The 72089-nt window shown below is 41.2% G+C and overlaps 1 protein-coding gene across 1 annotated transcript; it reads left to right on the forward strand.

Annotated features, from left to right (window-relative positions):
• The first annotated feature begins 4214 nt into the window (after positions 1 to 4214).
• Positions 4215 to 54229, forward strand: HTRA3 (HtrA serine peptidase 3). Its single transcript, XM_043969679.1, has 9 exons — positions 4215 to 5379; positions 25030 to 25129; positions 31926 to 32148; positions 35762 to 35956; positions 39154 to 39186; positions 40782 to 40896; positions 49403 to 49451; positions 51709 to 51804; positions 52991 to 54229. Exons 1-9 carry the CDS (start codon positions 4965 to 4967, stop codon positions 53154 to 53156), a joined length of 1392 nt encoding a protein of 463 aa, XP_043825614.1. The 5' UTR covers positions 4215 to 4964; the 3' UTR covers positions 53157 to 54229.
• The last annotated feature ends 17860 nt before the right edge of the window (positions 54230 to 72089 follow it).

Consider the following 72089-nt stretch of genomic DNA (forward strand, 5'->3'; position numbering starts at 1 on the left):
TCAAAGCTCAGCCCAATGGCACCTCTTCCAAGAAGCTTCTTCCAGGAATTCCTCTTTCCTGAGGTCTTTTGCAGAATTTTGAGTTTTTTTTTTTTTAGAACTAAATTCAGATCCCAGCTTTGCCACTTACTCAGGAGATAGTGCTTTTATTCATCTTCTAGAAGCTTAGAGAAACTTGCACAGTTTGACCTTTATTGAGCTACTGAATGTTTATTAAGTTGAATTACAGAGCTGATGATTAATTAATAAGCTGATAAAAGTGAAATCTAACTTACACTGATGCCTTTATGAAAGTTCATAAGTTAATATGAAGAATTTAAGAGGAGCCTAGAAAGATATATATGAAGTGAGTTGAAATAGGGAAGCAATATAAGCAATAACTACAGCAAGGTACATTGGAAACAACAAAAACTAAACTAAATACCGTATAATAAGCATGGAGCTTATTCCCCTTAAAAGTAATGGCATGGAACATTCCATATATTTTTCAGACTTGGTTGAGGTATTTATTAGTGAGTTTTGCTAAATGACCTTTTTCCTTTCTTCTCTTTTTGTTCTTTCTTATAATGAATGTTTCCCTGGGTCAAGGAAGAGAAGGAACAAATTTGGAAATGAAGGTGACATAAAAATAAAATATATGAATAAAATGTTTAATGTCATGAATTAAATGAAGAATTCAGAGAAGCATGGAAAGATTTACATGAACTGATACAGAGGTAAGCGGAAACAGGAAAGCAATCTACACAATGATTATAGTAATGTAAGTAAAAAAAAATATATCAAAATGTAATGCTGTGTCCTTATACTGACCAATATAGTTTTATCTGGAGAAGAATTTAGAAAATGTACCTGCCTGCCTTCTTTGCAGAGGTATGTGTAGGAATGGGGTTGGAGGGGTGGGGTGGGAAGTACTATGGATGAGGAATATTTTAAATACTGTCATACTCAATTACTGTATTGGTTGGCATTGCTGAACTGATTTCTTCTGCTTTATTTTATTCTTTTATTTTTTTAAACTAAAGATGGCTCTTTGGGTGGGGACATTCAGAAATGAATGGGATATTAAAAACTATCAATACAAGTAAAACAAAAAATATGGGAACGTTTTCAATTTTTGTATTGTGCTAAGAATTCTTCACCTTGTTCCATTCAATCTATAAAACATTAATTTGCTTTTGTATTTTACTATTTTTTTATTGTTTTGTCTTTTTAGATATTAACATAGTCCAGTCATGGTAGGCAGAATATATAAAGAGCACTGGTTTGGGTTATAATCCAAGCTCTGGCATTAACTTGCTATGTGTAAATTACTTACCCTCTCTGAATCCCATTCTTCTTATTTGTAAATTTCAGGGGGTGGAGAGACAGATCTCTTCTAGTTCAATGTGTGCCCTGCCCCCCCCCAAAGCCAACCATTAAAAGACTTTAATTTTAAAATTGCACAAAACTCTAATAACTTCCATGTCCACAGGGCTGTCCTTGAAACAATAGTGTCACTCCCATACAAAGAGAAATAGATTCTCAAGGAAAATACTACAGAGGAGGAAAATATATCAGGAATGTGAATACCATTCTGATTCTGTGTGGAACTAAAGATGAGGCATTAGCACCAACCAGCCCATCTGTTCTTTTCCTTTGGACAAATTTCACACTTTTCATGCTGCTAAGACAGAGGTTGCCAACTCTGGTTTTGCAACACCCCAGAGTATTTCTAGTTATTGGAGGAGTCTTGTGAAACATTCTCCATTCCCACCAAACAAAATCAATGCTAATTCATTCCAATGCTATAATAAAGATGTTTATGCAAGATAGTAGAACCTGACCCTAAGCCATACGTGAAGGCATCTGTGAAAAGAAAAGTTTTCTTCTTTTTAAAGCAGTTTCAGGTATCAAGGTAGAAATTCTGATTCACAGAATCTAGAGACCTCAGCCACTGTATAATCTAACCCCTACCTTAACAGGAATCTCTCTAATCAGCAGTTTTTAGCCATTAGATTATAAGCTCCTTGAGGGCTGGGACTGTCTTGACTCTTTTTTGTATCCCTAGCACTTATCATAATGTCCAGCACATAGTAGGCACTTAATCAAATTTTATTTTGATAATAAATATTGATTAATTGATTGGATTCCAGGTATCCCTCAGGGATTCATGAACTTGGATGGGGGGGGGTGGAAAATCACATCTTTATTTTCACTACCCTTTAAGTGCAATTTGTCATTTCCTTCAATTATTTAAAAATCCTATTCTCAGAAGGGTCCATAGGCTTCACCCCACTGTCAAAGTGGTCCATAACCTAATATGGGTTAAGATCACCAGATGGAACATGCTCAAGTAGACATTCAGTCTCTACTTAAACAACTCTAATCATAACTCACTATGTACCAAGGCAGCTGATTCATTTTTTAATAGCTCTGATTGTTAGGAAGTTTTTCTTTATACTGAACTGAAATTTTTACCATTGCTTCCAGCCCTCCACCAGGGTCAAAAAGAATAAGTCTGATTCCTCTTTCACATGATAGGCCTTCAAATACTGGAATATAGTTATCAATGTTGCTCCCCCCACCTTTCCCACCCCTCTCCTATTTTCCTATTTCCTTTAAGTAATTCACAAGGAACATGTTGCAAGAATTTTTTTTTTAAACCATTATGGTTGCTATCTTCTGCATGCATCTTCAGTTTATACAATGTTGTTCCTCAAGAAGAGTGGTTCTCAGAAGTGGCCATAATACCCTAGATGTGTTCTGACCAAGGCAGAGTTCAGAAAGATCGACTACTACTTCCCTAATCCTGGACACTAGGGCTCTCTTGATGCATCCTAAGATTGAATGAGCTTTCTTGAATGATGAATCATACTGCTGATTCATGGTAAGCTTGCAGTTGACTTTATTTGAAGTAACTTTGGGCCGTTTAAAAAATAATAATTCCTTACTGGATGGAAGATATGTCACCACTAAAGAAAGGAAGAAGCATTGAAATTAGAGACAGAAGACATTGGTTTGAATCTCCACTTTTAATATAGACTAGCTTTAAAAAAATGAATGTGAAAATATGAATGAATGTGAAAACTTGTGCTACTAGACATTGGTCACTAAGAGAGGCAGCCAGTAAGGTGAAATACAGCTTTTATTTGGTCACTCTGTCTGTGGATCCCACTCCTACCCCCAGTACTACCCCAATTACCAAGGCAAAATGATTAAGACTGTCTCTCCCACTTCCAAATGTACCAGTTTTCAGAATCATTCATTTTAGCCTGAGGAAGCATGCAGTATGAAGGAATGGCTCTTGGCCCTATTCTTTCTAGTTTTAATCCAGCCTGTTTGAAATATTACCCCACAGTTTTAGCATCTAGTCTTGGTTTTTTACAGATACACCAAATATTTATTTTTCCTAAAGAGTTCCTGAAGAAATACAGAAATATGAGAACATCTGAAAGAGGTACAGTGTGGCATCCCCAAACTTCCTGCCTTCTGAAAGGGGGAGGCAAGAGGGAAGAGTAGAAGAGAAATAGACTTTTAAAAATGTACTTGAGGTCCAGGAACACTTCCAGCAAATAGATACAAAGATGTCCCAATAGGAACCCTAGGCCCTGAAATAAACTATAATAATCACTTTGTCAATTGCACAATCAGAGCTAAAGGGACTAGTATAATGATACCTGGCTGAGAATCCCCATTAAAATATACCCAAGTGTTCATCGCTAGAAGACCTCAAGTGAGAAAGATTACTACCAACTTCCATTCTAGGACAGAGAAAAGGAGTGGGGCTTTGAGAATGAAGGGGAGGCAGAAAATGAGGTTGGAGAAGAAGATGGAAAAGAAAGGAAAGAGGATAGAGAAAGAAGGATGGCTGGGGAAGAATGGAGGGGGGAAGAAGGCGGAAAGAAGAGGAAAAAAATGAAGGGGAAAGAGGAAAACTGAGAGAGTAAAGGAAGAAAGCATTGAGAGTTCAGAGGGGGAAAGGAGACGGAAGATGACCAGCCGAGCAAGAGATAGAGGGAAAAGAGGAGGGTGGGAAGCCAAAGTGAAGGTAGACAAAGGAGGTGGGAGAAGAGGGAAGGGAAAGCAGGGGGCAGAGGAAAGGAGGAGGAGTACAGTAGTTTGGCGAGAAGGGGAGGAGGGCGATTAGGAGCTAGCTGCAGTTGGGGGAAGAGGCGCTTGAATTTGGTTCTCGGAGGAGGTGGGGTCTGGCCCGGGGGCTGGGCGCGCAGCTGGTCCCAGACACCGCCCCCTAGACAGCTGCAGCTGCCCTGAAGGCACAGCCCACATACATACCTCTTTGCGCCTGAGCTCTGCCTCCCGCAACCCTGCCTCCCCCCGAGGCAAGACTACGGCTCCCCCGATAATCCCTGGCTGCCGCGTCAAAACTTGGCAGCCAGACTTGGGGAGTCCTCTCCACCCAACTCCCACAATCCCCTCCCTCTTTCTTCTCTAGGGTGTGTGTTGGGGGGGTGGAGCATCGGATGCCTAGCTCTACTTTAAAATTCGGCTCCGCGCTCCCCCGCCAGCAGAGCAAGGGTAGAAGCAGCTGCCTTCAATGAACTCGACGCCTAAGGGACCCTCAGTGAATTTTGCAGGTCCCTGGAGAGCTCTCCAGCCCGGTTCTCACTTGAACTGAGCCCTTGACAGACCCAGCTCCCGTCAGGGACCTGTCCTCACCCACCCACCTCTGCCCAGTCCCCTGGGGGCTGGTGCTCCATACTTCTGGGCCCCAGAACCCTTCCTAGAGGGCCACGCAAGCCCTGTTCCCCAGCGGCAGCTTCCTCTAGCTTTAGCTAAGCTGACTTTGCAGTCAGTCCCATTGGCTCGCCTCTGGCGGGTACGTCAGTCGGCACTCCTTTGCGCCCCTGACCTGCACGACCGCTGTGTCTGCCTTTGTTTCTCCGCTGTCCCACAACGCCTCTGAATTTTAAAATCCTAGTTGCAGCTGCAGCATTTGAGCCCCGAGCCCAAGTAGAGGGGTCACTATGCTTCAAAGCACCTTCCTGTTGTGCACCCTGGGGCTGCTGGCGCTGCTGCGCCCCTGCCGGGCAGAGCCCCTGGCATGCCCCCCGCGCTGCGACGTCTCCAAGTGCCCCAGTCCCAGCTGCCCCGGGGGCTACGTGCCCGACCGTTGTAACTGCTGCCTGGTGTGCGCCGCAGCCGAGGGCGATGCGTGCGGCAGAAAGGACGACCCCCCATGCGGAGACAGCTTGGAGTGCGGCCACCCCGCGGGCAAGCGTTTCGCCAAGGGAGTGTGCCAGTGCAAGCTGACCTACCAGGTGTGCGGCAGCGACGGGCGAACCTACGACAACGTGTGCCGGCTGAAGGCTGCCAGCCGCAAAGCCCTGCAGCAGGGGCTGCCCGCTGTCATCCAGATCCAGAAGGGCGCCTGTGAATCGGGTAAGAGGAGCGCGGGCCCACTGTGCGCAGTTGGGCAGGGGGGCAGGTCCAAAAGCAGAAAGCTCTAGCCTGAGAGAGCTAGAACAGGGGATGGTGGAGTTTGAAGGCACCTTAGAACTCCGAAAGTTAGAGCGAGCTCCTAAAGGAATTCGGCCCCGGGGCATTTTTCTCTGACTGTCTTCCAAGCCTAGACTCCTCTACTGACCTCTGTTTTGTTTTGTTTGTTTATTTTTTTTAAGCCCCAGCTAAAGTGTCATCTCATACAGGAAGCTTTCCCCAACTTCTCTCAATTCGAGTGCCTCCCCTCTCTCACTATTTCCTATTTTACATGTATGTAACTTCTTTGTATATATTCGTTTGCATGCGTCTTCCTTTAGATTGTGAGCTCCTTGAGGACGGGACCTGTCTTTTGCTTCTTTTTGTTTCCCCAAGCCCTTCCAACAGTGCCTGGCACAAAGTAGGCACTTAATAAATACTTCTTGATTGATTGGCATGAATCGGCAGTTCTGGAAAGGAACTTCGAATTTGAAAGTCCCGGGATTTGGGGAAAGGCCTAGAATGTCAGTTAGAATGGAATTTAGAATTTAGGAGACAAAATATCAGAAGTGGAAAGGACTTTCTGAAATATCTGATTTGGGAAGAACCTTAAAACTTAGGATATCCAAGCTGGGATCAAAGAATCACAGAGGTCTCAGACTTGGAAAGGCTCATCTAGTCTTTGCTTGAAGGCTTCTAGTGATGGGAAATCTGCTACTTCCCCTACACTGCTCATTCCACGTTGCTGTTGGATAGATCTAAAAAGGGACCTCAAAGAGTAGAATATCAGAGCTAGACTTAGAATAGGGACCCATAGGACAACAGAATTAGAGGGAACTTTAAAGAGGAGAAAACTGAGATCCAGGGAGGGGATGTAACCCCAACCCACATCTCCACCAGTAGAGATTGGCCCAGAAAGTTAACAGGAGAGTAGGGATTGAAACAATGTCACCTGGTTCTTTGTCTAGGGATGTTTGCAATGCTGCTTATCACTATACAAATGTGCCCTGGTTAGGAAACTGATTACAAAGGGGAATGGACCAGAGCAGGCTGCTCCAAAACTGGGAAGGAAGCCAAGGACCCAGTGATAGATAGTTAGCCAGGGCCTCCCAACTACAGTGTCCAAATAGTCTAGGAAATGCTTAACAAAGGACCATAGCATTATGGGATTACAGAGTTATAGCAGGAAGGGACCTCAGAGGTTTTCTGGGGATGATATCTCATTTTACAGATGAGGAAACTGAGTCTTGGAGGAAAGGATGTGACTTGCCCAAGGTCACACAGTGGAGTATGATTAAATGGGATCAAAAACACCAGAGTTCCAATCTTGGCTCTGCCCTTAACTTGTTGTGTGACCTAAGATAAGTTATATTCCACTTTCTAAATACCAGTTTTATAAGTAAAGTGAAAGGTTTATAGTCAATAATTGTTAAGCCTTCCCTTCCAGGTCCTACATTCACTGATCTACCTCTCTTTCCCCTCCTCTCCTCTCATTCAAAATTTTCTCTAATCTGGGTCCCATTCCCTCATATCTTTGCATCTCCCTTGTGAGTGTTGATAAAAACAAGTTCTAGGGGGCAGCTAGGTGGTGCAGTGGATAAAGCACTGGCCCTGTATTCAGGAGGAACTGAGTTCAAAGTCGTCCTCAGACACTTGACCCTTTCTAGCTGTGTGACCCTGGGCAAGTCACTTAACCCTTACTGCCCTGCAAAAAAAAAAAATTCTAATTCCTCCTGATGTGTTGGAGAACAAATGCATTACTCTTCCTAGGTAACCCAGTTAACAGGTTCTGCCACTTAGAGGATGTGTTAGCATGGTCAAATCCCTTTATCAGTTTCAGCTTTCCCAGCTATAAAATGGGGGTTAATGAGTCTCACATAATCTACTGCTCAGGATCTTTGGGAGGAAAGTACAAAGTATTGTAGATAAACTAAAATACGCCATAGGAAAATGAAATTATTATTATCATTTTACCACAAAAGGCATAGAGTGTTGGACTTGGATTGGATAAAGCCTGAGTTCAAATCTCATCTCTGTTATTGGATGACCCTAAAGGAGTCACTTAACTTCTTCAGTGTTCTAGGCAATTCTCTAAAACTCAAGTTATAGATCCTGATTTGTACTGGTGGAGGTAGCTTACCCACAGGGAGTTCCCTACAGGATGAATTCATTGGTCTGAATCTGCCCTCCCCTCCCATTTGTAGGGAGAGATATTTTAGGGGCCCAACCATCTCAGCATCCCCCAGTCATACAGCATACACATATAAGTAGCTGTCCTTCCAGCTTTTTAAATTGTTTAAATGATGGGTGAAGCTGGTTCTGAGCGGGGCCTACCCAGGAGATTGTTTGGAACAAGTATTTTGACACTCAATGAAAAAATACATGATGTAGTCATGAGGAGAGTCAGAGGAAACTTAGATTCTAGTCCTAGCACTACTTCTTACTGTTTGACTTTGGCAAAAGACATTTGGGGTCTCAGTTTCCCAACCTGCAAGATGAAGGGACCAGATCATTTCTGATTGAGACTATGGCATAGGATCATAGATTTTTTTTTAACCTGAAGGAACTCCCTCATTTTACAGATGAGGAAACTGAGGCCCAAAGTTGTTGACTTGCCCAAGGTCACACAGGAGCTAGGTTGGGGAGTCAGGACTTCTAACCAGGTCCTCTGTCTCTAAATCCAGGGCTCTTTCCACACTACCATATCATCTCCCTTCACATTCATCCTGAATTCCCCCATCTTTCTCCGATGCTTCATCAGATGTTCTCAACACTGACTGAAATGAATGATGGTCCCAGTTCCCTATTCAATAGGAAATGACTTTAAAACATCATCATGTACAAAATGATTCTAATGTCCTTACGAGGATTATAATAGCTCACAGTGACATCATGCTTTACAATTCAATTTCATCCATCATCTCACAAAACCCCTGAAAATTAGCTATTACAAGGAATATTTTCCCCATTTTGCAGAGGAGAAAAACAGATGCTTGGATTGCTAAAGGGACTTTTTCAAAGTAATTGAGCCAAGACACCAAAGCAGGTGTTCTGAGCTCAGGTCTAGCTAATGCCATTTCTAGGACACAAGAGCCTTACTGTAACATGACTCAATCAAGTATGGAATTTGGTACAAGCTGGGTCCACCTTGAATCCTATGCAATGGAGTTTGATTACAGGATTTATCAGAAGGATGTTGACATTTTTTGAAGCTATAATGGTAGAGTGGAAAGAATAGTGGCTTTGGAATCAGGGAAGACACCTGGGCTTAAATCAGAGCTCTGCCACTGACTAGCTGTGTGACCTTAGGCAAGTCATTTCTCTTGACCTCTCTGGGCCTATTTCCTTGTCTGTAAAATGGGAATGATAACTCCCTTCCACACAGTATTGTTATGAGAATCAAGTGAGGTCATGTACAAAAAAGCACTTTGAAAGGTGCAATACAAATATAAACTGTTCTCACTGTTTCAGTGTCTTTTATTGATCAATCAATATAGAAATATTTTAAGTACCTAATTTGTGCTGAACACTGTGCTAAACACTGGGGATACAAAAAAGAGGCAAAAGGCCTCTTTTGCCTGACCTCAAGGAGCTTATAATCTAATGGAGGAGACAACATTTGAACAAATATATACAATGCAAGCTCTATACAGAATAAATGGGCTGATCCCAGAAAACAAAATCAACTGCTCTGATTTCCCCAAATCACAAGGTAGAGATCACCTGGACCTTTCGACAGAACCCCCCCCCACCTTGGTGGTATATCCCACAACTTATAAGGTGCCATCTGAAATCAGTCTACATGTGACCTTCCCCTTGACCTATATCTACCTTTCCATACCACTCTTTCTTTCATTAATACAGCAGTCAGCTACCCAGGTCTGCTCACTGTTTTCTAGCCATATCCTTCAGCCTCATACTTCGAAGCTCTTGCTCACTAGGTGAATGATGACAACAGCAACAAACCTATAAAAACAGGCCAAATCCAAACTGTGGAGGTTAGCTTGGTCAAGCCTAGATGATGGAGCACAGGACTTGGAATTAGGACAACCCGAGTTCAAATCCTGCCTCAATGCATTTACTTAGCTGGGTGAAGCAGAGTAAGTAAAAAAATATCAAATGAGATAATATAGGTCAAGTGTTTTGCAAACCTTAGAGCTTTAGATAAATGCCAACTATTGTTGTTATTGTTATTATTAATAATTTTAATAGTTCTCCATGCTGAAATATGTCCTCCCTGAACCATTCCTACTGGTTGAAATCCTACTTATATATTCAGGGACCAGTTCAAGTACCTTTTAGCCTATGAAGCTTTGAAAGATTATTTACTACCACCCCCCAAATAAAACCTCCTACTGAACAACCTTAGCATTTTGTCTATACCTCTCTTTCTCATCTTTATATCCTTTGGGAAAGACAACCTGCTATAACTGAAAGAACAAAGGACTTGGACTCAGAATTCCTAACTCTGACACTTTCTAGCTTTGTTGCCCTTTAGCAAATCACATCCCATCCATGGGCCTCAGTTTCCTCATCTATAAAATGAAAGGATTTGTCCAGATGACCTCTGAGGGCCTTCTAGCTCCTATGATGCTATTAACCCATCATGGAAAAAAATGCCAGTCTAGCCCATTCATCTTAGAGATTATCTTATGACCTATGATTGCCTCCTTAGACTTGTGTGAGCACCAGTCTCAAAAACTGTGACTGAATATGATAAATGGCCTTTTGGGGTACCCAATTTACTTCTGAGACTTGGTTTTACTCATGGCTTGGGCTCAGTTGGAAAGGATTTCTAACCAAATCTCTCACAACACTTTATGAAGTGTTCAGGGAGAAGTAGCTCTGACATTTGCATTCATGGAAGGCAAGCCAAAACTTCCTGTGTGCTTGCCAGCTCACAAAAGGCAACTGATCTGTGTGTGTGTGTGTGTGTGTGTGTGTGTGTGTGTGTGTTTCTTCTTTACCCAGGATATCACAGTTCAGATATAACATCTGGTTTTCAAGGAGGGCTTATTTTTGCCGTGGTCTCACAGCTGGGATGACAGGCACAGGGAAGCCAAGAGGCTTGGCCAAGGTGTAGTGAGCCAGGAACTCCACCGGTTAGGGTGTTTAAAGACCAGCACATTTGACATCTGTAGCTGTTGCTTCCCAAACACGACCTTTTCAATACTCTCCTGGCTTCTGCTATTTCCGAGCAAAGAGAATCCCAAGGCCATATGGCTGTTAGAAGGTTGACTCTCTGAGCTCCAACAAAGATCACAAGTTTAAGGGAATAAATAAGAAACTGTTCCAGTGTGTCAGGTGGAAGTTTATAGCAGATGGACTTATGAATGATCCTTAGGGATACTGCCTTTCCTTTTGGCCAAAGATACAACACTTAAGAGGAAGAAGAGTTGACTTTTGCTATGTCAGTAAAATGAGTATTAGGGCTCATAGAATTTCAGATCTGGAAGGAATCTCAGCAGTCATGTAATTCAACCTTTTCATTTACAGATGAGCTAACTGAAGCCCAGGGAAGATAGATAATTTGTCCAAGGTCACACAAGTACTATGCTTCAAGGAACCTCTTAAGCCCTCCAACCCTCCCAACCTCTATACAAAGATCTTCTCTACAATATCTACAGAAATCTCTAAAAGCTTGAGAAACATTTGTTGTTGTTCAGTTATTTTAGCTGTGTCCAACTCTTCATGACCCCTTTTGGGGTTTCCTTGGCAAGGATATGAAAGGTCATGACATTTCTTTCTCCAGATCATTTTACAGATAAGGAATTGAGGCAAACATGGTTAAGTGACTTGCCCAGGGTCACAAAGTTAGTAAATGTCTGAGGCAAAACGTGAACTGAGGAATATGAGTCTTCTTGACTTCAGGACTAATGCCCTATCCACTTCATCACCTTACTGCCCCCTTAAGAAAGACAGAATAAGTGCAATCCCTCAACCCCAGGGAAGCCCTTCAGATATTTTAAGGTAGAAATCATATCATTGCTAAGTTTTCTCCTCTACAGGTTCTAGGTCTCTGCCCCATCCTGGTCACACTCCTTTGGAGATAATGCAGGTTGTCAGTGCCCCTCCTGAAATATGGCACCTGAAATTGGATACAGTACTCCAGATAGGGTGATATAGACTGGCTAGATTGGAAGACTGTAGTATTACCTAGCCCTTCTCATTCAGGCAATCTAGTCATGTCTTTCCCATCCTGAACTTTGTGAACCCAACTGCAGTACTTTACCTTTATTAAAATATATAATATACTATGCTAATAGTAATTCACATTCCAGAAGCAACATAAGACTTGTAAGGTGTTTTCCTCACAACTTACCTGTGTGGTTAGATAGTAGGTATATTATTATTTGCATTTCACAGAGAAAGAAACTGAGCCTAAAAGAGGTTAAGTGACTTGCCTATGCTCACACATCTAGTAGGTATCAGAGAAAGGAAACAACTCATCTTTTGACTTGAAATCTAGTCCCCTCCCACTACACCACGATATCACTCTGTGTTCCATTGGCAAATAGTTTCAACTTGCTAATATATTTTTAGATTCTAATTGTTAGTGAGTATATTCACTCACTGTCCTTCCTAACTTCATGTCATTAGAAAAATAGGTAAGGCATACCGTTTGTGGCTTCCTTCTAGTCATCAATAAAAATATTGAAGAGAACAGGACCAAGGACAGAGCTTTAAAGTACTTCATTGTAGATATTCTGTCCCTCCCCACCCCAACCTCCCTAGTTTGACTTGCCTCACCAAAATCAGACTGTTCTAGAAATAGCAGCAAGTAGATAGAACTAGAACTGACCTTAGAGTTCATTTAGTTCAATTCTTTCCCTCCCCTTTTACAGATGAGGAAAATAAGATCTAGAGAAATTTGTCTAAAGCCATACATATTTTAAGCACAACCAGGATTTGAACTGAGGTCCTCAGATGCCAATACCAGTTTTTTTCCCCAACTCTGTCACATTGTATAGGTTGATTACTACAAAATATGAATGCATAAAAGTAAGCTTTTGATGTAAAATTTTCCTTTTCAAAAAGAAAAGATGAACAAGGTTGATCAGCCCTATTTAAAAAAAAATAACTCCTAATGACCCTTAAGGACAACTTTAGAAATTAATTTTCTTTAAATGCCTTTCTCTATTAGCATGATTTTCTTGTTTCTTTGCCTTGCTTCAGTAGATAGTTACATCAACGTAAGATCTCAACATTTTCTTTGGATGTATTAATTGAAGTATAGTTGCTCCTTGACTTGTAAATACCTGACTTAAAAATACTCCTGGGGGCAGCTAGGTGATGCAGTGGATAAAGCACTGGCCCTGGATTCAGGAGGACCTGAGTTCAAATCCGGACCCAGACACTTAACACTTACTACCTGTGTGACCCTGGGCAAGTCACTTAACCCCCATTGCCCTGCCAAAAAAAATACTCCTATTAGGTATGAAAACAGAGGTCAGAACTGCATTGTGGACAAAAAAGGGCTCATTTGAGCCCCAGGAAGCAAAAAGTATTGCCATCTTCCCTAAGAAGTGGGTGAGCACAGCAGATGCAGGTAGGGAAGATGTGTTGTCAGTATACTAAGTCCTAATAGGCACAAATTTTCCACCAGAAACAACATGATAATTTCTTAAGTATCCAAAGCCTACTTTAACTCAAAATGTGGCTGAAAGAGTATTATATTTTTTAAAACCTGTTTATAACTCAGAAATAATACTCTATTTTACAATGTGAGCTAACTTGGAAACCTATTCTCCTCACATTGTTTTTAAGGGAAAATGTCTGCTCAATCACTAAGACCTGAAGAAATCATAGCTACCATTTCCACCATCCTTCACAGTTTACAAAGTACTTTGTTCACAATGGCCACATAAAGTTGGTGGTAAATATCTTATTATCCTAGTTTTATAGAATCAGAGAGATGACACAACTTCCCTGGAGTAACATGCAGCTAATCAGTGGCACAGATCGGAGCTGAACACAGATCCGGAGATTCCAAATCTAGAATTCTTTTCCTTAAGTCATGGAGACTCTGGAATGTAATCTATGTGTGCAGATGACCCCAAAACCCATGAGAATAAGAGAAGTACTTTGGGGGCAGACTTTTCCATAATGGATAGATAAATGGATGGATGGATGGATGGAGAGAGAGACAGAGACAGAGAGAGACAGAGAGGTAGACATATAGAGAGATAAGTAGGTAGATAAGTAGATTGACAGATATCCACTAAAATTTCCCATCATCCTGTAGTATGGACATGACTTTGGGTTACAGCAAGTTACACAAATGGAGCCTATGATCCTACCAAGTCCTACCAAGTTAGAAATGCTTCTTCTAGAATGAGGTGGTGTTAGTATTCTGGCCCAAAGATCAGCCTAGCCTAGGAGCTCTTTTCCAGGCTTGCTGAAAAATGATGATTTAAAAAAAATTTTGGTCAAAGCAACTTTCCAATGATGACACACATATAAATACATATGTAAATACATACATATATGGTTTTATATGTATTATATTTATCTATATACTCACAATGCATATATATATATTTTAGAAGTGTGTATTCTATGCATATGACCAATTTTTCATACAAGGAAACTCAAAATTTAAATGAATTCTAGAATCTTATAGTTAGAGTAAGCCTTAGAGGTCAGCCAGGCCAGAGTATAGTATAAATTCCTACAGCACTTTCTGCAGTTCCCTGGCAGAAGAAAATCTGTTTTATATATCAAGAGCCATTCAAAGCATTCAGAGGGCAAAACATTCTGGATGTTTAGCAAACTAAAATTTTAATTTGCAAAACTTCTTCACTTTACAACAAAACAACTAATTGTGACAAGAATGCGAAGTCTCTAGTGACTCACGATATGCTCTCAAAATAGAATTCTCTTGTAGACTCATGAACTGTAAGGGAACAACTCCCTCAACTTTTATGAGGATTTTTACTGAGACCAGAGAGGTTAAGGTGACTTGCAGAAAGACACACTGGCAGAACCAGGACTGTCTTGTGGGTCTCTTTTCTCTCTGTACTAAATAACATTCTCTCATATTGTACTCAATAAGAGAGAATCCTGAGAAGTACAGTGCACCATGTTCATAATGTCTTCTCTAGGGATGCTAAACTAGACCAGCTGGAGGACTTCAGTGGGGTTGGGGGTAGGGGAAACTGAGTATGATGAGGGGCTTTGAAATGACACCATCTGAAGAAATAATTTTTTGTTTCTTTTCACTTTAGCTTGGGGTAGAGAGGTTTTATGGGAAACATGATCCTGCCTTCAATTCCAGGGACAGTTTAGACCTGTTCTGCTTGGCCCCAGGGGTAGAAGTTAGAGGGGAACAGATTGGCCATCACTCTTTAAAGGGAATTCTAATGACTCGGTGTGCCCAGCAAATGGTATAATAAGAGCTGACTTTTATGTAGCACTTGGTACCTTTTCAAAGTATTTTGCCTATACTTTGAGACTTTCAACAACCCCGTGTGGTGGCAAAAATAATAGTAATAATAATAGCTAGCATTTCTATGATGATTTAAGGTTTACAAAGCACATTACAAGTATTATCCTATTTGATGCTCACAACAATCCTGAGAGGTTGGTGTTATTATTATCCCCATTTTACAAATGGAGTAACTGAGGCAGACAGAGGTGAAGTGAATTGTCCAACTAGTAAGGATTCAAAGTCGGATCTGAGACTTGGGTGTTCCTGATTCCAGGTCCGGCACTCTTATCTATCGTGTCTCCTAGCTGCCTCTACAATCCATATGGTTACATACATATCTAGCAGCTATCAGAGGCAGTGTCTTCCTGGCCTGAAGTTGAATACTCCATCCTCTGCACTACACCTGCTCTATTGCAACAGGCAGACTCAAGGATGGTTTCCTGTCATCCCAGGTCCTCAAGTGGAGACTGAATGACTTGTCAGGGGAGTTGTAGAGGAGGGTTATTCTTCAGGCAAGGCAGTGAACTAAATAGTCCCTAAGGTCCACATACAAGCTGTTGTAAATATAAGCAAGAAAGCAAACGAAGTCATTAAATGAGATGATATTTGTACAGCTCTTAGTATGGTGACTGGAACACAGTAGGTGCTTAGTAAATGCTTATTCTCTTCCCTGATTCAAAGTTGATGACTTTTTTAAAAATTATGATATTAACTTTGGAGCCTCTTGAATCTCAAGACTACCATTCAGTGAGAAAATAGCCAGATGTGATCTCGTCTCCCATTTCCCTCTCCACAAAGAGGAATTTCAAATGAATAATGATGGTATAAAGGCAAGTTGAGCCAAGATTTTTTATTAGGACTCAAGTCAGACAACAATCTGCTTTGATGAGACAACTTCTGTCTGTCTGACCTAAGACCTGCTTAACACAATTCCACAGTGGGACTTCTCTATTCCCATGTTGGTTCATGTATGGGACTTATTCAGCTGGTATGAGGGGATGAGCCAAAAAGTTATTTATTTTTCTGATCAGGCTCTGAGATTAGCTTGGCATTCATCAAGAAAACTTGGTATTCAATTAAAGTGAGATGTAGAAGTTGTCAGAGAAGTTGCCACGCAATAGATTTAGGCAAAAATAAAAAGGACTGTATTCTTCCAACCCTTTTCTTCCATTTAAAATGTGAAAGAATTGTACTCATATTTACCTGGGTTCTAATCCCAGCTCTGTTATTGATCAGCTTGATTGGCTTGGAAAAAGTCACTTTCTCTTGAGGGCCAGAGCCCCAATTTCTCTTCTGGCTCCATCATTCTATGAGCTCATAGTCTACAAGAGACTCATTGTTGAAGTGTGATGTGAGACACAGGAAATATCACCATTGACTGACCTGCCTGGCTAAGTTGACTTTTTCATGTAAAATGACAGGGAAAGAATTTTCAAATTAAATACTTTAATAGTTTGTTATCCACCTTCATTATTTCCCTAAATTTTAACTCTATAAAGGGCATAATGTTTAAAGTAGATAGTCACCTGTCAAAGATGTTACAGAAGAAAGTTATGCTGCATGCAAGGATTGGATTTATTGACCTGCAACTCCAGATTCTATGCTTTATTTCCTAGTGTCTGGGTTTCCTCAGGAATTATCCTTCTCCTGCTTCCTCACAGGGTGTGTGAAGGTCAAGAGATAACTTAGGTAAAAATGCTTTATAAACTATATGTATAAATTTGCACATATACATACATATACACATATTATATATGTATATAGGATAATATATGCTCACATTTATATATAATAAAAATATATATAGTATATTTATACAGTATATGTATTATACCGTATGTATGTATCTGTAGATATACAATAACAATACATATAGTAGTTGTTGGGTTCTTTTTTTTATTTTGGTAGAAAGTCCATAGGTCTGAAATGCTATAGAATAGAAGTGTAATATAAGTCAGTATGATGTCGATGTAGCTCAATAGAAAAAGCATTGGGTATAGAGTCTGAAGAGGCAGGTTGAAATTTTGGCTATACTTCTTATTAGTTCTCATTAATGTTTGTCAAAAAAATTTTTTTTTACTAAAAATTCTACTTTTGAAATATTTACTAGGATAATGCAGATTTTTACCAAACCTCTCTGCACCTGAATTTCCTCATATTTTAAATAAGGGTGGAAGATCAAACTGGCAGATCTCTAGGTCCCTTCATGTCTTGAAATCCCATGATCCTAGGCGGGGTCAATTAGGGAAAGATTCCCAGAAGACAAGAAAAACCTAGACTGTCCAAGAGTTCAGATTTCTTGAGCCTGCGATGTAACTCTTGACCATTGCCCTCTTCTTAGAAGAAAAATTAAGTATCCTTTCATCAGCATTTTTAATGTTGGATCACTTCTACTGACTCAGGGTTCAAAATGTAAGTGAAGCAATGCCCAGCTGATTTGTGCTGGGTAGAGAACTGCAAACCTTCCTCCCTTCCGCTTAGGAGTCTAGGCTACTCCAACATTTTAGAATATCATAGGATGACAAGGTGACCCAAGATCATGAAGCCTAGGAGTTTCCAATGTTTTTGCTCCCAAAACCTCCCATACCCTCTCTGTGGTAAGAAAAGAAATAAATTTTAGAGTTTAGTATGAATATGCATACATACAAGAAATAAAAACAAAATAAAGATTTTTTCATTAAAAAACTAGTATATAACATTTTTAGAATCATAAAGTCATTAAATGTTTAGCAACATAATTTTTTCACTAACAATAGTATACTTTTGGAATATTTCAATAGGATAATATGGTAATTTACCAAATTTTTTCACATCCCAGGCTGAGCACATTTGATAAATGTCAAGGCCTTCTTTTAATAGGGGGAAAAATTGAGGTACAGGGAGAAGAAGAGATTTTTCCGAGGGTACACAGATAGTAATGGAGACAGGATTTGAACCCAGGTCCTTGGACTCCAAAGCACTTTCTACCCTACTGCTGCAGCTTCCTGATTAGAATAAGTTGAGGATGATAATGACTCGGAAATGAAGAGAAGCCTTCGGTCCTTTTTTTAGAAAAGGAGGTAAATCAAAAATCTAGGACAATCTTCCCTGGTGTGTCAGAGTTCTGTGGGATTTTTAGCTTCAACTGCAGTTTTCTGTTAAATCCTTCCCCCTAATCCCCATCCCCCAGTCCAGTGACACAGTGGCTGAATTTTAGCTGCTGCCACTCCAGCCCAGGCCTTTGGGACTTTGGTCAAACCTCACAGAAACCATTATACAGAAGCTGCCGAGATTATTCTTGGCCCTGAGTGATGCTATTCAGCGAGGAGCAGGGGTGGGGGAGATGTTGTAAAAGAAAGGGAGGCATTAAGGAGCCTGTTCCATGATATAATTCTAAAGCCACTGGAGGGTAATTTTCAGGATTTCAAAGAACCCATTTTAGAACATGAAATGGGAACTCTAAGACAGTGGAATGGCCGCTGGTGTTGTGGTCTCCTCTCTCTCTCTCAGAGGGGTCTTTCTGGGGGCATCGCTTACCCTCTGGATGGCCCAGACTCTTTGGTTATTGAGAGATCACTCATAGACTCTAAAGGTTAGACCCACTATAGCTAGCTAGCATTTATAGATTACATCAAGCTTTGCAAAAACACTTTATAAATCAGGATGTCCTTTAATCCTCTCAACAAAAGCCCGAGAAGTGTTGTTATTATCCCCATTTTATGGATGAGAGAACAAAGGCAGATAGGTTAAAATGACTTACCCAAGATCACATATCCAGTAAGTAGCTGAGTCCACATTTGAACTCAGGTCTTCCTTATTATATAGGCCCATCATTCTATCTCCTTCACTTATCTCCTTCCAAGAGATCAAACCTTTCATTTTATAAATTGCCCTAGAAAGAGAAAAGTGACTTGTCTAAGGTCCCACAGGTGGTAAGAAGCAGAACCAAAATTCTACTCAGGCCCCCTGACTCCCAATCCACAGTTCTTTGCATTACACCACACTGCCTCCCAAATCCCTACTGATTTCAGGGATGTCACAGTGATAGCCAAAGAAAATATTTTCCTTTTTCTTGTCAGGAAATTCTAACTCTCCTCACACCATTTGAAGCTATAGAAGTCTTTTTCCCTTCCAAATGAATGCAAATCCAGTCTCTCCCTATCCCTCCCACCCAAAAAGCAGCCTTACAGGAATGTTTTAAGCTAAGGGAAAAGCCACAAATTCCTTACCAGTGTGGCCTCCTGTCTCTCTCCACTCTCTCTTAAATTTTTTGTTAACCTCTTCTTTCTCAGAAGTATACAAGTGAGATCCCCATAGGGGTTTTCTTTATTATTCCCAGGGACCAAAGTTTTTTTGGGATTTATGGATCACTTTTTGTGGGCAGAGAAAAAAGATTATTCAAAAATTCCATCTAACTTGAGGGTTGACTTCAGAATCCTGGATTTGAGAACAGGAGCAGCCCGGAGTGGGAGTTATTTTCATTTTTGTTTTTAAATGTAGGTCTTTTCAGACTAGTATAGTACATGGAGGAAGCCTGCTTTGGGGGAATGTAAATTTCTTTTCTTCCATCTCACTTGTTCATCTTGAGGATTCATCTGTGCTGATGGGAAGCATATAAAAAGCCCCTGCATCTTCCTTTGCTCCTTACCTCCCCCGCCCCCCCCCCCAACTCCTAGATTCCTTCTTAGGATTCCAGAATGTCAGCCCTGAAAGGGACCCATTACAATGCAAGCTCCTTGAGAGGAGAGATCATTTCCTTCTTTGTATTTGTACTCCCAGCACCTGACTCAGTGCCTGGCAAACAGAAGGTGCTTAATAAATGCTGGTTGATTGACTGTCAAAATCCTCTAGTTCAGACTGAACTAAGCATCATTCCTAATGGGTGGTCAGTCCATTTTCCCTTTAAAGACTTAAAAGGAATAGTGGAATAGGATTAGGATTAATGGTAGATCAGATGTATAGATTCTGCACTGGGCTAATTAAGAGAGGTATCCAGAATGAAGAAAGGGATAGCCCTAGAGTCCTGTTATCTGCCCTCTGCCCTGCCCAGGCCACAATGGGATTTAGTCCTTGACACCATGTTTTTGGAAGGATATTGACAGCCAGTGGAAGGCCACAGCATGGTAACGGGCCTTGAAGTTATGTCACACAAGGATCAGCTGGAGAAACTGGAGTGGGCAGTGTGGTAGCTGACATTACAAATGTTTTCAAGTCTCTTTGGTGAGGGGAGCATCACTTAACCTCAGGATGGGCCAGACTCTCTGTCTGTAGAGTGGTCACCAGTCCAGACCACATAGGATCTTAGGGTCTAGAGTTGGCCAAGACTTCAAAGAACATCTAGTCTGACCCCTAGGTATTAAGAGGCTTGCCTAAGCTCACTAGATGGTACGGTTGGCAAGTAGCAGAGCCAAGTGTTGACTTCAGGGTCTCTGCCTCTAAGTCCATGGTTTCCTCACTATAACATGTATCTGGTGTCTGCCTCCAGCTCATATACTAGGGCCTTGGTAAATTGAGCACAAAACTATTCAACTCAGGCACAGACAGATGGATCCGTCCCTGCGAGTTATTTGAGATATGCAAGTGAAAAAAAAGTTTGCTCCCCCCCTTTTTTTTTCAGACCTACACTCTGAGTGTCCCCTAGAGTAACAATCATTAGCTGAACTTGCTAGGCGTTGCTTTCAACTAGAAGCTTATGTAAGCGAGAGGTTTTATTTCATGCGTGTGTATTTCAATAATCTTGGACTGACATAAAAACCAAGTGGCAAACCCTAAATCTGCCAAGTTGTCCCACTCTATTTATTCTGTAGTAATCCATCAAAGAGATTTACTCCTTCTAGCTGCTAAATGTGGAGACTAAAAAGAGGCTCCTGCTAGTAAAACACCACCACATCTCATGCCACTTTGTCTAGCCCCACCCATCCAACACTGACATGTGCTCCAGGGCTGACCCAGTACAAGGGAACTTTGATTCCAGGCTTATCCTCAGGCAGATTCTTATGTAAACTGCTCTCCAAGGTTAGATTTGGGCTGTTTGTCTGGGAAACAAGATGTGACATCAATGCTAAGAGGTAATGGATCCTTCCATCCAGTGGATCATGATGATGCCTTAGAGGCTAGCTCTAGACAGAGAGGCAGGGATTCTGACCTCCAGGCACATGGGGTGGGATGGGGATGGGGAAGGATTAGGAAGGCAGGGAGTCACAAGTCCTAGCTCTGAGATAAACTACCTGAAGGACCATGGGGAAGTCACCCAACATCCATAAACGATCTATTCCATCCATCTCCATCTATTCATCAACCCCTGAAGGCTTCTTGACTGAGATCAGTCCAGAACAGAGGCTTTTGCACAGGGACCCCAGATCACTTCTTCTCTGGGGTAATGGCAACAACAACAAAAATAAGTTCCTCACAAATGTTTCAAATCCTCCTTGTGTGTGTGCCATTTGGTTCGTCCTCAGTAAGAGCCCTCCGTAACTCCTGGGCTGGAGTCCTCTGTAGGATTTCAGGCCATTATCCCTTCTCTGAATTTTCTGATATCCACTGTCATTCCCCAAAATAGTGTAAGGGATAGAGTGGTCTTGCTTTCACATCCTGCCTGTGAGATTTATGGGCTATGTGATCATAGGCAAGACACTTCGAGAGCTCTCTATGACTTCGTGGTAGTTACTCTTTAGAGTTGTTGTGAGCCCTAAATGAGATAATGTTTTTAAAGTGCTCTCAAAATTTCAAAGAAGACCCATTCCAATGTTAATTACTAATCACCGTCCTGTTTAGGAGTAGGATTCTTGGGTGGAATTCCAGAGCTTTAGAAAGATGACTCCTTTCTCCAGAATATCAACTTGCATCATGAGGGAGGTGGGAGGTCTCCCTTTCTCTGCCCTCATCAGGTATCATCTGGAGTAGTGTCTTCCATTCTGGGTATCACACTTTAGGAGGGACTTTAACAAGAATGGTTGAGGGACCGATGGATGCTTAAACTGGAGACAAGATAACATCAGAAGAGCATGATCACCATCTGAAGGGAAAAGCAGGATTAAATTTGTTTTGCAGGGGCAGCTAGGTGGCGTAGTGGATAGAGCACTGGCCCTGGAGTCAGGAGTACCTGAGTTCAAATCCGGTCTCAGACACTTAACACTTAATAGCTGTGTGACCCTAGACAAGTCACTTAACCCCAATTGCCTCACCAAATAAATAAATAAATAAATAAGTAAGTAAGTAAATAGATTTGTTGTGCTTGGCCCCAGATGGCAGAGTTAGGAGCAAGAAAAAGTTGCAAGAGGTAGACTATGACTTAAGATAAAGAACTTCTCAACTATGGATTTCTTGTGAGGTAGTGAGTTCCCCATCACTGGAGGTATTCAAATGGAGGCTGGATGACCTTTTGTTGTGGGGGATCTGATTCTTTTCTGAATCATAGATTCAAACAATTTAGAACTGCATGCCCAAGCTAACACAGATAGCAAACAGTACTGTTAGGAGTAGAACCCAGGTCTAAGTAGTTAAATTAAATGACTTTTGAGGTCTTGTTCAACTCTGAGGTTGCCTGCATCACAGCTGGAGAGCAAGGCTAATTTTGAGCACTGAGCTTTATCTTTCATGTCAGGAGTTTGCTGGAGGATTGAATTCCAATAACTTTTTTTTTCTTTCCTTTTTTTTCCCCTTTTGGTGGTGGGGGGAGTATATGGGTATATTTTTTTTAATTGAAGCCTTTCAAGGCAAACACTGAACCTTGTTTGTTCCAAATTAAGTCAATACCTTCACAGCTAAGTGGGGGACCTTGGCACATGCCAGTAACTGAAGAAAGAAAAGAAAAGCCAGTCATTTCTTAAATGCCTTTGGCTTGTTTGCCGACTGTGAGTGAAATTCAATCCATCGAAAAAAGTTTCATCCAAGTTCATGAACTGCCTGGCAAACCTGGGCCGAGTCAAAATTAAATGCCTCATGATAATTCATGTTTAAAATGTACCTTAAGGTTTATGAAGTACTTTCTTGGGGACCACTGCTGGTGATAGGCAGTACAGATGTTATTCCTATTTTGCAGATAAAGAAACTGAGGCTGAGTTGCATGGTTAGTAAGTAGCAGAGTTGGAATTCAAACTCAGGTCTCTCATCCCCAAGTCCAACATTCTTTTCTACTGCCTCTGGCTGACTAGGTGCAAGATAAACATTACTCAGTTAAAATATCTTTTCTCAACAGAAGCCATGCCAGTGTCCAGGTCTGAATGGAAATCTATACCACTTACTTAATTAGCCTTCTCATTTATCCTCTCGGACCCTTCTCTCCAGTCAATAATACACTTGCCACATAGTGTTGATTATGGTGGTTATGTTTATTTTTTTTTTCATGTCTGTACGAGACGTGGCTACTAGCAATATCCCTGTAAGATCCTCCTCGCAAGAAATCTGGGTCTTACCTCGACTTTTTCTCACCCCTAAGCCCTAACCCTGTTTTCTGCATATAGTAGGATCATGGTATCATAGATTTACAGCTGGACAGGACCTCAGAGACCAATGAGCCAAGGGGCTTTTTGTTTGGTTGGTTTAGTTTTTAACCTGTATTTGTATCATAAACCCCCTCCAGCAGTCTGGTGAAGCCTGTGTATACTCATCATAACAATGCCCTTCCATAATTAAAGGGATTGCTGAGTTTCAGTTAGAGGTCAGTGAAAATAAAGATATAATTTTCTTCCATTCCAAGTTTATGAACCTCGTGAAATGTATCCATAGAGTTCTTGGTGATCTCAGCTCCCTTGGATCCAATTACTGTCTCTATGCTGATGATTCTCAGTCTACCTTTCCTGCTCCAATTTCTCTGCTGACCTCCAAAGTTGACTTTCCAACTATCTTTCAGACATCGGGAACCGGATGCCCAGCAGACATCTTAAATTCAATATGTCCCAAAGAGAACTTGTTATTTCCCCAAATGCTCCCCACTCCAATTTGTTCTCCATTTTGTCACTTATGTGATTTTCCTGAATCAGAGGTTTGATGGCACTACCCTGCTAATAAACTCCAATGGCTCCCTATTGCTTCTCCAAAGATCCTCTTTGGGGTATCCAAAGCCCTTCATCACCTAGCCCCTTTCTACCTTTCTAGTCCCTTAGACAGGTACTCTTCGAGCCAGTGACACTGGCCGGCTGGCTGTTCCATAAACAAGACATTCATTCCATCTCTCCTCTCCAGGCATTCTCTCTAGCCATCCCTATGGCTGGAATGGTCTCCTTTCTCTGCTCCAAGGACTGACCTCCCTGACTTGTTTTAAATCCCAACTAAAATCTCACCTTCTCCAGCAAGCCTTTACCAACCCTTCTTCATTCCAGTGACTACCATCTTTTCCCTAGATAGAGCTTGTTTGTACATTGTTGTTTGCCTGTCATCACCCCTATTAGATCATAAGCTCTTTGAGGGCAGGGACTGTCTTTTGCCTCTTTTTGCATCCCCAACACTCAGCACAGTACCCAGCACATTGTAGGCACTAAATAAATGCTTACTGACTGACTGACTAGTGCAGCCCTCTCATTTGCTCAGGGAGGCTGAGTAAACGCCAGAGGCAGTGTTCTTCCTATGGTACCAAGCCGCCTCCTGAAAGGGGCTCCCTAGATATTTGCTGAATATTGAAAGTGTTAATTCCCTAGGCTGGGGATCAAATGTGATAAAATGTGGGAAGTACTTTAAATGCTAGCTATTATAATTTATTATTAAATAATAGATGTCACAATATCATGGAATTTGGAGTTGGAAAGAGGCTTCAAGTCTAATCCCCTTGATTTATAGAAGTGGAAAATAAGTCCCAAAGAGGGTAATTTGCACATAGTCAGACAGTAGCTGGCTAGAAGTGGAACCCAAGTCTGTGTGTTGCAGAAAATCTGTAGTAAATCATTCTTTAAATTTACTTAAGTTCAAACCTCCCAGTGGGGTTCAGAATGATAAGGAATGTCCCTGATTTCTCTTTTTAAGCAAAGAGGTCATCTTGAAAGTGAATGATCACTCCCCTCTCTGACTTAGCTGTCTACTGATCCTGAATCTTCCCATCTGTTTTGCTTAAGGAGGAATCACAAAAGAAAGTTGTCATTATGGTCACAAAACTGATTAAAGCAAAACCGCTGAGGGTTTGGCTTTCCTGAATCTCTTTATGATTTTTTTCCAGGTACATCATGAAGGCTGCCTCTTCTTATTAACATACCCAATTCTTTCTGCTAGTATAGGTCACCAACAGTTCACCAGCCCGAGGTACAAGTTTAACTTCATCGCGGATGTGGTGGAAAAGATTGCACCGGCCGTGGTTCACATTGAACTATTTCTGAGGTAGGTAATTCTCTCTTACATTTGCTAGTCAACCTGCCCCCACCAATTCCTGCACACACCATCCTCGTCCTCCTTTCAGCTTTCTTCCTTTGTCAATGATTCCTCTGATGGAAATAAAACCTAAACTCTCTATTGCAGGCAGGACAGTTCCCTCCAAGTCCCTCCCGTCCCTGCCTCTCCCCTTTACCTCTAGTCACATATTCTGCTCCTTCTTACCTCTAACCTTTGCTCATGCTGTTTTCTCACACTCAGATGCTCTCTCTGATTTCCCTTCTCCCAATCCAACTGCTAACAACTCTCCAGGCCTTCCCAGGCCAAGTGAACTCTGGATTTAATCAATTCATTTCAACAAACAGTTATCAGGCACTTATTATATGCCAGGCTCTTTGGTAGGCTTGAGAGATACAAAGAAATTGTTTTTAAGAAAAAGCAAAGTTGGGGGCAGCTAGATGGTGCAGTGGATAGAGCACTGGTCCTGGATTCAGGAGTACCTGAGTTCAAATCCAGCCTCAGACACTTAACACTTACTAGCTGTGTGACCCTGGGCAAGTCACTTAACCCCAATTGCCTCACTTAAAAAAAGAAAAGAAAAGAAAAGAAAAAGCAAAGTTGTGTCTGCCCTCAGGGAGTTTACAGTTTATTTACACAAGGAGTTTGTAGTTCATTAGATAGATAGGACAGGTGTACATGGGAGTACCTTAAAAGGTAGAACATAAGAGGGATTCTGGGGAGAGAGTCAAACAAAGTCATCTAGGAAATTGGAAAAAAGGATAAATCCCATTTAGTTGAAGTGAGAGAAAGGAGCATGTGACCTAAGCCCGTGAAGGAAGACAAGGATTTCATGCTTAGAGATGAGAATCATAGAATCATTGATTCAGGTCCTTAGAGGTCATCTAGCCCAAGCCTCTTATTTTACAGAGGAGGAAACTGAGGCCCAGAAAAGTTCTTTGTGATTTGCCCAAGGTTACATGTGTAGTAGATATCAGAGGCAGGATTTGAACTCAAGATCTCTGATTCCAAAACCTGTGTTCTGCCTCTGAGGGGTAAGAACATTTATGTATGAATGTGAAGGGGCAAGAGAAGACAGGACAAGATTGGGGAACAGCTAGTCATCCAGTTTGGCTGGACAGAACTCATTAAGAGAAGTAATATAAAATAAGGCTAAAAAGTCAGCTTGGAGTCAGATTGTGAGGGACCTTACATGTTGGTCTGAGGAGTTTTATTTTATCCTATAGGTAATAGAGATTCATTGAAAGTTTTTGAGCAGGACAATGACAGGAGATCTGTGCTTTCAGGAGAACTATACAATTTGTATAGTTCTTATCCCCCTGCATGGGGCAGTTAGGTGACACACTGGATAGAGCACTGGGACCTGGACTTAGAAAGACCTGAGTTCAAATCCAGCCTTGGACAGTCACTAGCTATGTGACACTGGATAAGTCATTTAACCTTGTTTGGCTCAGTTTCCTCATCTGCCAAATGAGCTGGAGAAGGAAATGGCAAACCACTCCAGTATCTCTGCCAAGAAAACCCCAAATGGGGTCGCCAAGAGTCAGACAAAACTGAAAAAAACAACTCCACAAAAAGTCCCCTGCAGATACTGTAAATTCCTGGAGGCCAAGAATTAGCTTTTTATCTACCCACACACAGCCTGGCACAGGATCTTAAATAAAAAGATAATCAGTCAATCAGCAAACCTTTATGAAATGCCTACTATTTGCTGAGGGCAGAGAGAGGAGGGAGTCAATCAGTACACATATAAGAATTGCTAAAATATTTTAAAGATAAACACAAGGTTGGGGTGGGAGGAGACATAAGCTGCTAGGGGTATCAGGACCTAAGGCGGCATGTAGGAAGTAGCATTTCAGTTGAGCTTTGAAGGGAATTGCATCAAAGAGGAAGAAGTGAGGAGGGGATAAATTCTAGGCTCAAGGGTCAGCCTGTGCCAAGGCAAGGGCAGTGAGATGGAAGACACATGTGAGGGACAGCAAGACAACTACTCTGACTGAACAGTAGAGTACTTGAAGGAGATTAATGTGTAATAACTCTGAAAAGTCACTTAAAGCCAGATGGTGAAGAACACTGACCAACAAATACCGACTGCTAGTTAGCTTGAAGTAACAGCCACCATTTCCATGTTCAGTAAATAGGCAGAACATTTTTCAAATTCAACAAAGCTACGATGTACCCTCCAGTGTATAAAATCCCGTGATCAGTTCTGGGAAAGATATAATGAGAAATAAGACACTGAAGACCCAGTGATCTATTACATCGCATTGCTTAGAAGGGTCTTTTCATGACCCGAGGACTGAGCTTGATAAATGGTCACTCCATTAGGACTAAGGGATCCTATTCTTGGCACTAAAGAGTTAATTTATGTCAAGAAGGTAAACAACTTATTCTTAATCATCACAGGACTGAGCCCCATTTAATTTAATTACTGTCTAAAGAACCCTGATTACAAAGTCCCTTTTAAAAATGGTCTTGGGGCAGCTAGGTGGTGCAGTGGATAAGGCACTGGCCCTGTATTCAGGAGGACCTGAGGTCAAATCTGGTCTCAGACCTGTGGAAATTTATTTTGATTTGGGGACCCTACCTTTAGGCTGAGATTAGAAAGCCTTAGGCCCTCAGGGTCTCTCCCCCTCCTCCTCAGCTTCAGCTGAGCGAAAAAGCCCCGTGGGCTATACAAGACGCCAAGTCAGACAGCTGGGGGAAAAAAAAAAGCCCCCAGCTCCCTCTGACCTGAGCGGAGCTATCTGAAGGATCCCGGATAGCCTGTGCTGAGGCACGTGAAACTTGGAGCGCACCCCCCACCCCACCAGCCGCAACTCTGGCTGGCGGATTAGCTTGGTCTGTGGGGGCGAAGGAAGCCCCGAGATTTGAGTGGAGAGAAGAAAAGGTATATATAGAGTTGGGAGGTAGAGGAAGGGGGGCGCTAAGGAGTTCGGCTGACTAGAGGAGGAAGGAGACTAGAGGGAAATGGACTAGAAAAAGAAGGAGCGAGGACAGACTAGATAGAGAGACAAGATTAAGAAGAACGGCTGACTAGAGCGAGGAAGGAGACTAGGAGGGGGACGGACGAGGAGAGAGGCTGACTAGAGGGGAGCGCGGACAAGGACGGAGCAGAAGACAGACTGACCGGGAGGCAGCGGAGAGCACAGAAGCAGGTCAGCACAGGGTACAGGTTGGAGAAAGTGAAGATTAAGAGGAGTTAGAAGAAAATAGCCGACCAGGGAAAGTGTATCGTGCCCTGAGGCCAGAGGCAGCTAAGGCCCTTATTGTATTCAAGAAGTTCCGAGCGCAGCAGGTGCAAAAGAGACGCAGTGGAAAGAGACCGCAGGAAAGCAGTCAGGTTGTGCACTTTATTTCCCCGTATTCCTAATTTGAAATAGCATCTCATAAATAAACTCTGCTTTGATTATTTAGTTAGAGGCTTCTTAATCTTTAGTCTATCAGTTTGGGAGCAGTGTGGTGGAACTTTATAAAAGGCCCACATTAAATTAACAAAGTCAGATAGCCAAATAGTCAACAGTCCCCAAATTAGTCATCCATAGATCAGTCCCCCCCCCCCCGCAAAAATTAAACTAGTCAATTCAAAAATATTTCTACAGACCCTTGACACTTATTAGCTGTGTGACCCTGGGCAAGTCACTTAACCCCAACCGCCTCATCCCCCCCCAAAAAATGGTCTTGTCCCACTCTGCAATTCAATTGCTTGGTTTTATCTGTTCTAGAAGAGATTTCAGTCTGGTGGGAGTGATAGGATGCGGTTTCCCACACCAGTGAAATCGACGACAACAACGAACACATAGTCAAATGTATACCAAGTACTTTCCTCACAGCAAGGCTGTGAAGCAAGCGGCACAAAATTCTAGAGTAACTCACACTAGAGTTACGTAGCTAAACTGACACTGGAACTCAGGACCCTGGATTCCAGAGCCAATGCTCTTTTCTACACAGACATCTAGATGGTGGTGGTAGTGATAATGGTGATTTGTTGTTGTTCAGTCATTTTCAGTCACATCCAAATCTCATGACCCCATCTGGGGTTTTCTTGTCAGAGACACTGGAGTGGTTTGCCATTCCCTTCTCCAGCTCATTTGACAGATGAGGAAACTGAAGCTAACAGGGTTAAGTGACTTGCCCAGGGTCATACAGCCAGTAAGTATCTGAGGCTGGATTTGACCTCAGGTATTCCTGACTCCAGGCCCACTGCTACTATTAGGCTACTAGCCTAATAATACCCGATGTTAATATGGTTCATTTAACTTTTACATTTTTCAAAACATTTTCATATGTATTATCTTATCTTGACCATAAAAGAATCCCATGAGCATAATTATTGTTATTCCATTTTACAAATGAAGAAACTAAGGTACTCTGAAGTGCTTATCCCTGGTTACTCAGTGATAGATCCCAGAATGGACACTGTCTCCTTATTCTCAGATGCTGCCACCTGTTTGACTGGGCTACACTGACAAAATGACCTGATACTTCCCTTTTGACTGGGCTGTGCTGATAAAAATGATCTGGTAAACAAAATATGGTGGTCAGTCAAACATTTGTTGAACTTCCATAGACTTAATAAAACTCACCATAGATGCCTGGGGTGCATACTGACAGACAGATAAGAGTCCCCGCCCTTCAGGAGTCTGCTGTCTGAAAGGTGAGACAAAACAAATATAATCAGCCAAAATGTGCAGGTGCTTGAGAAAGGCAGATAAGCCACTGAGCTGACAGGTTGCAGACAGGGCAACAGATTGGCTTAGTCAGCTAATAAAATGAACTTCTGCAAAGGGGTTGGTGTTGACTCATAGACTCATTAAATCCAGAATCAGAACATAAGAAGCTAACTTATAGCACGTCAGCTGGCAGGGCTCAGAGGAGCACAGACCTCAGAAGCCATCTAGTTCAACATTTTCATTTTATAGATGGGGAAACTGAGGCCCACAGAGGTTCAGTAATTGGCTGAAGGTCTCATAGTTAATTGAATATATCTGGCAACCCTCTTCTTTAAGAGGGGGAAACCAAGAGATGAAGAGACTTGTCTGCGTTTACTAATTGTGGATCTAGCATGAACACCCAGGTCTCCTCCGTTATATCTCATTGTTTAGAGGGAAGCTTTCCAGACCTGAGCATTTAACTCTGTGTGTGTGTGTGTATATGTGTGTGTGTCTGCTCCATTTGGTCTAAGTGGTATGTTTTTGGCACTAAAGAGTTAATTTACATCAAGAAAGTATGCAGTTTGTTACTTAATCATCCCGACTGAGCCCCATTTAGTTTAATTACCCTTTTATTAAATGACCACGTCCAACTCTGAAATTCAGTTACTTGGGTCTTGTGAGTAAGTGATGCTGGAAATGTAGGGTCCTAGAGGGCAGAGAACTCCAGGAATCCTCCAGTCCAGCTCTCTAGGCTAGACGGAGGAATCTTCTCTCCAGAGAAGCATCCCAGAATGTAGTCATACTTTTGGGTGTAACACCTCTGGGAATTTGCTGTCTCTTAAACTAGCCCATTTGATTGTTATATTTTTCTGATGGTTAGGGAATGAATTCTTTATACTGAGCCAAAATTGGTAACTTCTACCCCTGGGCAGTTAGGTGGCAATGGGCTTGGAATTGGGACAACTCAATTTCATGAGTTGAAATCTAGTCTCAGACACTTACTAGCTGTGTGACCCTGGACAAGTCACTTAACCCTGCTTGCCTCAGTTTCCTCACCTGTAAAATGAGTTGGGAAAGGAAATGGCAAAACACTCCAGTATCTCTGCCAAGAAAATCCCAAAAGGAGTCACAAAGAATTTGACACAACTGAAAATGACTAAAAAACAATTTCTACCCATTACTCCCTTGGGGCCAATCAGCACTCCTGTGTGGCTTGATAGACCTTTGAAAACCTAAAGATACCCTTCATGCTCCCCAAGCTCCCTTTGGTCTTTTCCTCCACAGTCTAAAGAAACCTATTCAACCATTCACTATATTGAAATATGCTGCCCAAGTTATTCAGCAGGTAAAACAATTTCTCATGCTGAAATGCCAGTGTCTTCCTTTTGAGATTATCACTAATTTATCCTGTCTAGATCTTGTTTCTCAGTGGTTGTTTGCATGTGGTCTCCCCCATTAGACTGTGAGCTCCTCGAGGGAAGCAGCTGACTGTCTTTTGCCTTTCTTTTTATCCTGGGCACTTAGCACAGAGCCTGGCACATAGTAGGTGCTTAAGAAATGCTTCTTGGCAATTTGATTTTGTGTTGTAAGGGAAGGAGCGCTAGAACTGGAATTCTAAAAGGGCTGGGTTCAGGGGCAGCTAGGTGGCACAGTGGATAAAGCACTGGCCCTGGCTTCAGGAGAACCTGAGTTAAAATATGGACTCAGACACTTGACCCTTACTAGTTGTGTGACCCTGGGAAAGTCACTTAACCCTCATTGCCCTGCAAACAAATAAAAGGGCTGGGTTCATGATTGGGTATTCAATACCTGTGTGATTTTAGGAAAGTCACTGACCAACTCTGAACCTCAGCCTCCTCAACTGTGGGATGGTGACATTAAACAAGATCATCTCTGGGCCCCTTCTAGTGCTAACATCCTATGCACTGTGTTCTAGGGCCTCTTCTAGATCTGGCATTCCATGTTCTGTGTTCTAAGGTTCCATACAGCTCTGACTTTCCATGTTCCATGTTCTAAGGCCCTATCTAGCTCCATCTACAAGCCTCCGTGCCATGTGTTGAACTTTGGGTATAGCGCCTTGGCCACTGCTGTACAAACTATAGAGGTCTCTCTTTGTGCTTCCTTTGCCATAGGCATCCTCTCTTCGGTCGAAACGTGCCTTTGTCCAGTGGATCTGGATTTATCATTTCAGAATCTGGCTTAATTGTGACCAATGCCCACGTAGTGTCAAGCACCAATGCCATTTCTGGACGACAGCAGCTGAAGGTTCAGCTGCAAAGTGGAGATACCTATGAGGCAACGATCAAAGACATTGACAAGAAGTCTGACATTGCCACCATCAAGATCAATCCCAAGGTGAGTGAGTAGTGAAGGGAGTGTCCTTATTAGGCAGAAAACGGTTTGAATTCTTGAATTTTTTCCGGGGCATCGTAGACTCATAGGATGCCAGAGGTGAAAAAGAATGTAGGACCTAAAAGATCAGCTCTAGAAGGGAACTTAGAGGCATTCTAATTCAGCTCCCTCTTTTCAATATTCCATCAATCGACATTTATAAAGCACCTACTATGTGCCAGGCAACATGCTAAGTTCTAGAGATACAAAGAGGCAAAGGGCAGTCTCTGCTCTCAAGAAGCTCACAACCTAATGAAAAAAGACAAAGTATGTGGGAGAGGTGGAAAGCAGGAAGGTGTATGGAGAAAGAGGCAGAACAGGCAGGTGAGCAGGAGGAGAAATTCCACTGAGAGTAAGATGAAGCACAACTAGGGCCCTCCTACAATGGTGGTCTTAGCAAGGGAGTCACCAAGCAGGCAAATTGGGTCTCAGGGCAAGGGTTTCTCTAGGGTGACAGAGTAGGCAAAAGAGGAGTGCAAAGAATGAGTTCAGGCAAGAGTAAAGTAAACCCTGGCTGTGGTCCCTTTTTAAAGTGGTAGTCCTGGGGAGAGAGTCCCCAATTAGGAAAGCAAGGTCTCGTTTTTCTCATCTATAAAATTAAGGGGTTGGATGGATAATCTCTAAGGTTCCTTTCAGCTCTAATTTTTCAGCTAAATTTCCTGTTTGCCTATTAAAATTTGACCTCCAGACAACCTGTGGGAGGGTGTGGATAAGTACATATTATTATTTTACAAATATCAATCTTAGGCTCAGAGACTTGTCATGAAATTAAAACTTTAGGAAATAGACTCCCTGTCTCCTCATTCATAGGCCAACCAAAGCACTTGCTCCCCAGTAATAATAGTCCTAATAAAGTCTGGAATGATCATCTAAAAAAGCTGAAAGAGCCTTTCATCTCACCAAATCCATGTAGAAAGGACCTAGGGTATTATAGTTTCCATTTAATATTTGGGGTCAAAGAGTTGGGACCAACCGGATCACAAAACTTGAAGAGGTTTTAGAAATGATCTTGCCTCACTCCCTCATTTTAAAAATTAGAAAACCGGGGGCGGCTAGGTGGCACATGGGGCAGCTAGGTGGCACAGTGGATAAAGCACTGGCCCTGGATTCAGGAGTACCTGAGTTCAAATCCGGTCTCAGACATTTGACACTTACTAGCTGTGTGACCCTAGGCAAGTCACTTAACCCTAATTGCCTCACCAAAAAAAAAATGTTTGTAAAAATTAGAAAACCGTAGCTTAGGACAGGGGAGGTAACTTGTTCAAAGTCACACAAGATTTGGTTTTGAACCCATTTAATCTTAGGGGGATGGGATAGTGGCTTCTAATTTTGTAAATGTCCAAATAACCTTGGGCTCTCCCTTTGCTACTTTGATGGTGAGTTATATCCAATAAAGAGTAACTCTGTAAAGTTTGTAATCTTCCTGTCTTTACATTCTGTTCAAATCTGCATTTTCACAATTGAGGTTTGACAAAGAGGAGTGTACCAACGTTGGACATAGCATTTCAGGGCTGGGAGGAAACTTAGAGATATCTGGTCCCACTCCCTCATTTTGTCAAGGAAGGAAATGGAGGCCCATGGAATGACTGAGACAAGTCCATGAATACTGGTTTTTCCAACGTTAAAATAAAAGGTTGTTCTTAGAGAACATCGAGCCCCTTTCAGTTCTGAAATTCTCTTATTTGCCCAAGGCCATATAGTGAATTAATAAGAGAATTGGAACTAGAGGCCAGAGTTCTTTCCACTACACTAGGCTGTCTTTCATCCAGAAACAGTTTATATTTGGCTCTGGTATGCACTGCGTGACTTTTATAGATTGGTGCTATAATTAGGTTTTGCTTAGGCTCAAACTCAAATTAGTTTGCATTCCCCCATCCCGGCTGGGTGGAGGAGAGAACTGGCGTAGGAGGGAGTCGTAGGGTGAGTTGGACGGGGCCCTAGGATTTAGCATTCTTGAGTACGAAGCTTCGGACGTGCCAAGGATTGAGTGTATTTTGGCTTTGGGTAAGTCATCTCTATGGGCCTCAGTTTCCAGGCTGTCATGAAGATCATAGGATAGATGAGAGGGATCTTAGAGGTCATCTCCATCAATCCCCTCTTTGTATAGGTGAAAAAACTGAGGCCCAGAGTTTTGTCCAAGGTCATTCAGGTGGAATATGTATAAAAGGCGAGTTTTGGAACCCCCATCTTCTAACTTCAAAGCCATTCCTCTTTCTATTATGCCATACTGCTTCCATAGATAAAAACACTTTATAAAATGCCACTTACATCATCATAATAACGATAAATAATAACATATTCCTATGGCATTTTAAGGTTTTGTTGTTCAGTCGTTTCAGTCATGTCTGACTCTTAGTGACCGCATTTGTGGTTTTCTTGGCCAAGATCCTGGAGTAGTTTTCATTTCATTTCCTTCTCCAGCTCTTTTGACAGATGAGGAAACTGAGGTAAATAGGGTTAAATGACCTGCCCAGGTGCACACAGTGTCTCAAGCTAGATTTGAACTCAGGAAGATAAGTCTTACTGACTCCAGGTCCAATGCTGCTCTATCTACTGCACCACCTAACTGCCATATGAGGTAGTTAGGTATTAGTGAAAGCATTGGAGCCTTTTTACCGATGAGGAAACTCAGACTCAGAGACATAAAGCAACTCATTCATGATTATGCAGCTCCCTAGTGTCATAGTCAGGATTTGCCCCAGACCTCTCCTGACTCTACAATTTAAACCTGATCATCATCATCAATAGTAATAATAATAACAATAATATTAATAATAATAAATCATAGAGTCAGGAGATTCCATATAAGAATCTGATGCCATGGATAGAATGCTGGGCTTGGAATCAGGAAAACCCAAGTTCAAATTCTACCTGACACTACTTTGTGACCCTAGGCAAGTCACTTAATATCTCAGATTCCTCATCTGCAGACTGGATAATAATAGCACCTTTCTTCCAGAGTTGTGAAGATCACATGAGAAAATATATGTAAAGCACTTTTCAAATTATATATGTATGTATATATAAAATGTTAGCTTATATGATCAAAGGTTTGTATTATTTATTATATAATAAAAATAGAATTAAAAGTTTATATAAATGCTAGCTATTGTTATTATCTGGAGACCAAAATATGATGTTGTTATTGTTGTTACTAAAATGGGAAAAAGTTAGTTACCTTTAACTTTCACTGACAGCAGCATGACTAAGTAGATAGAAAGCTGAGCTCAGGCTCAGGAAGGCCTGGCTTCAAGTCCTGCCTGTCCCTTCCACATGCTGTTTGTGTGGCACTGGCCAAGTGTCTTTACTCTTCAGCATCCCCAGGCAATTCTCTCAGTCTATAAGATGCAGAGCTTTGGGTAAGAGGCATTGTGAATGCAAGTCCTTCATTGGGAGTTCCCCACATTCATTAAACCATAGGCACAGTTACAAAGTAATTCATCATTTTCTTCCTAAGAAAATCTGACCAATATATTTGTGGAATGAATGAATGAATGAATGAATGAATGAATGAATGAATGAATGAATGAATGAATTCTAATATTCATCTTCCTATGTTCTTTTTTTTCTTCTTTAGAAAAAACTCCCTGTGTTACTGCTGGGTCACTCAGCAGACCTGAGGCCAGGAGAATTTGTGGTGGCTATTGGGAGTCCTTTTGCTTTACAAAACACAGTCACGACAGGAATTGTCAGCACAGCACAGCGGGATGGGAAGGAACTAGGTCTTAAGGATTCTGACATGGACTACATTCAAACAGATGCTATCATCAATGTAAGTCATGCACTTAACTCTGATAACGTGCTGTCGATTCTAATAGCTGTATCCGAGCTGTCCAACAGCATTATAATCTGCAGGTGGCCAGAATAATTTGTATATGGGCTGGTTTCTGCTTATGGGTCTGAACATGTATATATACATCTGAGAGGAAGTGGATGGGAGGGAGGGAAGAAGCATTTATTAAGCATCTACTACGTGCCAGCCACTGTGCTAAGAGTTTTACAAATATTATCTTATTTGATACCACATCCTGGGAGGTAAGTGCTACTATGTGTGTGTGTGTGTGTGTGTGTGTGTGTGTGTGTGTGTGTGTGTGTGTGTGTGTGTGTATAAAATAAAAAGTGCCATTTTACAGATGAGGAAACTGTATGCATGTGAATATAAGTATGTACAGTATACATATGTATATGCATGTAGTGTCACACATAGGTATCTACGAATACACACATAACATGTACACATATGCATATGTGTGTATATGCATAATCACATATATAATAAATTTATATGGGAGAGCTAAGGACCATGGCCATAATTAGAAATTTTAATGCTTGGATCAAACCCTATCAATTCTGCTTGGGGCTAGCAACATAGAAGCCTACCTGGAAAGGGGAAGCTAGGCAAGAAAAGAGCTCATCTGGGGGCAGCCAGGTGGTACAGTCGATAAAGCACTGGCTCTGGAGTCAGGAGAAGCTGAGTTTAAATCTGGCCTCAGATACTTGATACTTACTAGCTTGTGTGACCCTGGGCAAGTCACTTAACCTCAATTGTACTCACCAAAAAAAAAGAAAAGAAAAGAAAAGAGCTCATCTGTTATTTTCCTATTTTAACTAATTATTCTTGCAAACTAGGTTTTAAGCTCTGTTGCTTCTGCCCTTCAGAAGGGTTGAAAGCACTGTAGTGCCATCTAAATCTGGCACCCTGGGGCAAAGTACCAGTCATCTCACCATAGGTGTGGCTATGCCAAACTTATTTTGCCTGGTTGCTTAAAGTTTCACATTTATTAAGGCTTCTAGTCTGGAAACAGATGAAAGGATTGTCTACCTTTTCAAAAGAAGTGATATTATGAAACAGTACTGAGTGCCTTGGGTACATGGGGAGGGGCTTCCTCCATATTATTCTCATTTTACAGATGATGACATTAAGTTGGTCACTAGATTAATAAGGGGCCTTAGTTCACCTTCCCAACAAACAAATGGTCATCTAGTCTTTGCTTGGACACTCAAGAGTCACAGGGAACTCACCATATAAGGCAGGAGGAAGTCTATCTTCTAGCTGGAATGGCTAAAAAGTTCTTTCTTATAGCATCATCTACTTTCTGCCCCCTGCAGAGAGTAACCAATCCCTCCTGCATGGGACAATCCATCCACTGTATAAAGACAGCTCTCAAGTCTCCCCTACACACCAGGCTAAACTTCAGTTCCCTCATAATCCTGGTCACTCTCCCCTGTACTTAATGCAATATGTCAATGTCCCTCCCAAAATGTCATGCCCAGAACTGGACATAATATTCCAGATGTGGTCCATCTTGAGCACAAAGATAGTTTCATTGCAGTTTAGTATAGAAAATCAGCATTAAAAAGTCATCATCGGGGGCAGCTAGATGGCGCAGTGGTAAAGCACTGGCCCTGGATTCAGGAGGACCTGAGTTCAAATCCGGCCTCAGACACTTGACACTTACTAGCTGTGTGACCCTGGGCAAGTCACTTAACCCCAATTGCCTCACCAAAAAAAAAAAAAAAAAGTCGTCATCATTGTTTTTGGCATCGACTATTAAGTTAGATTTTCTAGTTCAACTGGGAAGATGCCTCCAACCTTGGGATCCAGAAAGCATCAACCTTTTCACTCATGGGAATAGGAAATGAGTCATGGGGATGTTTTTTTGGTTTTTGGTTTTTTTTACCAAAGTGTTCCTAAAGTTTAACCACCACCCAAATCAGGAACATTTATGTCCTTGTGAAAAAGTGAGAATAGCACTTAGTGACCCAGAGCAACAAATGAGTTACAGAGTTGTCAGAGTATCACTGAACAAAACAAAACAAAAGGTTTCATGAAAGATGTGGTAAATATATACCTTTCAAAAACAAATTCCATACAGCAGAAATTCATAGTTTCATCTAAAATCCTTCCTTTTGTTCTTTTTGTTTGAATGTTTGGGTTTGTAGATAATTAGTATTAAAAAATGTTTTAAAAAATTATGTGGTTCAGACCCTTTCCTCCAGACAAATAAATTTTTAAACCTCACCCCTCCACATACCTTAGGACAAATGAATGATAGGTTGCTGCTAGTGTTTTAAGTGTGTATGGGGGGCGGGTGTTGTGAGTGATTTCTTTTTAATGTTTCTTCATTAGAAAAACAGAGACAAGATGCCTCCATTCACACACCTCCTAAGATAGGGAGCTCACTACTGCATCCTTGAATCTTCATAGGACTTTTTTTTTTTTAGTATTTCCACATGAATAATAATGTGCATTTATTTACATCTTTATAATTGATTTTTAAAAGATTCATTCTTTGTGATGGCCCACCAAAAAGGCAGTGATCATGTACAAAGAATGGCAATAAACTAATGACACTGGATATTTTAACAAACAGACCAAAAAGTCATCCATCGAAGAGTGTTCTCCCCTTCAAAGGTGACCCACTTGGGAGGTTGGACACCTTTATCAGTAAATCTGCCATTTAGTAAGAATGTTTTAGGAGCTCTCTTTTGAGAAATGGGTACCGTGGTACAGTGGCAAGATCTCAGACTAGGAAGCGGAAGGCCTATTTCATATCCCAGCTCTGCCACTAATCGACTGTGGGCAAGTTCATTCACATCTATGGGCTTCTATAAAATTGAGGACTCTCCCAGCTCTGAGAGTTGATGTTTTCATATTCCTTCTAGCTCTAATGTTCTTTGTTCTAAGATTCCTTCAATTCTTATATCCTTATATTCTATGCCTTCCAACTATAATCAATCCTTAAGCATTTATTAAACACTTACTATATGAAGAAAAGCAAAAAACAACCCCTGGCTTCTAGAAGCTTATCTTCGACCTAGGGAGACAACACAATTAGAAGGGAATTGGAAGTTGTGTGCTGTGGTTCCAAGGTCCCTTTCAGTTCCAATGTTTTATGATACTTCTTTGAACTGTATTTTTAATATATAGACAAAATCTAATAGTTGTCCTTTACTCCCTTTTTATAGTATGGAAACTCAGGAGGACCTCTAGTTAATCTGGTAAGTACACAGTTGAAAGCTGATTTTAGATCAAAAGTCTCTTCATTTCCATGAATTTCCTGTTAATGAGCCTGGATATGACTACCAAGAAGGAGCATGATGGGAGGGCAAAGGGCCCAGGCAATCCACCAAGTGAATCATTAGTCTTTCCATAAAACAGGATTAAGTCTTCAATGTCAAATAGTATTACAGTTAAGAGGAGAAACTCTTAGGAGCTTTGGCTTTAAAGTTATTTCCAAGAAGCCTGTCTGGGAGGGCATTAAGAATGCTGTTTAGAGGGGCATCTAGGTGGCACAGTGGATAGAGCACTGGCCCTGGATTTGGGAAGACCTGAGTTCAAATCCAGCCTCAGACACTTGACACTTACTAGCTGTGTGACCCTGGGCAAGTCACTTAACCCTCATTGCCCTGCAAAAAACAAAACAAAAAACAAAGAATGCTGTTTAATTTCCCCAAGACTTCTACTGAAGGAGAGTCCTCACCCCACTCACATCTCCTGTAACTTCCAGATTGATCACCCCAAGGCTGGGTTGAGGTTCTCTTCTCCCAAACTTCTCTAGTTGTGTTGTGTCTGGGAACTGCAGATGACAAAATCTTTGTTAATCAGTTAGCTAGCATGGAAGAACCATTGAGGATAGAAAGAGACATTCGTGTTGGAAATTTTCTTTTTTCAAATATAGAGATGAATTAAAAATGCATTTATTAAGCACTTACTGTGTGTAAGAACTAGAGATACAAATTTTAAAAAGCAAGATAGTCCCATTTCTTGGGGAGTTCACATTCTGAAAGGGGAGAGAACACATATGGAAGGTTTCAGCTTCAAGTCAAATGGAAAAATCCCATTGTCTTTAGAGTTCATCAGTAAAGCAGATGGAAAAGTCTTCTCTAATATCACATCCACTGATAACATCATATCAGTTTCTGATACTGAACCATTAGACTGTGCCAAGGACTTGAGTATCTTTAAGTTAAATTAAATCATTAAGGATATCATTTCCTCTCTCTGAGCTGCAATCTCTAAATCTAAATAAGGAGTTTGGACCAGGTGATCTCTGAAAAGAATGTCTGCTCTAATATATCATATGATCTGTGTTCTAGCTCTGACATTCTATATTCTAAAGCCCATTCCAGAATTCTGTGGTTCTAAGTCAGCTGTGACATGGGTTGGGTGATGGGGGAAAAAAAAAAAAGGTAGGGAAGCTTCTGGCAATGTGATAGTAAGCAAACCACTTAAATCTTTGCCTCCATTTCCTTATCTTTAAGATGTATGTCTAAGAAAGACATCCCCCTTTTTTTCCTTGCATGTCTTGGAAAGCCTGTTCTCACCCATGTAGAGGTGCTAGTCAGGGTCGGGCTCATTCAGCAATTACTTGAGTTTGGAGAAAATAAAATGGGAAATTGGCCATTATAAGTGAAGCAGTCAGCCTTAAAGGGGTACTCTGGGGAAGAGTTTTAGAGTGAGGCATTTTATAGTGACTGTGCAGCTGTTCCTTTTAGAAACCTGGGCTAACCTTTTCTTTCTGTTTTAAAGTTGAGGACGATGTGGCTTGCTTTATTGTCCTCTGGTGACCACTTAATCTGCTCTCTCTGCACAGGATGGAGAAGTCATTGGAATAAACACACTAAAAGTTGCAGCTGGGATCTCCTTTGCTATTCCTTCAGATCGTATCACACGCTTCCTTACGGAGTCCTATGACAAGCAAAATAAAGGTAAAGTCCCTGGCTGGAGACCTTAGAAAAACCAACCCTCAGAAGATTGGAAAAACCAAAACCAAAACCAGTTCTCCCTGTAAAATGGCCACTTCCCCTGAAGAGTGAGGCCTCAGCCTCAACCGGTTAACTTGAGGATGCAAACAGAGGCTGGTGCCTGAGAATAAAGCATGTGAGTCAGCCCTTCACCAGGGATGAGCCAATGCCAGGTCCAACAACTCTCTTCTCATGGAGAGCCAAAGCAGAAGAAAATAGTCCCTTGGGCTTGGATCAAAGCAATGTGTTGTGAAGATGCTGCTTGTCTTGTCTTCTGGGACAAGAGGTTTTGCAATGAGTCTGAGGCACTGAGTCATCTCCAGGTTCTGCCTCTCTCTTCTGTGTCCCTTCACCAACCTCACTCTGCACTCAGGTAGTGGCCAAGGCCAACTTTATCCTCCCTGTCATCAACAGTCTCATCTCATAGTGTCATAAGGTTAAGAGCTGGGCAGGATCTCAGAGATCATCCATTCCAGGGGCTCTTAACCTTGGGGGGAGGGGTGTCTGTGAACTTGTTTGTGGTTTGAAAGATATTTTGATAACAGTATTTGAACTGCTCTCCTCTGTAATCCAAACTATTTTATATTATGTATTTAAAAACATGAAGGGGTAGGCTCCACTAGACTGACAAAGGGACCCATGGAGAAAAGATGTTAAGTTTCCTTGTGCTCCTTAATTTTACAGAAGAGGAAACTGAGTCCAGGAAAGGGGAAATGGCTTGTCTAATATTACTCAGACAGTTAAAATATTCTTTCTTCTATAGCACACTGACTGTCATCATTAGTTCCTAATTCAAATCTTCAATATCTTATGCCTGGATGTTTACAATACCATATTTACTGATCTCAATGTTTACCATTTTTCCTATTAGCAACAAATCTTTTCTCCTTTTAATGACAGGAAAGAAGGATTGTTGCTTTAGTCCCCACTCTTGCCCTGACTGTGTAACCTTGGTATAGTCACCCCAACTGCTCTGGGGCCTCATCAGTTTCCTCTTCTGCCTTCCTAACAGGTCTGTTGGGAGAAACACTGAGACAGTGGAAGTTAGAGAGCTTGGAGAATGTAAAGTGTTAGAATAGCGTGGGGTATTAGTGCCTTGCCTCTTAATAAAATCAGGGGTGTCTCATAATGTTCCGTCTTGAATTCAGATGACTGGCCCTTCTCATACAGAAGCGTTTCTTCTCTCAACACATTTCTCTTCTCCCCACTGATTTTTCATCCACTCAGCTAACCTCCTCTCCAGTTTCAGCTCTTGGTTTCTTGTAAATGGGGAGATCTAGGTCGGAGGTTTGCCACTGACACTTACTCAATGCCTTTAGTCAAGGCTTTAACCTCGCTAGGCCTCAGTTCCCTCATCTGTAAAATGGGGGTAATAATGCCTATCTCAGGGTTCTTGTGAGGATTGAATGAGGTGACGTGTAATGGGCTTCTCAAACCTTAAAGCATCATCAGTGTCAGTGGTCATTATTTTGCTGTCATTGTCCCATTGCTACCACTCTGAAACTGGACCTGTAGGCTTCTAAAACAACTGTTAACTTCGAATCCTCCATCGGTTTAAAGTTCCAGTTCAGATGCCATCATAATCATCTGTGAAAGAGAAGACATCCACCATAACCACTGTCCCCATAGACCCCACCATCTAAGGACACTGAGCACCACGCAGCTGTGTGAGGACATTCTGGTCACCATGTCCAACTTCCATTTTGGTCTTCTTATTCTCTCCAGTAGAATCTGAGCTAGAATGGGCCTAGTAGGTCACCAATTCTCCTCCCAATGCAAGAATCTCTTCTACGTTATCCCCGACAGGTGCCTGTCTAACATCTTTTTGAACACCATAAGTTACAGGGAGCTTACTACCTCACCTCACAAGAAGCCTATTGCACTTTTGAATAGCTCTTATTATTAAAAAGTTCTTCCTTATGTTGAGCTAAAATGTATTCATTCCTCTGTATTGTCTACCCATTGTCTAGCATCACCCTCTAGAGCCTCACAAAATGTGTAATTCCTCTTCCATGTAACAACTTGTCATATAGTTGAAGATAGCTATAATCCCCTTCTTATTCCTATCCCAACCCAAATCTTCTCTCCTCCAAGCTCCACATTCCCAATTCCTTTAATTAATCCTCATATGACATGGTTTCCAGTTTCCTCATCATGTGATTGCCCTCCACTGGTGACTCTAGCTTGTCAATGTCCTTCCAAAAAAATGAATCCCAAACTGGACACAGTTGCCTAGATATGGTCTGACCACAGAGAGTACAAGAGAACTGTTACATTCTCCACATGTACAATAGACCGGCTCAAACAAAATGGGACAGATACTGTCCTGCTCAGGGTCAACCACCTCACTTACCAGGAAAAGAAAATACTTTCCAATCCTGTAATTCTTCAAAATATAGCCAAACTTTGTTATGCCATTTTCTATTTGCCAAAAAGGATGTACAGTTTGGGTCCCTCACCTGATTCAGAGGTTGGCTATTTCCTTTAATAAAAGCATCAGATAATTCAAACTCTGTTCATCCAAAGTCCTTTTTATCTCCGCCTTTTAAATGAAAGAACCTGTTTCCATTTGTCACAACCCTCACCAGGAATTCTGGTGCAGTATAGAACTGGTATGAAGCTTTCGTTGGTTGTTTACAGGGTGAATAGTTAACGCCACTTTTTCAAACCCCTGAAGCCCCATGGCATGTGTGGAAACTGACTAATATTGACAGCAGTCACCTGTGAGCACGGAGCACATGAAAATATGAGCTACTCCGAAATGGGCTGTGGATTCAGTCCTTTCTGGTTCCTCTTGCTTCTCAGGTGTAATGTCTGGCCCTTGAAGTGGAAATCATTTGGTCATTTGAAAGTTCATGCCTGGGTTTCTAGTCTATTGGGTGGTAGGATAATCACAATAAGAAATGTAACAAGACTGAAAAGAAAAGATGTGACAGGAGATTCATTGTCAGTTGAGTGAAAAGAGCTAGAAACACGGGTCCTAGTCTCAGTACCACCCCTTCCTAATTATGTAACTGCATGGGTCACTTCATTTCATAGTACCTCAGTTTCCACATCTGTAAAATGAAGGTATTGGTTTCCATGTTCTCTCAGATACTTATTGCTCTAAGATCCTATACACACACACACACACACACACTTTTTTTGGAAGTTGGAAGAGAGCTAAAATGGCATCTAATCTAACCATATGATCTCAAGAATCTATACTTGGACAGGAATCCCCTCTACAAGATCCCTGACAAGCAACCATCCAGTCTCTACTCAAAGAGAAACTCCAAGGAGAGGAGAATCATTATTTCCTAAGTTAAGCAGCCAATACCACTTTTATACACGTTTAATAGTTAGGAAGATGTTTGTTACCCAGAGTTGAAATCTTCCCTTCTGCAACAATTGTTCCCATTTCTGCCTTTTGTGGTCAGGAAGGATGTCCAATCAATCAATAAGCAATCAATGAACATTGAGTACAGTGCCTGCCTTATAGCAAACATTTAATAAGTGCTGAGTATACAAAAAAGAGCCAAAAGATAGTTCCTGCCCTGAACAAGCTTATAATCTGATGGAGACATGTAAATACATACAAACTAAGCTATAATATTACATATATTCCTGGGTTCCTTTTGTGAGCATCAGTTTCATCATCTATATGATGAGCATAGTAATCCTTAAACTGCTTACCTCATAATACTGTTATGAGGATGAGATCATGTATAAAGGGAAAAAAAGTTTTTGAACATGAAGGTCTATATAAAAGTCAACTATTGTATTTGTTGTTGTTAATAATAATAATCATAATTCTTTGAAATTTCCAGAGAATAGTTCTTGAGCCTTCTTGAGCTCTGTATTAGATACGTTTTCTCCAAAGTATAACATTCTGCCTGGTGTGGTGGCAGTGAATCCATTCCCATGAATCTCAATGGGCCATGTGGTGGCCATACCTGCTCCAGTCCATTTTTAGATTCAAATCTGTGATGATTTCATTGGTGTAAGAAACTGTGGAAAAGGAAATTCCCTCTACCAAGGCAGATGGTCAACTTTACTGTAACTTCCCCTTCTTCAGAAATACCTGGGGACCTAAGACCTTCTGAGAGGTCCTCACCAACCTCTGGAGAGGCGATTCACCCAGAATGACACAGCCACAATGTGTGAGATTCGAACCTGGATTCTCTTATTCTGAATTTAGTTTTCTTTCTATTTCCAGTTCTTTCTCAAGGGGAATTCTGTAAACTAATTATATCAGTCCACATTCCTATAGCCCTTTGTAGTCTACCATATACTTTAAACATTATATTACTTTGAATAACTGCAGGTTAGGTCATATTAGTATCAGTTCCCATTTTACAGATGGGAAACTGGAACCTACAGAGGTGAATGACTTACTCAGGGTCACAGAGCAAGGAAGTATCAGTATTTGGACTCAGGTCCAGCTTTGTTTACTCCCAATCCCAGCACCCATACCAGGCTGCTTCTCATTCACACTCAATGAGCATCAATTGTTCACAATGTGCCTGGTGCTCTGCTACTGTCCAAAGGCCTGTCGGCACTGCTACAATCCAAACTAGAAATCGGAAGATCATTGGAATGAAAACCTCAGCAATTAGGTATCAACTGACCCCAGACAAGCTTTGTGGTAAGGTGGCCATTCTCAATTAATGAGGTGGAGGTGCCTGATACTTTGAATATGATCATCTGAACTGCAACTACAGAGAAACCATTGAGTAAATTGGACTCACTTTTAGGAGAAATTGACGGATTTCATTAGAAATCTCACTTCTCTGGCATAACTCTGTCTCCTGGAATTTCTGTTGTCACTTCCTGCACAATAAGACCGAATAGATCCAGAGTGGTGATCTTGAGTACCTACCTACAAAAATTATAATACCCCAAAATTCACTGTATTCAGCATATTATATTTACTAAGGCAGGGAATACTGATTAAATATGAGTTTTCAAAAAACTTTCACACCCATAGTATCATTTCATCTTTACGATAAAGTTGTGAGGCATGTAGGGCTGAAACCAATATCCTCATTTTACAAATGAAGACACTGGGGTTAAGTGTGTGGGGGTATATTGGCTAGGGTCACATTTTTTTTTTTTAGTGAGGCAATTGGGGTTAAGTGACTTGCCCAGGGTCACACAGCTAGTAAGTATTAAGTGTCTGAGGCCGGATTTGAACTCAGGTACTACTGACTCCAGGGCCAGTGCTCTATCCACTGTGCCACCTAGCTGCCCCTTGGGTCACATTTCTGGTGAAGAACACTAGAGCTAGAATCCAATGCCATTGTCTTCTGGTCCTCAATCCAGTCTTCTTTCTACCACACTATGAACTCATGTTCAGCCATGTCTGACTTTGTGACCCCATTTGGGGTTTTCCTTGTCAGTTGTCCAGCTCATTTTACAGATGAGGAAACTGAAGTAAACTGTGACTTGCCCAGGGTCACACAGCTAAGTGTCTGAGGTCATTTGAACTCAGGCTGAGGAATCATCTTGTATCCAGGCCAGCACTCTATACACTATGGTGCCACCTAGTTGCCTAGTTCATATCCTTCATAAGGAGGTTTTTCAACAGAGAGAAAACAAAGAATATTATCTAGTTGGTCCTTTGTTAATTAAGAAACATATCAAGTTAACCTAAATAGCCTCTTTTCCCTAAGCATACCCTGGTTGTTTGCTTGGTGGTTGTTGTTTTCTCCTTACTGTATTATGGTATTTGAAATAGCTAGGAGTCTACACCCCAAGTTATCATAATGGTGTTTTTTTTCTTTTCACAATTCAATACATTCATCAAGTAACAGTGTATTTTCTAGCTATCTAAATATGTTTCATTCCCCTTCTAGACCATACATTCCTTGAGGGCAGGGATCCTTTCTTCTGTTAACCTTGAGATGCCTCTGCCTTTCCTAGTCCCCCTCCCAGTTCTCAGCACACAAAGAGCCGGAAGGGACCTTAAAGAGAATCTTTTTCAACCACCACATTTGACAGATGAGGAAACTGAGGCCCAGGTGAGGAGCTCTGTAGGTAGTAAGGAGCAGAGCTGGCATTCAAACCCAGACCCAATGTTTGTTATTGTTGGTAGCTACTCACTGGCTGCCAGCACTGTGAGAGGGGGTGGAGAGCTAATTACCAACAATTTAAGGAACCATTTATACTTGAAGAGCTTCCGAATGAATTGTAGTTCTAAGAAAAAGTTCTGCCCACAGAGAAGAACTGGTTCATTAGCTAAAATAGGTGTGCAGCTGACTTAGCACATTTCTATTATTTCTTTAAGATGATGTGATTGGAATTAATGTGCAAAATTACCCATCAGGTTAAAGAGGGAAGGAGCAGGACCTACAAATAGAAGATAGGAGGCAGATTTTTCTTCAATATAAGATGGAATTTCTTAACTGTTAGAGCATAAATACTTATTCCCTTCCCCTTCTTCCTAGAATTGGGTGAGCCAGGTACTTATCCATGGGCATGTGGAATTACCATGGATCAGGGATGTTGAGCTTTGGATAGAGGAGTAGAATGAATAATTTCTAAGACATTTTCTAGCTTTGCAATTCTATTTATTTGAGGCCCTGTGCCAGTGATCTGGGAACTGGAGGGATTCAGAAATGACATGAACAGGATTCTTTGCCCACACATAGCTTACAGTCTGGCAGAAAACTGACATGCACACAAATAACCCAAAATACAAGGCAGGGTGTATCCTGTGCCAAGGTTCTATCACCAGGTAACAACAGAAAAGTTGGGTTAAACAGATGAGAAAAGATTTTCTTCAAACTCATGGTGATTTCCCAAAAGCCGGCCTGGAGTCGATTTCATCTGTGACTTTGTAATAATAAGGCTTGCACAATCCTCGTTAAGACATCTTTTTAAAAATAGCCCAATGAGAAGTATTGCTTTGGGCTTTATAAGATGAAAAGCTTGTTCATATCCATTATATCATCTGATCCTCATAACATCACTGGAGGCACAATTTATCCTCATTGATCAAGGGGAAGATTGAGGCTGAGAGTTTAATACAATTGCTCAAGCAAAGTCTATGGTGGTACTAGGACTAGACATTTCCTCCTGTTTCCTGGTTTAACATTCCATCTGCTGTATCAAGCTACCTTAATATAGGGTACCTCAAAAGTCTTAATATGGTTTTAAATGATTAAGCTACAAAGCTTATTAAATTGTTTAAAAATAATAGCTTAATGACTTAAAAAAGTATACTAAGACTCCTGGGGCACTCTATATTTGGTGGCTAGACAGCTATTTTTATGATTAAAAAAATAAAGCTATATTGCCCAAATTGTGTTTTTAAAAAATTCAAAAATGGCAAATATAAATCATAATGGTGTTTAAGTACATTGGGGGCAGCTAGGTGGTGCAGTAGATAGAGCACCAGCCCTGGATTCAGGAGGACCTGAGTTCAAATCCGGCCTCAGACACTTAACACTTACTAGCTGTGTGACCCTGGGCAAATCACTTAACCCCAATTGCCTCACTAAAAATAAAAAACAAACCAACAAACAAAGATTCAGTACATTGTCATATGCTTCTTTGTATTTTCCTAATCCCTAGCAGCTAGACAGGTCAGTGGATAGATCACTGGGCCTGGAGTCAGGAAGACCCGAGTTCAAATCTGTCCTCAGAAACTTGGTAGCTATATGACCTTGGACAAGTCACTTAACCTCTGTTTACCTTATCCACTGGAGAAGGAAATGGAAAACCATTCCAGTAACTTTGTCAATAAAACCCCATGGATAGTATGGTCCAAAGGGTCACAAAGAGTTAGACACGACTGAATGACTGAACAACAATACCCAGCACTTGGCTAGACGTATGGCCAGTGCTCAAGACTCCTTAAGACTCCCAGGATGGTAGATCTAGAAGAGCCCTAAGATCTACAGAATCTCAGAGTTGGAAGTGACTGTGGTCAGCATCAACCCCTTTACAACATCTTCATCAAGACTCTAGTGATTGGGAACTCCCCTCCTCCTGAGGTAGCCCATTCAAGCTGAAATGTACTTCTCAAAGTTCTCCTAGTTCTGTCCTCAAGTCAAGTAGAGCAAGTGGAATCTCCCTTTGACTTGACAGCTCTTTAAATAGATGAAGATGGTTAAGTCAAGACTGTAGGATCCTAGTTTGGAGCTGAAAGTGACCTCAGAGTCCATCTAGTCTACCCTCTCATTTTACAGATGAGGAGAAAGAGGCCCAGGATGATTAAGTGATTTGCCCAAAGTCTCACATCATAGGTAAGCCTCTTAGGCAGGATTTGAATCCAGATTCCCTGGATCTAGAATGAAGGCTCTTTCCATTGTCCTATGTAACTTCATTGTACCACGCACTGCATGAATAATAGGCCAATTTCCTGTCTAAACCATTAAGGGTGCAAAAGAGGCATGTGAACGTTTGGGGAACTCTGCTAGGTTCATTATCTCGAGGAGGAAATTGATCACCTGAAACTAACAATATCCTACCATTTCTTTTCTAGATGTGAAAAAGCGCTTCATTGGCATACGGATGCGAACCATTACACCAGTGTAAGTGTTTGAGGGGGTGTTAAGTACTGTTAGAGTTGTCTTTGCGCATTCACTCTCTGGCTCATTACTAACCTGGATCATGATAAAATCATTTCATAGTAGATGGTCAGGGTTGGAAGGGACTTAGGGGCGGGCAGCTTGTCCAACCTGTGCTTGTAGAGTATTCCTTCTACAATACCTCCAGCAAGGGGTCATTGAACTTCTGCTTGATGACCTCAAGCAAAAGAGAAGCCATTGCTTCCCAAGGTACCCTACTCCATTGTGGTACAGCTCTTTATTAGAAGACTTTCCTTACAATGAGCCTAACTTTGTCCCTCTGCAACTATCTAATTCTGTCCTAATTCTGCCATCTGGGACCAAGCAAAACAAGTCTGTTCTGAGTTTTATGGGACAGACCTTCAAATACTTGAAGGCAGAGATTGAATCTCTCCCTTTACCTCTCCCTTCCTCCTAAGATTCTTCTTCCACAAGCTAAATATTACAAGTTCCTTCAATGAGGTCTCGGATGATAAAGTTTCTGGTCCTTCACTACCTTGGTTCTTCTTTCCTGAATACATTCCTGCTAATCTGTGATGCATATTTGAAAAGGTTTTGAGCCAAATCACATATGTCAGAACATGCCAACTCCATGTTAATCCATGATCGTTTATTATGAAAAATCAAGATATCCTAGGGATTACCCTTCCCAGGCAAGCACCATGGGGGATAACTGTATCCTCCTGGATACCTGTCCCTGGGATCTCCAATCAGATATAGAATCATGGGCTGATGTTATGGTAGGGCTGACCCCATATGATGGGTGATGTCAATGTTCCTGTGTTCTGATATACAATATAAGAGGAGTTGGACTTAATAGGTTCTCAGGTTCTCTCTAGCTCTTAATCTATAAACCTATGATTTTTGTGCTAATAAAGCCCCAGAAATAAAAACATTTGTGGAAGCTGGTGACTATCCTCTACACTACTTTTGATTCATATCACTGTCTGGTTGGCTTGTCATTCAACATCAAGCCAATATTTAATGACCTTCCTTGGTTACTGTACCAAATGATAGGGAAGATATTTCTAGTCCTACCGATTCATCACAAAAAAAGAGGTCCGAAGGAGACATTTGTGGTTACAAAGAAGCCTGATCTGCAAACTACCACCTCCAGAATCCTCATGTGGCTGCACAGTATCTCCTTCCTCATCTCCTATTAAGCACTTCCTGTGTGTCCCCACATAAGGCTGGGCTCCAGGGTGATTATGACTCTATAAAGGGCTTTTATTGTTTTGAACTTATGAAGGAAGGAACTTATGCACACCTCTTCATTTTCATGCTGCCTTTAATAAAACCATCAATTCTTATATTTACCTCCTGGAAATATTTCTGAGAACCACTATGCTTTGTCTACAGTCATAAACCACGAACAAAATTTAAAAATCAACTTAACTTTATTTCTCCCTTCTCTTCAAACCCAATTCATGTCTTCTGTGCTACTCCCTGAACTGCCCTTCCCCCCCAAAAAAATAGGACTTAGAACACTATTACCTGTGGGGTTGTTCATCATAAATAGTGGATACAGTGCCTTGAACAGAGTAGACACTTAACAAATTTCTTTGAACTGAACTCAATTCTTGGTTATTAGAAGACTTCACATCTACTAAGAAAAGTCCTTAGGAAGACCACATTGATACAGCAGATTCCAAGGATCTCCTAACCTATACTTTTGTAGGGCAATTCTACATCAATTAGAACCCTTGGGGAAACCTCCCTGGTTACAACATGTAGTGCTGTTCTTATTAATTAATTCTTTAGATGTTCCTGTTATTTTGTATCATGGAGACCTAGAATGTTTAAGACCAGAGGGGCCTTAGAAACTACAACATCAGAGCTGGAAGCGACCTGGGTGTTCAGAATGTCAGAGCTGGAAGGGATCTTAGATTATAGAATATCAAAGCCAGAAGGGGTCTTAGAACAAAGTATATCAGAGCTGGAAGGGGTCTTAGAACATAGAACCTCAGAGCAGGGAGGGATCTTAAAACAAAGTACGTTAGAGCTGATAGAGACCTTAGAACACTAAATGTCAGAGCCAGAAATGGGGGATGGCAATGAGAAGGGTCTCTAGACAAGTGATCTTTCTAGCACATCCTTGCCACTTCACCTATTTGCCTGAGCAATCTAAGGCAGGTATCTTGATCGTCTCTGGGCCTCAGATTTCTCATGGGGACCTTAAGGTAAATCTTTAAGGTAAATGCTTTCTAAAATCTCTTTTCAGCCTGGTGGAAGAGCTAAAGGATAACAATCCTGATTTTCCTGATGTCAGCAGTGGGATTTATGTGCACGAAGTTGTCCCAAATTCGCCATCTCAGAGGTGAGCAAGCAAGCATGGTTTTGAATCTGAAAGACATCATTCAGGCCATTAAAACCTATTTAGATTTATGTTTATAATTTAGCTTGCGTTTTGTAATTGTTCAAGATAAAGGGTGTTAGGGTGTGATTTTTATTTTTTTTGCTTTAACTTTTTCAAGATAAAGAAAAGGGAATGCTAAGTTGGGGCACTTGGTTTACTTTGACCATGTGTTGTTCAGGATCATGGAGTTGCTGATCATTTGGAAGAAGCTGTGTAGTATAATGAAAAGCATATTGATCTGGGAATTAAGAGATTTGTGAGTCAGGGATTTGGAGTCCTGTTTGAATCTCAGCTCTACCATTTACTGGCCAAGTGACCCCTTGAGTTCACTGGGATTCAGTTTCCTCATTTGGCCTAGATTCTTTCTAAGGCTTTTCCAGCTCTAACGTCTTATGAACCTTCTGACCCAATTCAGGAGGGAGATATGTGAGAAGAGAGTAATGTAAAATGAGGCTAGGTCCATCCAGATTATGTAAGGCTTTCAATTCCAAATAAAACGGTTTGCATTCTGACCCAGAGGCAATGAGTATTTATTTACTTAAGTCTCTTGAGCAAGAGAATGATATAGCCAGGCCTATACTTTAGAAAGGGTGGCCAGGCATCTCTGTGGATAGAGTGCTGGGCCTGGAGTCAAGAAGGATACTCTTCCTGAGTTTAAATCTGGCCTCAGATACTTACTGGTTGTGTGGCTTTGGGCAAGTCACTTAACCCTGTTTGCCTCAGTTTCCTCATCTGTAAAATGAGCTGGAGAAGGAAATGTTAAACCACTCCAATATCTCTACCAAGAAAACTCCAAAATGGGGTCACAAAGAGTCAGATATGACTAAAGTGACTGAACAATATGTATTAGAAAGATTATTTTTGTAATTGTATAAAGGATGAATTAGAGAAAGGAGAGACAAAAAGCAGAGAAATGAATTAGGTGATTATTAAAATTTTCAAGCCAAAAGTGATTGAAACCTGAATCAGGGTAATTATATGTAATATTTCCATTATACCCTATTGTGTTCCCCAGTCAGCAAAAGGTAGCAAAAGTATGTTGCCAGGTTCACCAAAGGAAGAATAAGTAACCTTAGCCACAGGTGAACACTTGACCTCAAGCCACTTGTGAATGAATTGTCATTATTCCAATTGATCTCCTTTGCAGGGGTGGAATCAAAGATGGAGACATCATCGTTAAAGTAAATGGTCGTCCCTTGAAGAACTCCAGTGAATTGCAGGAAGCTGTGATGAAGGAGTCACCCCTACTACTTGAAGTTCGAAGAGGAAATGATGATTTGCTCTTTAATATTGAGCCTGAAGTGGTCATGTAGAGGAAGGAGTCCCTATATGCTCTTGTCAACTTCTTGGATTCTTGGAATGTCCGTTACCTCTTCTTCAAACTAATCCCATTTCCTGTTGACTAACGACAAGGTGGCCTAACGTGTGTGAGCCTGAGCCATTTCTGTACAGGGACAACCCATTCTAATGTCACAGAATTAAAACGATGGACCAAATTTTGCCTTTAGTGGAGCCCCAAATACCTCCTCTTAGAGTTGCTCCAGAGAATAACAACCAAAGGCAAAATTGGACCCAGTGGTTCTGAATTTTAGTGCTTAGAGTATTTTAAAATTATCTGTAGTATTAGGGGGAAAAAAAGTAGAGTCACAATATTTTCCTCGTACAGAAGCTTCTGAGTGTCACCCAAGAGAGAACCAGAGTCTCCAGAAACCCTATTGAGGGTGAGGGGGCCATATTCAAAAGGGGACATCCCATTATATTGGTTTAGATCCAAATCACTATGCTGTAGAATAAAGCTCTTTGGATGGAAAGCTGTGCTTTTCATGTCCTCTCGAATGTGAAATCATATTTGGCAACTGTCTCCACTTTGAGTTTTATTAATATGGGGCCGTAAGTGGAGAGATTTGTGGCAGAATCATAGAGCTAATGGGACCTTGGAGATGACTTAGTATAATGGCCTCATTCCACAAATGAGGAAGACAAGGCCCAGAGAGGGGATGATTTGCCCAAGGTCTCACAGCTAGTGGCAAAGTGGGGACCAGAACCTAGGTCAACCGACTCCTAATTTAATCCATTTGCCACCATGCAGTCTCACCCTTCTCCTGACCTCAGAAGGAGCAAATGTGGTAATTGGCTGCAGCAGCTGACACTTTGGTCAAGCAATGCTGGAAGAGAGTAAATGATTCTTATAGAATTAATGCCATATATATAAAAAAAACATGCAGATGATGTGAAAAAATAACATGCCTTTTTTTTTTACATTTGGGGTGTAGATTAGTTTTACATTATATTGGCAGGCTTTACTGTAAAATGAATACTCAGTGTAGCTTGTACTGTATGTTTCTACTGTAAGAAAATATTAAAGTTTACAAGCAAATTGTTCTTACACCTGTGCCTGAAGCTGCATTTTTTTTTCCCTGAGCCTTCTCAGCTGCCGCTGCCTTTCCTGTGGATCTCTACCCAACACCATGTCTCACATGCACGAAACAGGCCCTCAAAAAAGAATTCAGTAGCTCTTGTACCACCTCCATTTTATATTATCTTATTTCCTAACAGTAGATGAGCTGTTTTTAATAGACATATGCTATGTCCAAGCTGGATGAGACATAGAATGTAGACTGTCAGAGCTGAGAGGGACATTAGCATATCAAACATAGAGTATCAAAGCTCGGAGGGACCTTAGAACCTAGAACTTCAAATCTGGTAGGGACTTTAAAACTTAAAATGGCAGGGCTAGGAGGGTCCTCAGATCATGGAACATCAGAACTGGAAGGGACCTTGGAACATAAAATGAGTCCTTAGAGATCAGTCAGTCCAATCCCTTTATTTATTTGATTTATTTATTAAATTTCTTTGGTGGGGCAATCAGGGTTAAGTGACTTGCCTAGGATCACACAGCTAGTAAGCGTGTCTCCAGCCCCTTAAAAATTTAAACAGTTTGGGGCAGCTAGGTGGCACAGTGGATAGAGCACTGGCCCTGGAGTCAGGAGTACCTGAGTTCAAATCTGGCCTCAGGTGTGTGACCCTGGGCAAGTCGCTTAACCTTAATTGCCTCATCAAAAAAATAAATAAATGAATAAACAGTTCACCTAAAAGAAGCAACTTGTCCAGCATCACACAATTAGTTAATACAAATCTAGGACTAAGTCTCAGATCACCTGACTCCCAGTACATGTACTTCTCGCTATATAATGCTTTTTTTCCTTTAAAATTGTTCCAAATTATATTTGCATTTAAATTAATTTTTAAATGTTAGTCATTAGTAAGTAGATGCTACATTTATGCTGCTGTTTTAATAAAGAGTTATAATTATACAGAAAAAAAAAGAAGTGGCTAAACCATTGTCATCTCAGTTATTCATTCATGGGTCTTCCTAACCAAACACTAGGTGACACTGGATCTGGCAGGAAATTTCTGAATTACAAATGTTAGGCCTATAAGAAAATAAGTGCCCTCTTTAGGTTTATTCAGGCAAATCCAAAACCTTTTAGGGGCCAGAAAACATCACTGAGCTTGATCTAATCAGTCAACAAACATTTATTGAAAACTTACTATGTGCCAGGCACTGTGCTAAGCAATGGAGATCCAAAGAAAGATAAAGCCATGGTCCCTGCCCTCAGGGAGCTCACTTTCTAATGGTAGAGATAATGTGAAAATAACTGTGTAGATATAAGCCATATGTCATGTCAATGGGAGGCAATCTCAGAGGAAAGGCACTACTACCAGTGGCGAAGTACACCACAGGCCTTCCTTCGGAAGGTGGGATTTCAGGTAAGTCAATTGAGAACTGGGGCAAGGTAGAGGAAATCTGCAATAAAGCCTGGAAATAAGTTGTTGTTGCTCAGACTCCCTTGCTCAATTCAGGCCAACCATTGGGCAACACAATTCAATCCAGTCAGTTAATAAACATTTATTAAGCACTTCCTATGTACCAGGAACTGTGCTAGGCTAAGTGTAAGCATTTATTAAGTGCCTATTATTGCATGTGCGATGTAATAGTAATGATATTAATTAGCATTTATATACCTCTTTAAAGTTTGTTAAACACTTTACACACATCATTATCTCATTTGAACCTCACGACAACCCTAAGTGGCAAGTGGCTACTGTTATGTCCATTTTTACACATAAGGAAACTGAGGAAAACAGAGGTTAAGTGCCTTCCAGTACATTTCTAAGGCAGGATTCTAAATCATGGCTTCCTGACTTCAAGTGCATCTTCTATGCAGTGTGCCAAACAGCACAGGTATTCTGCTAGCGATATAAGGACAAAAAGAATCCCCACTTACTGCATATATGACCCTGGGCAAGTCTTAATCTCTCTCTACCTCAGTTTCTTCAGGTGTAAAATAGAAGTATTCATCCTACTGAAGGATACAATGGGTACATACACACACACACACACACACACACAAAATACAATACAAAGTAGGTGCAAAATAACAAAAACTCATTTCAGGACTTAGGGAGCACAGAGGGAAAGGTAGGAATTAAGAATCTGAAAATGTGGGACAGCTAGGTGGTGCAGTGGATTAAGCACCAGCCATGGATTCAGGAGGACCTGAGTTCAAATTTGACCTCAGACACTTGACACTCACTAGCTGTGTGGCCCTGGGCAAGTCACTTAACTCTCATTGCCCTGCAAAAAAAAAAGAAAGAAAGAAAAGAAAAAAGAAAAAAAAAGATAGAATCTGAAAATGTGCTGGAGAACTAAAGTCCACAATAAACTTCAATAGGAGCAAAGTTCCCTATGGCCACATAATTTAAGTTAACATGTACGCACAATTTGTTGGCAACTGTTAATCTGTCCCTTGGTTAGATGGGAGAATTTTAAAGCTTATTACAGTTATAGTCATAGCATTAATAATCACAATATAGATTTAAAACAAGATTTAAGAAATAGTGACTTATATAAAAATTCTTTAGGTAAAACACACAAAATATTTAAGCAGTCAATAAAATGATGTATTAGAAATTCTAAGAAGAAAACACAGGGAATAAAAAATAGTTAACTGCTCAGAACTACTACTAATATCAATATTTAAAATGTAAAAATTAATATTTTAGTGACAGCAAAATGGGTTTTGTACCAATGATAAATAAAAATAAAATCATTTAAAATGTATATTTCATCTTTATCTCCTTTTTAATGGCTAATTTATGTATGTTTCATAATGCAGTATATAATTACAGTGGTACATGCATATAATTTATAAGTAAATGCTTTAACTGATAGGATGCATTGTCAAAATAGTTTGGAGAACACTATACTTATAAGAGTTTTAGGGATTTGTCCATGTCCATAGAGCTAAGTGTCAGGGGCCACCAGCTCTAAGAGCTGCTTCTCATTATTTACCTAGAATGAGCTGAAATCTGTTTAACAGATTATAGTCACTACTTCTAGTCCCCACCCCATCATGCCCCCATTCAAACAATGGAGCAAAAAAGTGTTTCCAAATCCAAGTATTCTATTTCTGAGGCTTCAAAGATAGTACTTGAGATATCTATCTAGGAGGGAGCTTCAGGAAGTCAAGAACATTTAAGTTTAAATTCTGCCTGCCTGACCCTGGGTGAGTCATATAACCGCTCTCTGCCTCAGCTTCCTCACCTGTAAGACAGGGATAACAGCACCTACTTCCCTGGGTTGTTAAGAGAAATAAATGAGATGACACATGTAAAATGCTTTGCAAAGTGTGATATTAATGCTAGCTGTTCTCGAGTCTCCACTATACACCTGGTCCAATCCCGTGGCATTTTGGGGTGGGAGAGAAAGACGCCCTGGAGCAAGAACATGACATAGACAAGCCACTCCTGCAGGTACCCACCTTATCCTGCTGTTGGAGAGAAGATCCACCAGGCTTTTGGGCCTTTTCTCCATCAATGCAGAGGACTCTGTGAATCCCTCAGGAGGCCACCTCAACAGGGTTTTGGTACAGGAGGTGGCTCCATAGCCAAGGCAACTCCCAACGGCCCCAAGAGCTTTGGGGACAGCCAGAAATGGAACATGGCTGCAACGGTTGGTGACTTAGTCCCCACTGCCCATTGTCCAGACGCTGCACCCTCCACCGGGTTGGGGGACCTTCCTGGGCCCTGGGTTCGGTCCAGCCTGGCCCCTACGCGTTCGGTAGCACCACCCATCAAGCTCTGGGACCTTCCTGGGGCCTGGGTTCAGTCCAGCCCAGCCTCAATGCGGACCTGGTTCGACAGCACCATCCACCAAGCTGGGGGACGTTTGCAGGGGCCCGAGTCCGGTGCAGGCCGGCCTCAGCATTCTGGGCCCCCCAGGACCGAGCATTCTGCCACCTTGGGATCCTGTGGAAGCTCAAATTAAACTTGTTGGGACAAGCCACCAACCACTCATCCTGACGAAGCTGGCAGTGGAGACCCTGTGGGCCCTGGGGACCTGAACTGACTTCATCTCAGGCCCAAACAAAGCAAACAGAGACCTCACCACCTGAGAGCTTTTCTCCCCTGAGGGTCTTATTCCTCCACCAGCCTGAGAGCCTCAAATTCCAGTAATTGAGGATGTCTGGCTTAGTGTAGTCAGACCCTCCCATACAAATAAGGAAATATTCACTAGGTTGTGTGGGTCATTCATAGTTATTTTGTTTTATTCTCCATATTTCCTTTTTATCTTAACATTTTTTGTGCTGGTGATATTTGCGGGCCTCGAAAACTGGGAGGTGCCCCAAGGCCAGTACTGACACCTGGGAGAAACAGCACAACCTGCTTCCCTTTGTATCTACTTATTCCATAGTGGTCTAAGGAGATGGAGCCTAGGAAAACGGAAACTCCTGGGTAGGAAGCTTCCCACCGCTCAAATTTCTCTGTGGACAGCAGGAAAGAGAGGGAAAACGGGATTCACCTGAGTGCATCTCACTGAGAATTGGGGATGAAGACTGAACCAGGACTAGATGAGTTCAGCTGTTCTAAAGTATGACACTAAAGGCAGGCTTCCTCCCCCACCCTCAAACCACTCACATATGCCCACAAGGAATGACCCCCAAGGAAAAAGGTAGCATGTTCACTTCTTTCTACATGTATGGAACAACACTAAATAGAAATAATGCATAGAATTTGGGATTAAATAGTTAAGTCAGGAAGTAACCTCAGATGCCTCCTAGACCAGGACTTCTTAAACTTTTTCCACATGTAACTCCTTTCTGACCAAGAAATTTTTACATGACCTTGGGTAGATAGATATATAAAACAGGTATACATAACCTTTTACTGTTGCCAAAATTTTGTGACCCCCACGTTTAGTTATACCACAGGGTGGAGAGCCACAGTTTAAGAAGCTTTGATCTAGAATCCAGGCCACTCATTTTACAAATGAGGAAATGAGTTCAGGTAGATGAAATGATTTGTACACATGGGTAGTTACATCAAGATGGGACATGAATCCAGGTCTTTTCATTCCAGACTTGGTGAACCTTCCATTTCCTCTTTACCTGAATGACCCATGATCTAGCTGGGGAAATTCTCATACTATTGATTTAAGGAGAGGCAGCCATGAGGTCTAGGGGACAATGCTGTGGACTTTGGTCAGGGCTACCTGAGTTCAAATCTGGCTTCTGATACTTCCAAGCTCTTCGCCTCTTGGCAAGTCATTTACCTTCTGTCTGCCTCCGTTTTTTTCCAACTGTAATGTGGGAATAAAAAGAGCATCTACCTCCCAGGGTTTTTGTAAAGGTAAAATGAGATATTTGTAAAGATCTTTGCCAACTTTAAAATGCTACAAAAATGGTAGCTATTATTATTAAGCATTTATCTAGGATTCTTTCTGCAGAAAACTGTGCCCAACATGAAAAAGGACAGAAAGATAAAGTCCTATGAGATCATTTGTATTTTTCTTAAAAAGCATACTTACAGGGGCAGCTAGGTGGCGTAGTGGATAGAGCACTGGCCCTGGATTCAAGAGGACCTGAGTTCAAATCTGGCCTCAGACACTTGACACTTACTAGCTGTGTGACCCTGGACAAGTCACTTAATCCCCATTGCCCCGCCCCCCCCAAAGCATGCTTATATAAAATGATAAGATTATCATTACAAGTCACATATGACAAGTACAGAATGAAATGGTGAGGGGAGAGATAATAGAAAGACTATTGACTGGAAATCAGGGGACGTGGGTTCTGGGCCTTCATGGCAGTGGGAAGGGACTTTCAGGAAGTAGTTCTATATGTAGGATGATTTGGAGCTAAAGCTGGAGAAAACCTAGGCTAGATAAATCTGTGATTTATGGGCTAAGAAACCCCAAATAAGGTACTTAAGTCTATCTAGATATTGTATTTGTATTTGTTTAAATCCCAAGTGCCACCTCTGACATTTTCTACCTGTTTGATGTTGGATCTGGGTTTTGGTATCTTTAACTCTAAAATAATGAGAATAATGATTTTAAAAGACTAAGGTCGGGGGCAGCTAGGTGGCGCAGTAGATAAAGCACTGGACCTGGATTCAGGAGGACCTGAGTTCAAATCCAGCCTCAGACACTTGACACTTCCTAGCTGTGTGACCCTGGGCAAGTCACTTAACCCTCATTGCCCCAGAGGAAAAAAAAAAAAAGACTAAGGTCCCTTCTAGCTCTAAAACTAGCATCTCCTGAACTTGGATCTGTGCTCTCATCCAACTGAGTCTTCCCTCCACATGTTCAGAGAAATTACGGTCCTCCTGTCTCTTCTCCTTCTCAGTGATAGCGTCTTTCCATAAATCCTCTATTAAAGAGTGGGCTAGCACAAGTTGTTTTTTTTTTAAGTATTTTGTGGGTGCAGCTCTCAGTTTTCTCTACCTTTTTTTCCTTGCCCTGTGTGGGCAGTCCACCCTTTCTGGTGGTATGTGTTCACTTTTGACTGGTATGCAATTTCCCACATGCTGCCAAATTCATATTCTAGTTTAAAAAATATTACCCAGTGGTTGGTGTTTGTGCTTTAGATGTTTTAATCTTTTAGATGCTAGATGTTTTAATAAGATCTCTTTATTTCAAAAGAAAAACCAAATTAGGAATGTGTGCCAGCTCTTCTAGGTAACCCTGCTTCTGCAAAGCTGTGCTCCCTGTTTGCACTTTGAAGCCATAACCCTGGGCGAAGTCTGGTGTTAAGCTGTCCAAATGGTAGGTAATAGGATGAGATAAACAACGCGATCAACAGATTCATAAGAGCTGGTCTTGCAGGCTCCAAAGGGAAAAGTAAACCAGAAGCTTACCACTGAAGCTCCGGCTTGAGAGAGAACTCATCTGTTACAGGAAGTCTGGGAAGGCTTTAGAGGTGGTAACATTTGAGTAGGACCTTGAAAGATGAGGCAGGTTATCAATGAGCAGAGAGAAGAAGGAGGGCATTCTGGGCACAGGGCATAGGAATCGAGACTGAGATTTCATCGAATCAGGGAATTCTCAGAGGACAAAAATTGCTCCAGTAATTCAGGTTGTCATCCTCTCTGCACCTTAAAATGCAATCTATGATGAGGATGAAAATGATGAAGACGACAACAATGAGGATGAAAATGATGAAGACGACAACAATGAGGATGGAAATGATGAAGATGACAACAATGAGGATGACTGATGATAATAATGTTATGTATCAAAGTCTAACATAACTACAATCAATCTATAACATGTTTTTATATATTACAGAATTGTTATAATTATTATACTTGTAATAACTAGATATAATACATAAGCATTTATATAGGGCTTTAAGGTTTTCAAAGTGCCATGCATATGTTAGTAAACCCTTTGATCCTTACAACAACTCTGTGAGATAGATAATATTATTATCCCCCTTTTTCAGAAATGGAAACTGAAGCTGAGAGAGGGTAAGTGACTTAACCCTAGGTCACAAAGCTAACAAGTTTTTGAGGCAGAATTTGAACTCAGGTCTTCCCAACTGCAAGTCCAGAGCTCTGTCCAACATCACCTGTTTGTCTTAAAGAGTTGCCAGAGCACCCAGAAGTGACTTGACTTGCCAAGGGTATCACTCAAACAGTACCTGCCAAAGGCAGAACTTGACCCTTGAGTCTTCCTGACCCTGAGGCCTTTTGATTATCAACAAAAGATAAAAGGTATCCACATTTTATCATTTAATCTGCCAGCTCTCTAGGCACTATAGAATATCATGAGAAAAAGAGCAAAAGTGAGGAAACACAGAATGGGGGGGGGAAGGGAGAGGACTGGAAAGGAGGGCAAGTGGAAAAGAATAGAGAAAGATAAGACCAGAGAAGGAACTGGGTGCTAGTGTGAATAATCCACATATTTTATGCAGAAAGCCATGGAGATAATCTAATTTGCTTACATAGTCAGTGATAATTGTGTTTGACCAGCCAAGAGCAACAGGGAAGAGCCCAATGACTTAAAATAAGCAATCAAGTAATCCTTATCCTGCCATAATAATAAAAGCTCATGTTTTGGTGGGAAGATGAGTTACTGAGTCTACAAAACATTTGGGAGCAGCAGATAACAGAATTTTTTAGAAAGTTTCTCTAACTTCCATTCATCAACACTGGTTCTAAACTTTCTTCTACATAAGAAGCTTTCAAATGAATGAATGGATGGATGGATAGCTAGATAGATGATTGAATGAATAGATAAATGAATGAATGAATGAATGAATAAAAACAAAGCTATCATGTGCCCTCTGAGTATTCTACAGGCTAAATGTATCCCATTCCTTCAACTGATCCCCATGTGACATGGATTCAAGGTTCTTCTCCTTGGTTGCCCTCCTCTAGACTTGCTCTAGCTTATCAATGCTTTTGTTAAGCCATGTTGACCAGAATTGAACACCCCAGTCCAGATGTGGTCTGATGAGTGTAGAATATAGTGGGACCATCATTCCTTATCCCTGAAATCTAAGCCTCTCTTAATGAAGTGCAAGATCACACTCGACTTTTTGGCTGCCATACCACACTGCTTGCAGTCCATCTCCAGATGTTTTTCATCTATCTAAGATATAACCATCTTGTATTTGTATCGATACCCAATCATAAGACTTCACTTTTATTCCTGTTGGATTTCACCTTATTAATTCATCTTAACACTCTAAACCAACTCATTCTAGCACAGTGAGGTGAGGCTCCTGTGGGGAAGTCGGAAGAGCTGGATAAATAAGTCAAAGCCTGGGCAATGGTTATAGATAAAAAAAAATGAGGGGAAAACAAATGGCATATAAAGGATAAGACTGCCTATTCTGGAATAAAGAATTCAGCAGTGAAAGGAACAATGGGTATGGGAGCCAGTAGACCTAGGTTCCATGCCAGTTTCCAACATTTCCTAACTCTGTGACCATAGGCAAGTCTGAACCTCACTTTCTTTATCTGTAAAATGGGGTCTTCTCTCAATTATTGGGAAGAAAGCATTTTATAAAGCTTAGAATCCCACAGAAATGTTTGTTGATGTGATTACTATTATGGAAGCATGTAGTATTGTGTCCAAAATCCTCTTTCTTTTGAGTCATGGGTGGGGGCACGGAGTGTTCTGGATGAAGCAAGAATGGCTACATTCCACCTTCTGCTTGTCTAAGTGGGCCAGAGGGAGGCTCAGTTTTCTTTTTCTCGTGTTCTGGGGAAAAACAAGTTCTTCAGAAAGCTGGAGGCTGCCCAAACTGGGCTTGTGCAATTCTTTCTGCTTCCTGCTGAAATGTTGGATTGGATGCACCCTGGCCCTGCTTCTTCTGGAACCTTCAAGAGAAACAGGACTCAGTGGTCACACCTTATTGGAAACAACAACTTTAGGTCCCCCTCAGTTTGAGTCTGTTCAATTTGATGCCCATTTATTCATGTGATACAAAAGTTTAGAGTGATCCCTCCCTCCCTCCTCAATTTATACTAATGTATTGGGATCAAGCCTTTGCCCATGTGACATTTTACCTTTAATCATCTTTATCTTTGTGCATGTCACATTCTCCCAGTAGAATATAAGCTCCATGAGATCAGGGAGTATATGCGTTCTAACACCAAAAAAAATCTATGTGCAGGAACACTGCATGCTGGGTACTAGGGATACACACACAGAGAAAAATAAAAGCACCCCTGCCCTCAAGGAGGTTACCTTCTACTAGTAATGTTATTTGTTATTATTTAGTAAGTATAAAGGTCACTGGCCTAGTCAGCAGAGACCTAGACTCAAAGCTGCCTTTCTGCGCTCCAGGCAACTCTCTAATAATTATAATTTGTAAAGAAGGTATTGATTTCAGGGGACAGCTAGGTGGCACGGTGGATAAAGCATCAGACTTGGATTCAGGAGGACCTGAGTTCAAATTCGGCCTCAGACACTTGACATGTACTAGCTGTATGACCCTGGGCAAGTCACTTAACCCTCATTGCCCTGCTTAAAAAAAAAAAAAAGGTATTGATTTCATTTGGGAGAGGGACATTCCTTATTATGGAGTTCCCTATACTGATGAAATCACAGATCTCAGGAGGCATACTGGAGCCTTCTTGCATAGGAAACTGATGATTACATTTTCTATGTGAACATTTAGACCTTGGAAATTGGTAAATGCCACAGATTAAGCCTTGGTTTATTGTTTTCTTGATCTTCTGGACTTGAGATAGGGATGGAGAAAATTTCATTTATTCAGATTAAGCTTAAATGTGTGCTGTATTTTTTTTCCAGAGAGTTGGTTATTAAACATTTACTAACACATCACTGCCCAAACTCCTATTTATTAAACATTCATTGTGGGCAGTACCATCAGACCCATATACTCTGACCTCAGGAGATTCAAAGCAAAAAAAAAAAAAGCTTTATGATATCAACACAGAAATAGAATACTATCATGTGATAAGTAAGTACATTCCAAAAGTGTAAAACAAAATGCTGAGTGAAGTCAGGAGTCTCAAGAGTAAGTGGTCATCACTACCTGAAAGGAAGAGGGAACCTCTTATCTGAAACACCAGGCTGATGCCTTTGAACATTCAGTTTAATCCAGCAGTTAGTTTAACGGAGGAAAAGTTTCCTCAAAATAAGACAGACAAATAATTTAAAGAAAGTGATGGAATTATCAGCCCCTGTAGTCTAAGCGAAGGAACTCTAGACTTGGAAATCAGCAGATCTGAGTTCTAGTCTGGGCTCTAGACTTACTACTAGGGATGTCTTATCATCTCTCTGGGCCTCAGGGTTCTTCAGAAACTGAAGGGCTGGATTAGGTAGTCTTTAAATGTCCTTAACAGTTTGAATGTCTTACTCTGTTTCAGGAAAGCCCTAGTGCCATGCTTCACACTCGCTGCTCACTCACCCCACAATCTTGCTAGCCACCTACCATTCCCTGCCTTTTCCCCCTCCAGTTCTGATTTATTATATCTCCTACTCATCCTCCCCACTTCATGTTGTTTTTCTTGTTAGAATGTAAGCCTCATGAAGATAGAGACTTTTTTTTTTTTACAGAGAAGGAAACTGAGACGTGGAGAAAAACTAGGGCTTATCTGTGGCCTCAGAACAAATAAGTGCTATAGACAGCATTAGACGCCAAGGCGACCTGGATTTTCCAAGTGTGGACCTAGACAAAATGGTACCAGCTCAGACTAAGAGACAAGTGGGACCTTATTACATAAATAGGTGATTACCTCAACGGTATTTGATGTGTTTGCCATCAGCCATCCCTTCTCTAGGGATGGTCCATCAGTTACCCACTCAGCTAGCACCATTCGTAGAGACAGCTCTAAGCTGTCATAGCCAGTTCTAGGGCATGCAGAGTGTTAGCTCTAGAACAGCATGAGTCACACATCCAGACTGCCAAAGGAATCTGGAACACCTCATGAACACCTCTATTCAACACAATGCCTTGCACACAGCGGTTACTTAATAAGCACTTATTGGATTGAATTCATAGATTCAAAGGACTTAGAACTAGAAAGGACTTCAGAGGTCACCTAAGAATACAATCCTAGAATTGGAAGGGACTTTAGGGACCACCAAGGCCAACGAGTACTTAATAAAGAAGGCCCTCTATAACCTATCCGACAAGTAGCCATCCAATCTTTGCTTCATACCCTCTTCTGAGGGAACTTACTAACATTTTATAGCTAACAGATAGATAGTGCCTACTATGTGCCAAATATTGTGCTAAGTACTTTACAAATATTATCTCATTTCATTCTCAGAACAACCCTGGAAGTATTAGTAGTATTCCTATTTTACCGTTGAAAAAACTGAGGCAAACAAGGTTAAGTGACTTGCCCAGGGTCACACAGCTGGTAAATGTCTGAAGACAGATTTGAATTCAGGTCTTACTGACTCCAGGCTCAGTGCTCTATCCACTGTGCTGCTCCACTCCAAAAAGCACCTAACTCCGAAAGCAGCATATGTCACTTTTGAATAGCTGTAATTGTAAGAGGTTTTTCCTTTTGCAAAAAGCAAATTTGTTTCTTTGCCATTTTTATTATTGCTCATCTAGAGCCAAGTAAAACAAGTTTTGTCCCTTTTCCTTTTCTGTGCTTCAAGACTCTATTGATGCCATTCCCAAGTCTTTTCATCTATCACACTGTTGACTCATATTGAGTTTGTAGCCCACTAAAATCTCCAGATCTTTTTCAGATGAACTGCTACCTAGACTTACCTCCCCCATCTTGTATTTGTGAAATTGATTTTTTAAATTCAAGTAATTTACTTTACATTTATCTCTATTACAGTTTATCTGAATAGTTTTGGCCTAGTGTTCCAGTCTGGTAAGAGATTTTTTTTTTGGATCAGGAGTCTGTCATCCAATATTTCCTCTATCTTCTTTTTCACTATAGCTTTGTGTCCTAAACAGATTTGAAAAGTGTGCTGCCTATGCCTTATCTAAGTTATTAATAAAAATGTCAAACAGCCTAGGGCAAAGCACAGGTCACTGAGCATCCCTTACAGACCTGCTGCCACATTAACACTGAAGTATTGGGAACTGGTTAAATGTGTAGACCCAAAGAGTATTCTTTGCTTCTATGCATTTAACCAGTTCTGAAATCTAATTAATTGGACTATTATCTAGCTCAGGGCTTCTTAAACTTTTTCCACTCCTGACCCCTATTTTCCAAGAAATTTTTACAAGACCCCAGGTATATAGGTAAATAAAATAGGTATTAGCAACCTTTTTTTACTGCTGCCAAATTTTTGGGAGCCCCCACATTCGTTATGCAAACCCATATGGGGTCGAAATATACCATTTAAGAAGCTAGGGTCTTACTCACATCCCTCCATCTTGTCCCTAAGAATAGAATGAGAGAGACTGCTAGATGATTTGCTAAAACATAGGCAAAGTATACAACATGTCTCTTGTATACCACTTGATTTTTATGCAACTAGGAACAAAAGAAATGAGATTAGTTTACTCTTGGTGTAGCCTTGCTGACTCTTTATGAAGACACCTTGTAGATGCTCACTAATCATCCCTTTATTCTTTCTTTGAATGAAACATTTTAGAATTTTTCCAGGAATTCAAGTCAAACTCACTATCCTGTAGCTTGCAGACTACTCTTTTGGCTCTTTTGATGGAGAACGGGGAGAATTGTGACATTTTCCCTTGTCCAGTCCAATGGTACCTCTCGCATTTTCCATGACCTTTCAAAGTGGCTCATCAAGCAAGCAAGCTAGTTTTTTTTCAGTGCCCTGAGATGCAGCTATCTGTGCCTGGATGCCTGAATCCAGCAAGAGCAATAAGGTGTCCTCTTTCTACCTCCCTACATGTTTGGCATGGCAGCTCCCGATTAGCCATTTTCAGATTGTCTTTTCTAATCCAGAGATCATTTTCCTTGGCAAAGAAATTAGGGATGGGGATAGGGTTAGAGTTAGGGGTCTGATTAGGGTTAGATATGGGATTAATATTAGGTTTCACTTAGAGGTGTGGTTACAGTTAAAGATCTGGATCTGTGATTTCATTGGAATACCAGACTCATTATCAATTCAGGTCAGAACCTTCTGTACTTTAATAGCCTTAGGAAGACACCTAGAGCTCTAAGAGGCTGCATTATTTGTCTTGGAGCAGAGAGAACAAGAAGTAGATTGTATTTTCTCTTTTGCTGAAGAGGAAACTCTTCCTCCGTTACACAGAGTGAGTTATCAGAGGCAAGAGTCAATCCCTGCCAGGTTAAGTGGGGTCAAAGCCACCCACATAGATGTGGGACTAGGACTCAGTTTAAATTGTATTGAATGATGACCTAAAAGGATCAGACTCAGGACCAAACACTGAAGATAGAACTCTACCATTCCTCCTGGCCTCCTGGTCTTCTCCCTTGCAAATAGGGCTATTCCTTATTCATTCCATTCTTCATCTTTTAGATGCTAGTCTGATTCCAGATACAGCAGCCCTTTTTCTATGATATAGTTCTCTTAATTGCCCTGATGGAAATGCTTTTACCAGTGTAGCATCTATTCAATTTAACTGTTCCCAGAAACTCCTGTGCTGAAGGAGTAATTGGGAAAATCTGTCCCAAGCCCTCATGGGGCCTACCTCTAACTTCATCTCTCTCCATAACCCCTTATAATACTGACTCAACTAATAAATAAACACTGAAATTCTATTATCTTGCAAACTAATTGGGCTAGATGCCACCTCTACTCAATGTAGTAATTTATCAGCAACAGCCCCAAGCCCTAAGATTACCTTTTTTCTCTGGAGTGAACAGCTGTGGCAGCAGCTGTAAGGAGAACAAATAACTCCCACTGAGCAAAGGAACTGGCGAGAGCCTGTTGTGAAAGAAAGTCCTCTCAAAGCCAAGCTTAGCTGTTGCTCTCCATATTCACGTCTGGGAAAGCTAAACAGTTCCTTCAAAAGTCCCAGCTTTCCCACTAAAAAGATAAGTAGAAGCAGTCATGATGACAAAAATTGGAAGGATTGGTCACCTTTGGAAAGGCAAACAAGTTTTACCATTTGGAAAGGGTCTCTGTTTATTAGAATTGTTTTGGAAAAACCAACAGTGGACTCACTTCTTACCCAGGGATTATCTTCTAAAGTCAGTGCATAAGAAGATCTCCTGTAGTCAAAATTATCCTTAAAAATCCCTTAAGCTCACCGACCCTGGAGTCAGGAGGACCTGAGTTCAAATCAGGCCTCAGATGCTTGACATTTACTAGCTGTGTGACCCTGGGCAAGTCACTTAACCCACATTGCCCTGAAAAAAAATCTCTTAAGCTATTTAGAATAAAGTACAGTATCTTTCAACAGTAGTAGGTAGAAAGAAGGGAACCTTTATAAAAGAATACAGCTAATAACAGACAGCAGATGGATCTGAGATGGTTGTTATGGAAATAATTGAAAGGATATTTTCTTTTTCCCCACACCCAGCTAAGCTATTGATGAGGAGAAAGGCAGCAACCAGGAGGTCTGCTCAACTAATGCTGCTAGGAAGATTTATTAGGAAAAATATTCTTGAAGTAATTAGCATTTATGTAAATATTTAAGGTCAGGAAAGCATTTTAGATATATTACCTGAAGTTCCATGATATAGTGGTAGAGAACTGAACTTGAGGTCAGAATTCCAGAGTTAAATCTTGCCTCAGACATTTACTAGCTGTGTGATTGTGGGCAAGTCACCTACCCTCTCTGAGTCTTAATTTATTTTTCTGTAAAATAAGGGGGTTGGATTAAAGACCTTTAAATGTCCCTTCCAGCCCTAAATCTATGATCATATCACCAAAGTTCTGTTGAGTACTATAATGAGCACATACAGCAGACTCCGCCCTCCAAAGTGTGACTATGGTGTTCATACCACCGTTGCTTTTTCCTTTTTCACCATGATGCAAGAGGGGACACAAGGAAGTCAAGAGGAATGTAGCAGAGGCTGGCTGGCTGGCCAGGATTGGTAAGAAGGCAAATTAAGCCCCTTATCTCGCATTAGCTTCACCAGCCTTAGCAGAATGAAGACACTAAAAGGATCAGCAAAGAAGAAATTCTAGAATAGAGATTCTTCACTTTTTTTGCATCATGGACCCCTGTGATAGTTTGGTGATACATACCTATGGATCCCTTCTCAGAATCATGCTTGATTCTATATTCATTATTGAAGTAAATGCTAAATTTCATTTATTTCCATTAAAAATGTGATTTTCCCATATAAACCTCTTGGGGGTCTGTGGAAACCAAGTTAAAAACTCAAGGGCTATGAGTTCAAATCCAGCCTCAAACACTTGACACTTACTATCTGTGTGACCCTGGGCAAGTCACTTAACCCTCATTGCCCCCCCACCCCCGCCAAAAAAGCAACCAAGGTCTAGAAACACTCTTAGCTGAGTGAGATACTTACACTATGAGAGACATGCAGGAATTGAGACTGACCAAGGGAAGAGGGAAGTGTGGCCCTCAGGGATGCACACTCAACTGGAGTGTCAGGACTTTTTACTAATTGAATTGAATGACTATCAATTTCCTTTTGTCTATGAACAACTCACTATCAGCCTCATCCCTTCTTTGACATGTAATTCTGCCTCTGTTCTTTCATCCATCCCTTAGACTCAAATGAAGAGTTATCTTTTCTTTCTCAAGCTATTCCTTCCATCCATGCCCCAGATTCTATTCCTTTCTCATTTCTGTTGAACCTCAGCCAGTCCAATGTGTCCAGTCTTAGGCCATCTGCTTCTCTTTTTCCTTGGTCCTACAATGACCTCACTCATTCCTGTGACTTGGGTTATGATCTCTCTGTTGATGGACCTGAATCTACATCTATATCTCTAGTTTTTACCTCTCCTTTTTATTCCAGGTCCATATTTCCAATTATGTCCTGGCCATCTACACTTGAACGGTGTTATTATTTCAAATTCTACATGTCTAGAACCTGAACTCCTTATTTTTCTTTCATAAGACCAAATATCTTACCAACTGGCCAGTCTCTGAGAGGGCATCACCTCCTGCCTAAGGTGTCTGACACATAATAAATATTAATGACCGACTGACCCAGACCCTAAGTTTTAGAGTCATCTCAGACTCTTCTTCCTTCTTCCCCCATATGCAGCCAATCACCAAATTTATTTATTTTTTCTTTGGGAATGCCCCTTTTATCTGCTTCTTCATTCTTGCTATCACATCCCCAGTCTGTGTCTCTATCACTTCATAACTGCAGTCCGACAACCTGTAACTGATGTTGTTTCTCCCTCCAGTCCATCCTCTGTTATATTATCATCCCATACCACCCTTCTGTGGTGTAGGAGAAATAGAACGGGTGTTTATGGAGTGTTCAGGCAAGCACCTCTACAGTGAGGGCTTAGCAAGCCCTTTTCAGGGCTCTTCATCCACCTTTGGTGTCCACTTGTCACTCAACTGTCTATAAGGGGCTAAAATTCTATCTAAGCTATCTAAAATCTAATGAGTGGTGCCAATAAATTATAAATTTTAGCAAGAGTTAGACTTTTAAGCATTTATTAAGGAGAATAAGAATTTGGTGAAGAGAAAGAGAAAGGCCTAAATTCATCTATCTATTAAAGGGAGTGAGCATTCCTAGCTCCGCTCTCCGCCAGAGTCCACCCTAAAGAGAGTGAGCCAGCATGTCAGCCTCCCCCTTCTACCTCCCACAAGCAAAAAGAAAGATGCATGGTCCTGCCCTCAGAGGCCCTCTCCTCATGTTGGGGCTTTCCTACAGTAAGTCTCCAGTAGGTGGCATCATTCCAATCGTTACATGTCACATGCGACTCTAAGAAGCTGTAATTTATGCAGCAACCTCATCCTGATAAAACTGTCATGACAGATAGGCTAAACCAGGTTGAGGGTCACCAACAACCTCAAAATTATTGGTGATTTACAGGGATGTCTACCCCAAGATTGTGAAGACCCCCCCCCCCCCGGCAGAATGGGCAGATGAGAACAATTTGTTCCAACAGCAATAAAGGTGGCTGAAGCAGGTGGGGTGGAGATGGTTGGGACAGGGACAGGAAGGATAAAGAGGTCAAACATCAAAGATGCCAATGTCACCCACTGCACCCCAGGTCGTTGCCAGTCTTCCTGACTTTTGTTTTGTCACTGGACTTTATTGACTCTGGAAGAGAGAGATAGGCTGATAGCTTTGTGCAACTCTGCTAGTTCATGGACAAGATATCGCCCCATGATGTCACTGGTCATTAAAAAACAAAAACAACAAAGGACAAACAACAGTAGAAATATAACTGGACTTTGGAGTCTTAGGACCTGGGTTCAAATCCTGGTAACACCCCCTCATCAATTCTTAACACACAATAGGTATTTAATCTATGCTTATTGAATCCGTGAATTTTAATCATGTGTGGCTGAACAAGTTTCCTCTCAGAGGTGCAGCCACCTCAACTACAAAATGGAGATAATCACACTTGT

Source organism: Dromiciops gliroides, chromosome 6, assembly GCF_019393635.1.
Source record: "Dromiciops gliroides isolate mDroGli1 chromosome 6, mDroGli1.pri, whole genome shotgun sequence".
NCBI classification, from domain to species: Eukaryota; Metazoa; Chordata; class Mammalia; order Microbiotheria; family Microbiotheriidae; genus Dromiciops; species Dromiciops gliroides.

Bases quoted from the DNA above. Each gene is read 5' to 3' on its own strand.
- HTRA3 (XM_043969679.1), top strand. From the start codon at position 4,965: ATGCTTCAAAGCACCTTCCTGTTGTGCACCCTGGGGCTGCTGGCGCTG. The intron at 32,149-35,761 runs GTGAGTGAGTAG...TTTCTTCTTTAG, and splicing joins CCATCAAGATCAATCCCAAG to AAAAAACTCCCTGTGTTACT. The intron at 35,957-39,153 runs GTAAGTCATGCA...CCCTTTTTATAG, and splicing joins AAACAGATGCTATCATCAAT to TATGGAAACTCAGGAGGACC.